The 72,089-nt window shown below is 38.8% G+C and overlaps 1 protein-coding gene across 2 annotated transcripts; it reads right to left on the reverse strand.

Moving 5' to 3' along the window:
- Positions 1–2,139: 2,139 nt before the first annotated feature.
- fhl3 (four and a half LIM domains 3) lies at positions 2,140–56,313 on the reverse strand. Of its 2 annotated transcripts, XM_012956824.3 has the most exons (7): positions 56,157–56,313; positions 16,844–16,950; positions 14,659–14,832; positions 13,393–13,567; positions 7,939–8,108; positions 6,818–7,004; positions 2,140–5,719 (listed from the first exon to the last, which is right to left on the reverse strand). In XM_012956824.3, exons 3-7 carry the CDS (start codon positions 14,812–14,814, stop codon positions 5,568–5,570), a joined length of 840 nt encoding a protein of 279 aa, XP_012812278.1. In that variant the 5' UTR covers positions 14,815–14,832; positions 16,844–16,950; positions 56,157–56,313; the 3' UTR covers positions 2,140–5,567.
- Positions 56,314–72,089: the final 15,776 nt, after the last annotated feature.

The raw sequence follows: 72,089 nt of genomic DNA on the forward strand, positions 1-72,089 counted from the left end.
TAAGGGAACTTGGCTGCATCTGTATATAGGGCAAAACTAGATGGGCTTTTGTCATCTTTATATTGTATATGAATACACCCTTTACCTGCACCTCTGTGTTTCACATCCACCATCTTAAACGGTTTTATGTTGAACATGATCTGCTCTTCCACTGGTGGACTCGGGGTCAGTAACTGTATGTATATGCTAGTGCAGGTGTGGCTTTTACTATCATGTCTCAGTATCCATGGTGAATTTCTATTTTCCTAACAAAATACGTGCCTGTGTATCAGAAGACTACAAAATAATAAGTTAGGAAGTTTGCACAAACAAATATGCGTTTTATTCATTTCTTCCAGGTATTCCTGTTTCCCCCATACTCCAAACACATACATAATTGGCTCCTGGTAAAACTGACCATTGTGTGTTTGAATTACATAGAGACCTGAGATTGTAAATTCTGCTGGGGCATGGGCTGATGTGATTATGTTAGACATTATATTATTTCATATGAATGTATGGTGAAACAGTCCATCATTTTTGACATGGTGGAAACTTCCTTGCGCAGCAGGGAATGCACAGCTGCAATGTAAGTTCCCGATGCCGAGGCAAAGCAATAATAGAAGAACGCAGCCTCTGTTACCACACTTTTAAATGCACACCCTCACTTTTGCCAGTGAAAGAGTTAAAATGGATTTTCTGATTCAGCAAGCTATTGTGAACCTTCTTCCACTGTGGAGACACGAAGCTGTGAGTATCTATGACAAGGATAAAATCCAGATGTGTCCCTCAATCCCTCCCCCACTCTTAACTCAGCCCTTCACAAATACTGTTTCATTTCCTTTTTTGGCTAAAATCACAGAGCTCCCAATCCATTTCAAGGGCACCCTGCAGTCTGTTTGTAATAAGCCCTTCAGTGTTACACAGAGCTTTCCTTAACTCCTATTCTGCTGCTTTGCTGGCCTCTCTTACAGCCAGAGAATCCGACCCCATAAATAATGGAGATTTTGCACTCTTTGGTCAAATGCCAGAATAAATTCTGCCTTAGTTTTGGGCCAAAAAATGCATGTTCACATAAAGGAAATGTGTAAATCAGCTCGCACTCAGATACATTTAACACTGTAGGAGTAAACTCATGACCTATTTCTGTAGGTGACCTTTTAACTTGATTGGCAAAACTTAAAGGGGTTGTAAAAAACACAACATTTGTATAGTTAAATCATATTTAATTGTAAGCAACCTCATATTATACTTTACAAATATCTCTTATTCTATAATAATTTGTAAATGTAATTGCAATTAAAAGCAGCATTTCTCAGTCCTTTGCTATTTTCTGCATTGCTGGTTCTTGTATGTTCTATTATATACCTGTATATAAAAATAGCTTATGTAATCAACAGTAACCAGCAGTGCAGAGAATAGGCAAAAACAAACAAACTGCTTTTAAAAGGGACATGTCACCCAAATTAAAACTTTCATACCTGTTATAAAGGTATGTAAAAATCCCAACTGTTGATCATGGATTGCCTGCCCTGCCTCTATGTCTCTATGAAACAGGACAGGCAGTTACTCTCACTTACCAATCTGTACTACCTGGATGCCACTGCACTCCTCACAGCTCACAGCCTATAATTGTGTATCCCATGCATGAGTAAAGGTGGAAGGTCCCCCATTCTGGTGCGTACAAAAGATTTGCTACATTTGCTACAAGGAGAGACTACATACAATTTGGCTCCTTTCTGTGGTGTTTCTCAACACTGAAAGATAAACCAGCAACCCAGTGGTTCTTTCTGTGAACCACTAGTGCAATAAAATATTAGCGCTAAGTGTTTTTTTACTATGTAAAACTGGCTAACTTTATCACCAAGGTTATATATATTTCTGTAGCTAGAGTGGGTCACCTGGGCTACTCTGTCTCAGTATCAGCAGGAACTGGGGTTTCTCCAGCGAAGGGTCCACCAAATGTTCCACTTGCCTAATACAATGTATAGAGATTCTATTTGCACATACTCTGGAACCACATAATAGTGAGATGTTATTAGCAAGAGTTAAATTACTGTGTACAGAAGGGAATGGACTAGAAAGTCATATGAGCACTGTTTTGTATTTTGTACAGCAGATGACAGTACATATACACTACATGCACACAGACAAACAAGCTCCACTGAAATCATTTTTATTATCCAAGATTTCAAGAACCATTAACAAAATTTCCAATACAAACATTATATAGAAGGAAAAAAAGATAATGTTAACATTTTATTTAAAATGCTCTGATATGCCCGCATCAAAGTCTTTAAACAACATTTCTTCATAATAAATCAGAACAGCGTAGGAGTTAAATAAACATGCATACAGTATTTGTGTGGAGAAGTGTATCCTTAACTGTAGCAGGGGCCTGAAGCTCTTTAGTATGCTGTTAAAGCAGCAATTTAATGCATGAGGAGCTATTATATCATGCCATCCTGGTGATAGATGTCTTACAGCAAGCAAACAAATAAATAAATACAGAAATGCTGTACAACTGAATGTTGTGGAATCTTGGTTGCTGTTGAGCACACAACTCCCGCCATGGTTGTGGGTGTGGATCCCTGTATGATCCCAAGTTTGACCCAGTGATCATATGCTCTGATTCCATGAGATCTGCTCACACAACTGGTTAGCTTTGTGAGGCCCTTCTTAATTCCTGAGAAGCAATGAACTCCCACACTGTCCTGGGAGAGGTGGATATTCCATTTTTCTTTCTGGGTGGACTGCCATGATAATGATGATTGACTACAAAATTATTAGAATGCACAGCACTTGCCACAAATGGTTGGACAAAATTTCCACACACGGAGCAATGGTATGAGCATGACAAGAGTTATAGCTAAACAGAGAGGGCACATAGCTGCTTAATTCTCAAGTACAACAGTTGTTGCCTCCCTCTTGTACATAACAGATGTTTCTGTTTATCATGATTATACACTGAGTTTATGGTGTTTTGGAATGCCTTCCCAAGAGACAAGTCACGTAGACAAGAAGCACATTTCGTTTATTACTGTCTCAATAAAAAGTGACAATCACTTGCATTTTCCATAGCCACAACAAACGGCTTCTTTCCTCTTTAAAAACTTATGATGGCAACCTTTCCACTGGAAATGTTTTATGCGTCAGGTGTGTCATGTCTATGACCCAAATTCTTCCCCCTGCTCTGCCCACAGTCTACCTGACTGAGGATTTTAGGTGTGTTTTTTATGCTTTTCAATAGCAGAGGTTAACTTTGATTTGGGTGCAAAGTACAGGGAGCTGGTGGCTGGGCTCCTAGTGCAAGGACACAGTCAGCAGTGATGTTCTGCTTTTATTTAGATTGTAAAATGCAAATGGTCAAAGAAGGTTTTTTCTTTGTATACAATCTATCGTCAAGTCAATACCTGTCTATGTTAAAGATAGATCTTAGATATAAATTAGAGCATGGAGCCGAAGGCACCACATCAGCTGTCATCAACAAATCCTAGCTCTATGTAAATCAATATTGCTTGACCAAGTCAGAAATGTATAGTTGCCAACCAGTATCTGGGTTGGGCCTGGCCACATATCAAGTGGGCTTACTAGTCCTTCAACAAGGACTACATAAAGTTGTGCCTGTGGTCACCTTTCAATTGGTCTGAGCTGGGCCACCATGGGCGACTGGATAGCCATGTGGATGGCCAAATTGGAAATAAAAACTATTTATTCAACAACCTCATCAAACAAGAGGATCCTTCAGTGTCTGGCCAGCTTTAGATTATATTTTCCCTTTAAGGACAAATTTGGTTAGCTACAGTACAGCTATTGAGCAACTATTTCTAATTATTCTATTTACAGTGTATGTTTTCTTTTTTTTTACATTTCAGTGGAGGTTTGTGAGATTTGTACAAAACATGTGTGAATTGTGTATGTGCATGTATATAATATTATATATATTCAATATGTATCTATATATAGATTTATATAATAGGATAAATATAGATTAATAAGCTAATATCCTTCCAAGTCATATTTTTCACACACATAAACCAAGGGGCAAAATACTGTTACAGTTACTGCAGTGCCTGATAAAATACCCATAATCACAGGCTCAATAGGTTAAGCACTGCTTTGCTGGAACCTGGAGGATCAAACTAAGGGCCCAGTCTTTTTTAATGCAAGTTAAGTGGAAATGAATGCATTCGCTGGGTAAAGTGCAAAGACATTTCACCGCCAGTGATAGCGCCAGCACATTTTATTGTCCCTCATACAGTCAGATTATCAGTGTGCACTGAAGAAAAGCTTTCAATCCTAGGATGGGGGGCAGTATGTGGCCAATGATACTAGGCAAACAACTGGTCAAAGGACTTAAATTATACTTCTCTGTATCATACCCCCCACCCAGGGCTGGTTTGAAGGTGTCTATTAGCAGATTAGATGCATGGACAAAAGGGTATATTAATTACAAAAGATTACCAGTTTGTCAGAGAGGAATTTCACAATTCTCTATTCACTGTTGTAGGATTTTAGATGCATATTTAGCAAAGGTGATAAAATGCTATCCAAGTGAATAGCGAGTTCTCCTCTAGTGTGCAACCTGAAAATGTTTTGATAAAATGAGATTATGTAAAAATAACGCCATAATCCAGTATAATAAATGCAAGGGTCTCTAATTGATAAAGGGAGTCATTTATTTAAGAGGAGAAAATATTTCAGATGAGACCAATTGCAGGGGTGTATACAATCCCCTAGTGGCACTGAAGCATACAAAATAATACATAAAACATTTGTAATGAACACCTGGGCTTAATACTATACTGCCTATATATAAAAGAATATGTCACATTCACAGGTATATATAGAGAAGCTTCCAATCCTTGAGAGAACCTAAACTAAGGCATGTTACTTCTTTGACTCTGCACTTTCTAGAGCAGGGATGTGAAATGTGCAGCCATCTATTTGTTGAGAACTACAGCTCCCAGCATTCTCAGAAATCAGAAGTGAATGAAATTGTTTTCTGAAATCATATATTGAAGGTATATACAACATTGTCATCCATAGATGTGGGTGAAATCTAATAACAAATAGCATGGCATTTTAGCTCAAGATTTGTTTTTTAATTATAGCACTTCAGTTACATAAAGCAATAGGACATATTGTGCCTGGAAACAGTATAACTTAGCATTGCTATGCACCATTCTAGGCTTATTTTCAATGGTGCCAGAGACTTCCCATTCCTAACTCTTAACATTGCTTGCTTTCAAAGTGCAATCAATCAAAATAAAAAAAAACACAAGGAAGGAAATTAAATTACAAAGTATTTTTCAGGTGGTCACTCAGCAGCATAACCACCCGATACTCCAAAAAAAGACAAACTACCACTAGCTCCAGTCAACAGACACACATATTACTGGAGTGCAAAGCCATAAAAACGGATATAAAGATCACCGTGCAAATTCTAAAAGCCTGTTATATAGGAAATACATTTTTTTTTACCATCTTGCAGTTTGTTACACAAGAAGCCTGTAACACATTGCTCCACAAAGGGCTGCAGGCCTCTGGCAGAGAAATGACACACCTTGGCAGCAGGCTCTATTAGATTATAAATCACTGTTACATGCACGGCAAAGAATGTCCTCATTGTCTGGGATAAAACCCTTCCCCACCAGAGAAGTAGAGCAACGGGAACAATTGAAGCAGCTGTGATGCCAGTGTCTCTCTTCGAAGGAGACGTATTTAGCTCCTCCGAAACCTAGGGAAAAATAGCAAAATAGAGTATTCAGTTGTTGTTTCACTAAATAAAAGAAAATGTAATCAATTTATATCTGGATTGCTGAGTACAATTGAGAAAGGAATTAAAGATGGTCTTAAAAATACCATTTCACATAGAAATGCCCCATTTATTGTTGGGTTCCCCTCGACCCAAAAGTTGGTCAACCAAATAGCCACCACAGCTCGATTAGCAATTACTGCTAAATGGAAATCCACAGTAATTCCCACTATCCAAGAAGTAATTTCTAGACTAGAAAATAACAAAACAATTTAAGAAATGACAGCACAAATATCTAACACATTACAACAACATAAAAATATCTGGGATAGCTGGGATTACTTTCTGATTACCGAGGCCAATGATGCTCCAACCATGTGAAGGGTGGACCACTCCAGAAGGCTACCCAATATGTTCAAGTAGGGAACCTTCCCACTTTTACACCTCCAATTGGAAACGGATACCCTCTGGGCAGGCCCGACAATACCGGTGATAAGTTTATATTATGTTCTTTCTTAATATATTATTTGTCCTAGTTCCTTTATTCCTTTTTTCTATAAATGTCTATCACAAATGATAATATTGTACAAACAATGCAAAGAAACATATGCTGGTATTAAAAAAAAAAACAATTTAGAAAGGGGATATTTGTACTAATTTGGAGCGCAATCTGGTGTAGCACAGAGCTGTGTTTTCTTAAAGCTGCTGTACACTTGAAATTGCTTTTGGATTTGTGCATATTACAAAAAATACCGTAACCAACGTTATTGTATTGTATACCACGCTAGAGTAAAGCTATACTATACTCAACCATTAGGCATATGGACTTGGAGTTCCCGAGCAGGCAAGAGCCAATCTCAGGGTCTGGCTCAACAGTCATTTGCCCATCTATACTGCAACCGTAAGATAACAGTACATAGTGACACTCCAACATGGTTTTTAAAGTGGTCGTTGGGAGGACTGAAGTCCAATTAGGATAATAATTCCAAGCTAATATTTAAGCATTGTCCTACCCCTCTATCTTAACGCCACCTTACAATTATAGCCCTTAACAAGATAGCTATTTTCTTAATGAAGTACCTGTTATAGGTTTAGTACACCCTGCACATTTCTTGGCATAGAGGTTCCCAAAGCATTTTATGCAGTATGGCTTTTCATCCTGGGAAGTGAACTGCTGCCCAGCCAGCTGGGTTTTACATCCGGTGCAGACAAAACATTCCTTGTGCCATGGCTCATCTCGATAAGTAACCCCTCCTTTGGTAAGAGACTGCATAGCAAAAGTAAGAAAAGCATTGTGGGTTAAATAGCCAAACACAACAATTCAGATTATCCACCCTAAGAATATTCACAACAACATAAGACTAAAAAAAATATTTTCCCTGCAGCTTCTACATATATAAAGGGGGAGATTTACTAATCCACGAACGCTCCGAGCATATTTTCCGCGACTTATTCGTTGCTTGCGCATATTCGTTTTTCGGACTTTGCGGCAAAATTTGTGCAACAAAATCGTATTGTCGTGCCGAGTACAAAAGTTTCGGATTCATTCAAGCTTTGTTATCGTGACTTTCCTTGGGCCAGGTTGGAGCTGCAGAGTGCCATTGATTCCTATGGGAGGCTTCCAAAATCATGCACAGAAGGATCAAAGTCGGAAAGGTTTTCCTGCATTTTATGATTCAAACTCGTGATTTCATGAATTTGGCCCAAAGTTCCACATTTTCTTAAACGCAACACTAATCTTTTTTATCCAAAATATTGCCCTGTTTTTAGTCTATTAAAAAGCAGGCTATTTTGTCTATAGGGATGCCCTAGAGAACAAAATGCCCAAAATCACCTGTCACCACTTTCCACAGAAAATCATGGGCAAAGCTCTGCCTGTGGTGGTGACAGAAAGCGAAAAAAAAAAAAAAAGTAGTGTTTCCGACTTTTTTACAATAGGTTGCAATTAAGGACATTTAAAGGGGAAACTTTATGAATGCTTGAGCCTTCGGGCTCGATCATTCGTATCCCAAAACCATGTGAGAGTTCCCTTAATGATTGTGGTTCTAATAGGCTGGTGTTAGGTACACACGTAAATATATATGTGTGATATACCATTCCTAATAACACTGAGAGGATAAAAGTCTTTGGACTCTGGGATCAAAGATGAAGTTCAGGTATCACAAATGGTCAAATATATATAATAAGTTAGTACTACATACCTTTTTGCAGTGTGTGCAGCGTGGAGCTAGCTTGCTCTCATAACAAGGAATGCAGTAATGGTTTTGATTCTCTGGGATGAAAGAACGAGATCCAATTGGTTGCTGGCAGCTGTTGCAAATAAAACAGTGTTCATGCCAGGTCTGCCCATTGTATTCTAACTTGCGGGATCCTGCAGAGAAAAGATTTGTCTCCAGTCAGGCTTGTTAGAAAGACATGTTTACATATAAAATATAAGGAAGAAGAAGCATTTTAACAAGTAAGGAGAAAAAAAACAGCACAGGGTATATTTTGGGATCCATTTGTGGTTATAACAGTTGCTTTCCCATAGTCCCCCTTACCCCCAGACAGCCTCTACACATGGTAATGCTTGCTAATAAATAACCTAGGAGAACCTAAGAACCTCTTTTTATTCATCAACATGTGAACTTAACCCACTATTATCTTTACTTGTTGTAATATTTGCACCCTATCTGACTTCAAACTAATTTTATATTCAGGGTAATTTGGGATTTACAGTATCACTATCACTATCTTCTGCATTTACATATAGAAAGTACTCAGGGTTAAGTTTATCTCATATTTATTTTTAACCCAAGACTTCACATGGAAATATTAATATTTATGACTAGAGTCTATATTTTGCCACTAGGTGGAGCACATAGTGCAAATTAAAGGCAGAGAAAACATTCTGCTGAACTCCTCGGAAAATAGCATTGCTGCAGTCACTAGACATCAGTGAAAGCAGCCTTCTCAGATTTTCCCCACTTCTCTCTTGAAAAACTATAATAGCTTAAAAGGGATGATTTTAAGTAAGGACTGAATTTGCCCCAAGAAACTGGCATTTGAGGCAAGTTCTTGGGCATATATATATTTAGGAATATCAAAACCACAGACCCTCTTCTATTGTTATAGGCTGACATGGGTTATGAAATATTGCAATGTGAGAACTCTAATAAATCAAGATTTTTCCCCTAAAAAATGTGGCCACCGTCTTACCACATATCCTGTGCACCCCTACCTCCAGCCCTGGAGCTGACCACCTCTACACATTAAGAGAATGCAAGGCTGCTGCCCATACAAGTCAATTCTCCCCAAGCAAGAAAAAAATTTAGTATTTTAATAAGATGAGACATATATATAGTTTTTTGTTGAATAAAGTTTAAAACAAAGCATTTCACGCCCTCTATCAGTGATTTCCTGAAAGATAAAATCTGTTTTCTAGGAAAAACCCAGCTGAGCAGAGAAGCATTCAAATATTTATCATTCAAGAAAGCCTTTAATCCAGTTTCTTCTGTCCCTGGAAGACTTTGGCGTTTTCCAGGCAAATCCAAAAGCCAAAAAAGAAACATAACACTGGTATATGTACACTTCTGCAGAGAATAGAAAAAAATCAGGATTTGATATCCCTAGCAGACCAACACAGGAACACTTATTAGCAAAACTGAATAAAAAACTTTTCTAGGGTTCCATCTTAAATAGTCAGGCCACTTCAATATTTATAAACTGTGTTGATTTGCTACACTAATGCAATACACTACTATTTTTAGTATACTTATTGACTTATCCATTCGATTTTCCCAAACCTGTGAAAATCCAACTAGGTAAAAAATTGTTCATCTTTGCTCAAGCGTTTTTCATTTGTTGTAATGATGCTAAGTGGGGAATAAGGTAACAATATAGTTCTCCATGGATCTCTATAAAAAGATAAACGTCTGTGCTGCTTCCTAACTAGCAGAGCTTCATTCTACCATCACTCAGGTTCAACTGACGTAGCCCACCTTCCCAATACTGTGGGTGTTATTTGTAAGGCATACACTGTGCATCAGCCAGGGTAGTTGGTGTGCATGTACACCCAAAATGTAAGTATGGCCAGTAACACTGAGAACCATGTTCAGAAAGAGGCAGTGGGTAATGGCACCCAAACCATATTTTACTATGCAAGCAATAGGCACTGCTCAGCACATTACACATTCTCAGCATACTATTCAGGGTTACAGCCTTTACCACATGTTTTAGTAGGTACTGGCAACTTAAGCAAGGTATGCCCAGTACATTATGCAGTTAAATGAATAGATATAGACACATTCAGCTCATCATATAATAACAGCAGTTGTTTATGGCACCCCAACCACCAGCTGGTACTGGTATGCCCAGCACATGATTTAGTGAAGTAGCTGGCAAAACAAGTACATTATTCAGTGGCAGTAAGTTGATAATATCACTTCAAGTATTTGTGCAAGTGCGCTTGCATCTTACTGCTTATAAATAATGTTTACTAAAAAATGAAAAAAAGACAAACAATTTGGGGGAATGTGGTTCATCGCTAATGTCTCAAACAGCAAAATATTGAATATTCTGCACTAATTTAAAATGAAGATCCAGAGAGAAAGCATAATCCCTCATCAGCATACTGTACTGAGCAGTGCATACACTGACAAAAAAAATCAAATTGAAAGACTAGGAAAATAAAAACCATTAGGATGCCAATTTGTTAGATAGTGAGCAAAATCAATAACCTAAAATGAACCAAGCATGCGAGTGTGGCAGACCATTTTTCTCTTGCATGTGCAGTATATTTATTTTTGCAAGAGGCGTTTTTTTCTCAGGGCAAATGGTTACCAATTTTGCTTACTTGGGGTGCCTAACAAATTCGCACCCTCAGAGGTTTTAACTCTCCTTGGCTGGCCTTTAATATTGATAAATGTCTATAATTAAAATATTTTTTACATTAATGCCTTATACCCAAGGTAAAATAATATTTTATAAAAAAGCAATAATGTTTATACTCAAGAAACCTGTGACACAATTCACTGTAGAATATGCAATTATAAAAATAAATTGTTTCCTCATAAAACAAGAGAAGAAAAGAAGACCATAAAAATGTATGAGGTTAGCATGTAGGAACACTGTCTCATGAGGCCTCAACTTGAAAAGCAGCACAATATCCAGCAGTGGTATGCAGCAACCTTTACAACAGCTGAAGTGAAGAACCAGCAGACATGAAATAATGTGCTGTTAGTAGAGTGGAAATGTAATTCTTACACAAACATGCATTCCAGTGGCGTCCATCTTCATTCTGAAGCAGGCTCAAGCTTGCTAAGTTGAGCAGCTTTTGAGGAAATGTGTTCTTTGCAATGTATTGGCGGAATATAAGCTTTTCCTCTACAATGAAAGGGGAACTCCAGCTTCCGAACCAAAATTTGTTAAAGAGCCCAACACAACACAGAAACCCCTAATATACTTATCACTGTAATCTGTTCCATCAAAAAGTATGAATAAATATCATTTTATATTCTGAAATCCAGCTGCAAAACAGTTCTTCTCTTTCTACGTCATTTAATATCCTGGCAGGGAAGACAACAACTTCTCCACGACTTACAGACAGCATGCAGGAACTACATAGTCCACAATGCACTGCACTGTGATGTTCTTTTCCCTTTTGACAGCTCGTGTGCAGGGAATTGTGGGATTTGGAGGATGCAGGCTGAAGGCAGGCTGTGGACAGTTGCCTACTGTTACATTTTTTTGAGTCTCAAAGTAGTCAGCCAGATCAGCAGGACAACAGAGGGCTAGGCTTTGGTAGCTGTTCCAAACCATATAGTTACATTAAGACACACAAAAAACAACAAAAAAGAAGTGTGAATATAGTTTGATATAGAGGAAGCTTTATACAATTTGTTGTTCTTTTTGAGTATTGGCGTATATCACTGGTACTTTCCAAGTGCTCTGATGCTCTGATGTGTTAATCTCTCTAATAGCTTATTTCATGCCAGGCTGTTTGAGCGTCACCCACTGTGTGTTGCCAGTACACACACAGCATTGCACATTCCAATAGGAAGTCCAGGAATGTAGATTCTACATTAAAGTGTGCAGGGTTAAAGTAGAAGACATGCAGATAAAAAATGATGGCGATAGGTGTTGTCACAAAATGCAGTGAAAGCCTCCAAAAAGATAAAATATCTCTGTGCAGTTCCAAAAGATTTGCCTTTTCTTGAGTGAGGGTGCTTATGGAATATACCACTATCCAAAGAACAGCATTTTCACTAATGTTTGTGCCTAGTAACAGCAATGTGCAATGTAAGTATTTTCTGTTCAATTTTTCAAAAATAGCAATGTAAGTGGAAGTAAAAAAAAATATGTTCTCTCCTAAATCATTTCCCTATTTCACACATTTCATGTTCCATGATAAAAAGGAACAAAACGACTGCCCCAAATTCTTACAAATCTGATTTGAATAACAAATTAACTGACCAGCTAGAATGAAATCCAGTAAGAATCACAGTTTTCAACACAAAAAAATACTCCTTAGCCCAGGGGGCTCAAACTCAATTTACCTGGGGGCCGCAGGAGGCAAAGTCAGGATGAGGCTGGGCCGCATAAGGGATTTCACAAAAAATTGGCTTTCAAGGGATAATGCAAGGCGTTGTGTGCACAATTAGCTCCTTAGCAGCTAATTGTGCACACAGAACATCTTCCCATAATAACTGTTATGATGGCATAACGTCATTTCCGCAATCAGCAGCTCCCGCCCGCCGTGCCTTGCATTATCCCTTGAATTGCAATAAAAATCGCGATCCATTCATTGCTTTTGAGAAGGCGTTGGTGCGGGCCACAAAATATTGTACCGAGGGCCGCAAATGGCCCGCGGGCCGCGAGTTTGAGACCCCTGCTTTAGCCTTTTTATGGGTGATATGCCCTTCGTGTAGTGATCCAATTCCAACTCTAATGTAACTTTGTAAGAAAACTGGTACTTTACAAGGCTGACAGCCATACCAAATCCAGACAGGCTTCTGAATTTTATGCTGAGCTCTCAGGCTCTTTGGCTCTGAAACTGGTTTCGACAATAAATCTAACTTTGACACTCATTTGGACTTTTAGACAATTTAGAGGTGCTTTTTTTTCCCACAAAGTGTATCTTGTGAAGTGCTTCATAGTTTAACAAGAATATGGTCTCTACAATAACCTGGGAGATAGTGAGTAATTCAGATTGACAAGTAATTTAACTGTGCATCACGGAAGACTGTGTTTGGCTGCCAACTCTTAGGCAATCACTTAAGATTAGGATACATAATACACCTGGATAAAGTTCAAAATCCAAACAAATTAATGGATTACATTATCTAAATTACAATAAAAGCTTAAAAAATGGGAGTTTTCCTCCATTCATTGGAATTGCCTCATGTAAAACAAATTACATGCAGTAATCTTGGGTAATCACTCAAAAATACCTCTTTTTGCATTTGCAAGTTACAACATTTTTATTGGTCTCCATGTATGTGCCACATTCAAAGGTCAGCTACTACTGTGGTTGTAAAGGGCAAAGCAAACCAGGATGGTGGTATTTCAAAAGTTTTCAGCAGTTACTGCTAAGGAAGTCAGTCACAAGCAAAGTATGGAATAAGGATTTTGTCATAAATAACTGGAAAATGAAACATTTATCGCTCAGACTGTACCTGGCATGACGGTTTTCTCACAACTAATGCACTTGGAGGAGAATTCATTGCAGTAACAGTCATTACATAAGAGTTCCTCATCCTGGCATGTGAAAGGCTCATCTGCCAGAGAATGGTCACAACGAAAGCATCGAAAGCAGTGCTCATGGTAATGGCGGTCTTCGTAATACAACTCCTATAATTTGCAAATACAATCACATCAGAGAGACTGTGGGCACAAAGTAACTTCTCTGCATCAGGGTTACAATAAGTAACTCACAGTAACTAAATTCAACATGAATAATGTAGCCACTGTCCAAAATGACAGCAAGTACAAATAAAACAAGATTGTGAATCAACATGCCATACCTATTTAAAATAAATAGTGTTATTCTGGAAGTACCAACATTTAAATTTATGATAAAATTGTGAAGTGTTTTTGGTTTTCCTTCAGTATTTGCCTGCTCTGAGATGGTGTAAACCAGTACAACCTATGCCAAAACTAGAATTTACCTATACATGCTACTGGTGGGAAATTCTATTTCAGGAGAGAATAAAAATTATTTTGTTTTTGTGTGGAGAAAACAGAACTGCCAATACTTATTGTACAGCGCTGCGGAATATGTTGGCGCTTTATAAATAAATGTTAATGTAATGTAATGTAATGACAATAAATGTTTGGGTCACATGAAAGAACAAGCATTACATTTAGAGAAGATTCAATAAAGATATCAGCAATGTCGGACTGGGCAGACCTGATCCCTGTTGCCGCTTCCCCTGGGCGCCGATGTCCTCCCCTGACATATTTCACTTATGCATGCTCAGGGGAGAACGTCGGGTGGGTGGCGGGGGCCCCTGCAGGGGGTTAGGAGGGTGCAGCTGTTGGGGGCACCTTGGGGGGTGCGGGGCCCCTGAGGTGCCAGCCCCGGTGGGCCCTGCACCCCCCAATCTGACCCAGATGATACGAACAATCATTAAAAGGGAAACTATACCCCTGACCATAATATATCACATAAGACAACCTGTATGTATAACACGTTTCATAAAGAAAAGCCTTTTCATGAAAAATATCATTTTTTATTGTACAGTGTCTTACAGAGCCATTTTAGGTACTGAAGTCTGTCCTCTTGTTCGTATGAGGCACTGGGCTCTCACAAAAACCAAGAGAATAAATGGCAGAGCTGTGTCCTTTACTCCCACACTTCTTCCTGTTACTGTTATATTATTTCCTGTCAGGTGATCAGTAAAAGACACACAGTTACTGTACATCCATTGAGCATTACCTACCCGACAGTCGTGGCCAATAAGTTCTTTACATTCATCACAAGTGTTTGCAAAAAGGGAATCATAGCAAGGAATACAGTAAGGACCCTCTTCCATCTGGATATACTTGCGTCCGTACAAGGACTCCTTACAGCTATCACAATCAAATGGTTCACTCATGTCTTCTCCAGGGAGAGCCTGTAAAGAAATAAACACTGGATCACTATTTGAAAAGAATCTTGGGCTGGAATTCCAAGAATTTAGCAATCATTTGTGATGCATTTTTAACAACAGAGTGCAAAGAGAACAGCACATTTCTTAGCAGCAATAAAAATGAAAGGGGGCTTTAAAAGAAGCCCACAAGGAAGCCAGCCCTGGTGCTATAAATGACACACTTTGTATTCCAGGGTAAACAAGTGAAAGGATTGGCTGCATAATCTGCTTAATGTGGAAAACAAACTATTCTGATTTGTGGAATTTGGTCTTAGTACTTACTCTGCAGACTGCCAGTAATATAAATCTTATATACAAAGTATTCTTGACTTAATTATTATTGTACTGAGCCCTGTTAATCTAAAAAAAAAAAAAATTAAAACAAAAACAAATAATTACTACTGTCAGAGAAGTCTCCAGGGCCTTCCTGTACTAGGCCCCCAGGATTCTGTCACTATGAGTAGTCCATGCAGCGGTGAAGATCATCAAAGTGCTCAGTAATGCAACATTCATTTGTTGCTAATCTGCAACTTCCACAACAGCTGAAGTTTTTTAGAGTCAAAAGCTAAATATCTCTGAACCCACGGTCCAGACACACACCAGATTTATTATTTTTATGAGATGTAACACTGTGTGCTGTCTGCTGTTTGTAAAAATGGTAATGATTCATTACAGCAAGGAAAACGAACTGTTGGAATAGTTAACCCTGCATGTGATTAGTACGGGTGTTAGTGCTCAGTGCTGTTTAGGGGGTGCCACCTCTTCTGCCCAGGAACTCAGGGGGAAAGAAGAAGTGTGACGTCATGGGGGTGGACCATCATGGAATGGGGCTATGATGCGGTGACTGGTGATTGGCCAATAATTCAGAATCCTGCCCAGTTTTTTCAAATTGGGAGAACCGGGCAGGTAGTTTTGACCTGGACAACTTTACCGAAAACAGGGCTGTCCGGGTCAAAACCAGACAGCATTGGCAACCCTAGTGCTGCTGCACTAAGTGTACTAAATGTACTGAAATGCTCAAAGTAGTTGAACACATTCTTGATTCCCCACTTTGACATTTGATAAATCTTTCCCTACTCAATTTATCGCCTATTTGAAAAACTGATATCCAGAAAGCTCCAAATTATGGGCATCTGCCATAGGGTCAATTTTAAGCCACTAATTCTAACTTTTTATCTATGATAAATATCTGTGAAGACACACAGAGCCACTCAGTAGCAGCTACTTGCCACTGCTACTAAACACCAGAAAATACCACTGCTACTACACACCAGAAAATATCCTGCCATAGACAATATTGAGAATTGGCTCTGGTAAAACACATGTAGAGACAGTTATCAGTAAATGATCCACATTGTCTGTCTGACAAATAGCTGCTACTAGTAGCTCTGTGTGTCTTTACCCTTAAACAGTACCTTAAACTAAGCTGCATAAACCCACATTGGTGGCAAACAATCCTTTTGGTTTATTTAAATTAGTTTTAGCAGACTTAGGGCTCTGGCACACGAGGGAGTTTAATCTCTTTACGAAAATGTAAACCGCCGGTGGGATGGCATACGCTGCGGCGCGATTTGCGGCAACTTCTGTGATTTCGCCGCCACGTATGCCATCCCCACCGGCTGTAGCAACTTGAATGGCACAGATCCGTGGAATGAAAGGCAAATGTTGATGGCACCGGACCTCAGCCCTCAAGTACCTGGAGGTTGCAACATGGCGAGGGAGATTCCCCCCCCCCCCCACAAATTTTAACTATAAAGGTTTAACCAGGCATCTAAGGGGTCGCTCCTCTAAAGCTGGCATCCTAGGCAACGGCCCTCAAGTGCTGGAAGGTGGCTTTTAGATACACCAGAAAACACAATTCGTCACAATTTTCTGACACAAATGTAAATCAAGTGCCTAGTATAATATTAATCATTGGCTGTATGATAATAGTGATTACAAAAACCCTTATGTCCCCTTTAAATCAGTTTTGTTCTGGCATTTATAGCAGATTTACCTTTTAGGACAGATACTGAACCGCAGAACAATGATGTTGTGTTTAATATAATTCCTGCTTATAAACACAGCCTATGCACCTGTCTCAAAGAACCTTTGTTTTACCTCCTGAAAAAGAACAGAGAGGCAGCATTTAATAACACAGGTCTGATTCACTGGAGCCCTATCAGTACTGACTGAGTAATTCACACAAGGGTTGGGAAAGCAATCTGTCTCCCACAGAATGATATCTACTACGCAAACAGTTGTGCAAACACCAAAACCTCTTATCGCATTCAGTTCCAACTACAAAACCTCCTCTCTTTAATCAGCAGAAAATATCTTTCAGCAATATGAAAACCCAATGGAATAATATATTGTCAACATGTTTTCTTCTGTTTTTATTAGAAAGCCTATTGAGTTCTTTTTCCTTTTAATACAAAAAGGGTTATTCAGAAACAGGCAAAGTTTACCTGGAACCCTGAATAACCAATTAAATATTTGCTTTTCATCATTCTGCCTAAGAACACATGAAAAAAAACAACCCAACCCCACTGCCCATCTCTGGGTTTTCAGTACACCTCTACGACAGAGTGGTTGAGGGAAGGGAAAGGGAATATGGTTCATGTTTGGCTTTTATTCTCCTTTAAGGTCAAGTTCGATTCATCATACAGATTTGTATAAGATAATACACAAGAAACAGCTTTCTTACCCTTAATGTGTCCTTGCACCAATAAGTTGATATAACAGCTGTTATCTACATAACTGACATAAGGAGACTGCTATGTGTTGCTCGATGTGAGCAGTGACAGATCAGAAAGGCAGAAGGTATGTGGGTGGAAAAGGACATGGCTGTTCTTATAAAGCCGTGCATATGCTTAACATCCTAACCCATTTTTCCTTTGCTTTGTGGTTCAACACAGGTTGAGTCAATAAAAAATAACAAGTTCCTTTACCCAAGAAAAACAGCACACTTTTTTATACAATGCTGATATTAAATGCAGAAAGAGAGAGCAAAACATTGCTTCACATGGTCTACTGAAATACATCCCATGCATTTCAGGAATTGCCATACTCTGCTACAGATGGAAGGCATGAATCAACCAAAAGGAAAATAATGTAATGAAAATTAATAAAGAACAAATCGGTTATTGTTTTTAACAAGTGTGTTTCCTCTGTGTCTTATTCTAAGTTTAGTAACTTCTTTGTCTATAAAGGGACATAATAGATTGTATATACATGTATCCAACCAGCCTGCAGATACACTTAATACATGGCTTTTTGTCTTGTTAGACTTATAGTTTATGGCTAAAAGAGCTTTTATAATGCTTTGCTATAGTCTACTCTCTTTCATTTCTGATGAAAATATGTAATTGCCTTAAGGCAAATATACCACGGGCCCTTATCAATGTTACCTTTTCTGTCATATGATACCTTTTAGCCAGACCCAATGGCTAAGGCCCTTCATCTGTTGCCAAACTGCAACAAATAACTATGACTTCTAACATTCCACATCAGTGGTTCTGCTATAGCTTTTGGGGGGGGTGGAACACATTACAAATACAGTACAGGTATGGGATCCCTTATCTGGAAACCCATTATCCAGAAAGCTCCGAATTACAGAAAACCCGCCCCCATAGACTCCATTTTAATCAAATAATTCAGAATTTTAAAACTGATTCTATGGAGTAATAAAACAGTACCTTGTAATTGATCCCAACTAAGATATAAATAATCCTTATTGGATGACAAAACAATCCTATTTTATTTTATTGATTTTTTAATAGACTTAACGTAAGAAGATCCAAATGATGGAAAAACCCCTTATCTGGAATACCCTTGGTCCCGAGCACTCTGGATAATGGGTCCTATACCTGTATATAGTAGAAAGCAGCAATAGCTATAAATGAAATTAAAATGATATGACATAATGGGTGCATATCAATGGATTTGCTACAGGTTTCAATCTTGCACTTTCTTTCATTTGCTACTTGGATATAATTGTCATGAATTTTTCGTTTGCTCTTAATTTTCTATATTTATCACTCTACTAAATCAACAAGATATGGGCTCTGCAGTGATACTAACAATAAATAGGATCTTGAACCAGTGTGCTCAGAATGGTGTGCTAAACGATAAAATTTTCAGCCAAAAAGCATGACAGGACTGCTGCAGTGTTAAAATAAATGTACCTGCTGCAGAGCTGCTTTATTTATCTCATAGTAGGAACACACTATATATAATAATAGTCAATAAAAGGAAAGTAAATTGGATGGGCATTTCCTCAGCTGAAGACAGGAATGCATTCTTTCCCCAGTCACAGACAGATGCGTGACATTACAGTACATTACAGTATCATCTGACTGGCATATCAGCTGCCACATAGCATATCTCTGCACTCCATACTTATTTCTTGTGTAGCTTTTGACAATTGGCTCCACAGGCTGATCCTAACATAGAAAAATTGTTAAATACGATTGAAATAAGAATAAATAAAAAAAAGCAGCACTAAAGGGGAACAACCCCTCACAAGACTGAAACAAAACTAGACTGATATTGTGCCCCATACCTGATGTTTGTCTAGCAAGAGGAAGCAGTGGCTCCATCTTTAAATCCAAAGTAGATATAGCGTACATACAGACACTGATACCACAGAAAAGACAATACGCAAGAAATATGACTGTAATTCCCAAGGCAGTGGGAAATTTGTCTAAACTCTAAAAATTTGGATCATAGTCCTTTATCAACCACCTGCAATGTACATTAGGAATCTTCTAGTGTCTTTTAAAGTCTGTTAGGTATTTTAGAAGAGGGTGGGCTGTTTGCACTATTTGTTTATTTACAGGTCCTTGTAAAGAACCAAATGTCAGCTTAAATTTGTTTGATCATTAATTGAGGGCCCAGAACTGCACCATTTTCTCCTGGTTTGGTTACATATATTGGGCCCGATTCACTAAAGTCCGAAATAAGGAGTGCTATTTATAGCATGCGTTAAAAATCTTATCAATTCTTATTTTTCGCTCGATTCACTAAAAGGACACTTGTCATAATTAAGAAGCGATGTTCTTGGCGTTATTTATCTTGCGACGACATATTTTCAAGCAATATATTATGCAGCGCACAACATATTACGCAGCACGTTGCTTGAAAATATGTAGTCGCAAGATAAATAACGCCAAGAACATCGCTTCTTAATTATGACAAATGTCCTTTTAGTGAATCGAGCGAAAAATAAGAAGTGATAAGATTTTTAACGCATGCTATAAATAGCACTCCTTATTTCGGACTTTAGTGAATCGGGCCCAATATATGTTATATAAGGCATATGCTTTACTGATCCCTGGTAAGATTCTGCCAAATTGGTACAAGAGTGAAAAAAATGCCATAATGGTGAGATTTTACCTTGATCTTTTCCAAAAGCAACCCTTACCCTATCTTCAGGTCCTTCTGATAATAAACAGACACTTTTTGGAAGACCTTTTGTAGTCCAAAACTGATGGTGCACCTCAAATGGCCATGTCAGGGATAGCAGTATGATCTGCATAATATGTGCTGTCTTCTGTATTAAGCCACAGGCAACACAATGCAAGTTTAAGCAGCTTGGCTAATTAGTCAATTGCTGGAAAACTAACAAGTGTAAACGCTATGGGGAGTACTGAGCAGGCTGTTCTGTCTCTCAGACACTGGGATCATTCATACCACAGGATAAGTCACATACTATAATGAAATTTCTCATTTAAATATCTATCATCTATCTATCTCCTTTATATATTAATATTTTACTTATTTACATTTTTCCTTTATTGCTGGTATATATTCTTATTACAAAACATGCAGACAGGTTCTTTAAAGCAATCCCATTTTTTCTTCCCTGTCCTTTAATTAAATATAATATTTTGAGTAACGAAAACTGATGACATATTTTATTTTAATGCCTCACTGTAAGGTAGAAAAATGATAATGTGTTAAATGTAAGAATCATTCTCTTGCTTTCTTATCTGAGTGAATTAAGTGCCACAATTTAATGTGTGTGGGTATAAAGGATGATTCATCACCGAAGACATGATTAGACCTGTCTGGCGCCTCTAGAAATAGGGAAATGGTTTCACAGAGACAGGTTTGTATAGAAGGCAAACTGATGTCTACAGGATGAAAGTGTCTTTCATTGTTAAAATGGAGATGGCTACAATCTTTTACAGGCACAAAAGAAGCCAACATCATATTTTCAGAACATGTACAGTGATCCAAGCATATTGGATAATTCCCATTTGCTATGGGTTTTTAGTCTTATGGTGGCCATAAAAACTTTGCGATCCACTCATTAAGCAAGGTCGCCAAATTGATATTTGGTCCTCAATTGATATTCCAGTTTCTCTTTGAAATCACTGCCTGGTTGCTAGGTTAAACTGAACCCTAGTAAGCAGAGAGTTACTGAAATTCCAAACTGAGCTGAGCTGTTGAACAAAAAGCTAAATAATTAAAAAATGACAAATAAAATACAATGAATACCAATTTCAAATTGACTCAGAATAGCACTCTCTACATTATTAAATGTATTAATTAAAATGTTTTAATTTTATTCATGACTCAGAACGAATTGTACATTTCCTGTGTTGCTAATTACCTGACTTAGGTCATCTGTCCGACTGGTTTTCCATTTTAGATTAGCCACTTTTGGCTTTAAAGTTGTTAATGCAATATGAGATGTTGTCTGGGTAAAGTAAAAATTGTGTAATGAGATAGTAAAGATGCCATCATAAGGCAATGATTACACCCAGAACAAGTTGATGACATGTGTAATTATGTGGCACCAGTGATACAGTCAATATCAAGAATGTCACCTTTTACAAGTTGTTTGTGCAAAGAACTGCAATATTTTTATGCAGAGCTGTCAACAGTGAGTCACTAACCCACACAGCTTACAGTTTTGGGTGTGGAGACACAGGTAACCAATTAAACCATGTATCTATACTTGACTGCTGACTTGGATGTTGCCAACACATTGGCAATATGTTTCAGTTCCAATGTTAACCTTTTCAAGATCAACATCTTATTAGGTCTCTTATTGTTGCACTGATTGGATGATTCCAATGGTTAAGGACAGTAATTGTAGTCAATGGCTCTGTGTAGGTTCCCCATGTGAATGACCTGGCCAAATAAATTGATCTTTTTGTTTGTTATGGGTTTGGACATTTGCCAGTACATCATGAATGGTTATAAAAGTCAGCTGTTGGGCAGATCTTCTGATGCTCTGCAGCTTATATGCAGATGACATCCAGATATATTTAGACACCCCTGCACTATCCCCTGATGTTCAAACCCAGATTGCTAACTGCCTCCTGCTATCTCCTCCTGGATGAATCAACACGACCTCAAACTTAACGTAGCTAAAACAGAGCTCATGATCTGCCCAAACCTAGCCCTTCTCCTCCTTCCACCATTACTATTGACGGCATGACTATTAACCCTGTTAACTCAGCACGCTGCCTTGGGGTTTAACCAGTTTCTCTAACCAGTCCCTCTCCTTCTCTAACCACATTTATAACACTGCCAAAACCTACCGCTTTTTCCTCCGCAATATTGCCAAGATACGCCCGTTTCTTTCACAAGTAACAGCTAAAACACTAATCCATGCCCTTATTCTTTCCCGCTTAGATTATTGCAATCTCCTACTAAATGGCCTCCCAGGATCCCACCTCTCTCCCCTGCAATCCATCTTAAACTGTGCTGCCAGGATCATCCTGCTCTCTCCTAAGAGGGAACCTGTTCAGCCTCACTTAAGCTCTCTAGCATGGCTGCCTGTTAAGTAAAGGATAGCATACAAAATCCTTCTGCTAACATTCAAAGCCCTTCACTCCTCTGCTTCTTACTACATTTCTTCACTGGTTTCTCTGCACGTTCCTGGTCGTCTCCTCTGCTCCTCTCAGAGCCTCCATGTTTTTACACCATCCACACCCACTGCGCTCTCTCGTCTTAAACCTTTCTATCTTGCTGCTCCTTACCTCTGGGACTTTATCCCTGAATCTCTCCATAGGGAACACTCACTCTCTTTAGGAAAAAACTCAGATGCTACCTTCTGGAGCACTAAAACATTATTTTATAGTCCTGCGCTTAAGGGCAAATGCCCATACCTGGTGCACTCTTACCTTCCAATTTGTGCCTGTATGTTACCCAACCACTTAGATTGTAAGCTCTACAGGGCAGGGACTTCCTTCCTACCACATGGCACTTAATCTCTCTGTATTTATATTTATTTATTATGACACTTGTCCTCCCTGTGTGTAATTGTGTATATTGTAAGATTGTACAGCGCTGTGTACCCTTGTAGTGTTTTATAAATAAAGTTATACACAGAGTTCTAATTGCATGGAAGTCCTATGCAAAGCCTTTGTGAGAAAACTGAACTGATAGTCGAATCTGGTTATCACCCAACAGGATTTACAGCGTTTCATGAAGCCCTGAAGAGTTATCAATAAGGGACACCACTGTTCTAGCCTTATACATGTGCCAGTATTATGGGCATGTTTGGTTATCTATAGCTATAAAAAAAATTTAGCAGCAACATTTTAAAATCTGGGCTAATTGACTACACAACTGACTTCCACTCTTACAGTTTATCTGCATGAAGTATAGCATTTATGCAATAAAATATGTAGGTGCAAATATTGATACTTTATAACTCATTTTAATGAAGAATTATTACATTTATCATTAAATCCTACAATTAAGCTCTTTAGAAAAAAAGTATTTTAAACAAACACCCTTTAAGCAAAAGGTATTGGAATGCAAACAAGCATAACAGAAATGCTAATTCAGACAGCTGGTTACAAATTACATAAATATAAGGTACAATAACGACTTGCTAGACCTGAAGGTAATTTAAAAATATGTAAATATCACCCAGGCTGACAAGAACATTTTAAATTATTTAGTTTTACTGAAGCATAACTATAAACGTGAGCAGTTGAATTAGGCCCTCTTCCAGTAAAAGCCAGACTAGAGGTTATGATAAGTCAATACAAACTAATCCACCCAATAGACTGGCTCAACACAAATAACTGATAGTGTAATGCTAAGCTGCGGCAACACTGATCCTTAAGAACTGTAAGTCTCTATTTGTTATGGTAAAGGAGTGGATCAGTGGCTAATTCACTGAACTCTCATGGAGGCCTGACTTTCTCGTGTCAACACCTTGGGCAAGTCATTTAATCTTCCTGCACTTTAAGCTCTGTAAACAGTAAAACATAAAAACCCTGCATGTAGTGCTGCATGCATATACTGGAACTATGTTGGTTCAAAGACAACAATAATCTAGCACCTGAAAATATTTGAATGCCTTATTGCCTTTTTTGTATTTTTATAATAATGCTTTCATAAAAAATATTTCACAAAAACCTCTATAATTATTTTGAAAATAATGTCTTTGCCAAATTCTAAAGTTTGTTCCTACCATTATTATTATTAACATACATTTAATGGCAACATATTCTGCAGTGCTGTACAATAAAATAGTGAAATATTTGTTTTCTTCAATAAAAAATTATTTGTAAATGCTGTTTTGCTAGTATCAAATGGTTCAATTTTGTATCCAGACAGACAGGTTAACAATGCCAGAATCTAAAGAGAGTGGCACATGATATATTTATTAGTACAGGTATTACACATAGGCGGATTTTCAATAAGGCTAGGGGAGGCTAAGCCTCCCCAAACCTGCTCTGGCACCCTAAAAATAAAAAAATAAAATAAAAAAAACCTGGCTCTGTTTCTGCGCTGTCCTGCAAATCTTCTCCTGTCCCTGCAAGCTCCGGGTTCTGCTCTAATCAGCTGTGCTCTGATTGGATCTTTCTTCTTGTATATTCTTCAATCAGAGCACAGCTTTCTTGACAGACAGTAAAATTGACCAATCAAGACACAAATGCAGACAGGGATCGGGAAATTTTGCAAACTGCAGAAATGAAGACTTAAAAAAGAAGAATCTGCAGACTGTAAGTTTACCCATGAACCAGCTTTGAACTTTGCTGCAGTTTTCATCCCACAGGTACTATACTGTATATGTTCTAAAGGCTGAGTCATTAGCTGGAATTAAATTGTTTTTTGTCATCTGACATTTATAATATCCCCTACCCTAACAGATGGAGGGTAAGTTAATTTTTCCCCCTGACAAAGCTCATTGTGCTTTTATATATTTGTTATGGTTTTTTGCACATTCTATTTTTTTTTTACTTTTGTGATTGTTTTTTTCATTTATAGTAAGTTACAGTGGGGCCAATGCTGTGTATCAGTGCCAGTGTTATAGTGCCAGGGCCTGAATATCTGCCATCTGTACCCACTGCTCCTCATGGCATATAATGTGCTGGTTTTGTATATAAAGACTGTGTCTCGCTGTATATAACGTGCCTGGGATGTCAGTACCTGCTGCCTCACTTTCTATAAAGCTAACTTAAACACATCTAATGGGGAGGTTCACTTTTAAGTTAACTTGTAGTATATTATAGAATGGCCTATTCCTAGCAACTTTGCAATTGGTCTTCCTAGTTCATTTTATATAGTTTTTGAATAATTTGCCTTTTGCTTCTGCCTCTTTCCAGCTTTCAAATGAGGGTCACTGACCAAAAAGTATTGCTCTGTGAAGCTACAGTTTTATTTTTCCATTCAGGCCCCTTAACTATTCATATTCCCATCTCTTGTTTAAACCACTACCTGGTATATAAGACCCTAGCAACAAGATAGCTGCTGAAATACCAAATGGAGAGCTGCTGAACAAAAAGCTAAATAACCGAAAAACCATTAAAAATAAAAGAGGACCAATTGCAAATTGTCTCAGAATATCAGTGTCTACATCATATTAAAAGTTAATTTAAAGGTGAACTACCCCTTTAACCTAACTGAACACAAATGTATAGAGAACCCCTAACAGAAGTGCACGTATGAATGCTTTTACATCCTAAGCATTTTAGGGTTAAAAAAAAATCCCCCCCACCCGCACTTTTGCACAGTATCCTGGGAGTCAGTGGGAACTGCCAGAGGTAGTTGGAGGTTAATTTTTTTACACCAGCAGTGAATCCACTAAGGCTGATTTATAACCACGATCGACCGATTGGAAAAGTTCACTTGAAAAGAATATTTGCGACTGTTTTGCATTTTCGATTCTGTACGAATTTGTATCGATTTTGCGTAAAAAGCGAGTTTTCGTATCCATTACGAAGTTGCGTAAAAGTTGCGCATTTGCGTAGCGTTAACTACGCGAAAGTGGCATTTTTGCGTAGTTTAACGCTACGCAAAATGCGCAACTTTTTACGCAAAATCGTATTGATCCGAAAATTCGTAAAGAATAAAAATCGCAAAATACGAAAAACGCAAGTGAGAAAAACGCATCGGATCCATTGACCCTTCGTGTGTAATCAGCCCTAAGTGTCACATTAGCTGTAGGTCAGTCTGTGTATGGGCCATCTTTAGCCTCCCCAAACAAAAAAGTCATCCTCCGCCTGTGGTATTACATGTACCAAAATCTTAAAATTATAGTTTATAGTTAGTTAACATAGGTTGGAAAAAATGTGTATTATAGAATCCATTTCCCTGCCACAACTATAGTAACAAGAAATGTAGCACAAAAATGTGCTTTTCATTGGCTCAGTATAAGGGATACCTCTCATTCCATGTGTAGGAGAAAAGCATATGGCACACTGTGTGCTGCAACTGTTTTCCCCCCAACATTCTTTAATGAAAGGAGTTAAGTTACACAGGAATGAAGACAATAGTACAAGTCAATCACCACCACAATGAATGCTCACATAATATTATTTGGCAGCTGAAAAATCTGTTACTGCCATCATATTTTACGATTACCCCTCTGGGGGTCCTGACACAAAGGAATTCTGTGCTATACCATATATCATTTCACGTTGTCTCCAAATTATCTCTTTTCCTAAACAGATATATAGTGTGTAACAGTTCTCTACACATGATTTCTCTGGTCCCATTTTTTAGTCTAGGGCTATTTTGCCAAGAGAATAAGAAAATATAATTCTGATTGTAAGCTTCTGTGAGCAATCACCCTCCAATTTTTTTTTATTATGTAAATTTTGTTTGCTACATTATTGTAAGTTTGTTATCAATAATTATTATAAAACAATGTATAACTTTATGGTGCTAAATAAATAAATTATGACCAGTCCCCAAATCCTTTCATTAAGTTGCACTGTGTTCATTTTAAGTTGTTTTAAAGTTTTTTTGAAACCATGAATGAACTCATTTTAATTAAAACCCCAAATGTCTAGTCATGTATTAAAAGATCCGAATTGAAAAAGCATAAAGAAATTATAATGCAGCCTCGACAACTTTTAGATGGTGTGATTTTACAATTTACAAACACAAAAAATAATATGAACTTAAGTGTAAAAACTAAAGTGAGTTAATAAGGCATTACAGCTTAGCACATCTGTTGAGCTCCAACACCTAATACTACAGATCACCAGCCTTTTGGTGAATAAAATGCGATATGTTAAAACACAGCTCAGAACCAGCTTGCTCTCATGCAGTTAGGTACTACAGTATATTATGCCACTTTATAAATATGTGTTAATAATAATAATAATTAGAAGAAAAGGGAGAAGTACAATACATGGCCTATAAAAAGTCTAAGAAAATATTTGGTGAACTATCTTTGCTTTTGTGATGCATTCATTCTAATTCAAGTGTTTGTGCTACTACTGCTATTTTACTATTACCAGTACAAGAATTTCACTTATCTTTGTTTCCATGCTATATTCTGACCTTTTTGAAGATTCAGTGTCACCCTTGAGAAAGATGTTCTTAGGAGACCAAATTGAAAAAGCGTGGGGTTCATTAGCTGCAGAAAGAACTCTATACTTTGGGAAGGAATTCCTATCCCCTGCTACCAGCGCTGGCCTCCCAATGCTTCTATCCTGCTGATCTGCCAGCACAGTATTTTGCTTGGAGTCCCTCAAGGCTTCTTGTTTTAGCTACAGATTATTTTGTTTGACCAGCTCCCATGGTGTTTGTAATGCCTTTCAGGTCTTTTCCACTGTAAGGAATACTTTGATTTTATTATGAAAATATGTTCAGTCAGTGACCTATTGCTGAACCAGGTCACCTAATACTTCATTTTTTTTTTGCCTAAAATGCTGCCATTCTGTAGAAGCTTGTGAACCAATTAACACCTAAACTCTTGAAATCTAACCATGAGTGGATATTTGGATTTCTGTAGAACTTTTTGGTTTTAAGCTCCCCTCCTCTATCATTAACTTATGGTCATGTATAATAGTATAGAAATTTCTAGGACATCAAATATGAGGTCTTTGGTATGAAACAGGGCACACAATGCTATGTTCATTGTCATTAAAAAAGAAATCTAAGGAGGGCCAGGAAGCCATGTTCTTGGTGACACTGCTATACTCTGAACCTCAAGTCAGATACAGGTATAGGACCCGTTATCCAGAATGCTCGGGACCAAGGGTATTCCGGATAAGGGGTCTTTCCGTAATTTGGATCTTAATACCTTAAGTCCACTAAAAAATCAATAAAACATTAATTAAACCTAATAGGATTGTTTTGCATCCAATAAGGATTATTTATATCTTAGTTGGGATCAATTACAAGGTACTGTTTTATTTCTACATAGAAAAAGGAAATCAGTTTTAAAATTCTGAATTATTTGATTAAAATGGAGTCTATGGGAGACAGCCTTTCCGTAATTCGGAGCTTTCTGGATAACGGGTTTCCGGATAAGGGGTCCGATACCTGTAGTTGCAGATTGCAAAGCACAGACTTTTGTTTTCAATTATTATGAAGAGACTGTCGACTACCTTTAAATACATGTCTGGACTCATACCAGCACCATATTTATCTCTCCTTTCTGTTACTGGGAGTTCTGAATGAATATTTATGGACATTCCACACCCCTTAGGCAGAAGCTGGGTGCAGAAGCTGTTACATTATTATACATCATGAATGGTTGCATAGAATAAAATGTATGTATATGTATATATAACTGTTTGACATTTGTTCCAATTGGAGGCTATTAAGGCTTTGCATTAGATGAAAATAAGTATTATTTAATGAATTAGATGTGTATTGTGCAGTCAGTACTGCCTTGTGCTCACCTGTACTCAGCTGATGTATGAGTAGCTACTGCATTGAAGTACATTCTCATTTTAGGTACCTGAAGCAGGGAATCGGCCAATGCCATACTAAGGGGTCTCACCATCTCTCTTAGCCAATTCAAAAATATGTTCTGATCACTAAACTTAGAAAGGCTTTTCTATTGCTCTCCTAGGCTTTTCTTTTCTCTTACAATGAACCACTGTGAGCATTTTTTATGTGACCATTTAGAGTGAAAAAAAAATTATATTTAAAAAAATCCATGAATGGATCATTATCACCTTAATGACATAGGGTTAATTGACAACCCTTTATTTTAAACAGATTTACCTAAATATGATGCTTGAAGCAGTGGCATAGCAAGACGACACTGGGTTACACAACAAGATTTATTTTTAAAAAATCTTCAGTTCAATGATGAGTCCTGCACACATATATTACATCTAAATATTACCAGACTTTCTATATTCCTGCCTATGTCCACTAAATAGCTGTTACATTAGCACAGGGCTAAATGGAAAATGTTTCTATTTATTCTGAGTATATTAATATTTGTATATATTTATTTGATAGGGAATAACCATTTGCTCTGAAGGAAAATGGTGGAATGCTAGCATGGCTATAAGAAGCAATAATTTTCAAATAAAGTAGCTTAATACAAAATGCCCTTGTTTTATTTATAAAAAAAATCATACAAAACATGCATTGTTTTCTAAATACACCATTTGCTAGTGTAATGTCCCTTAAAGGCCTATACTGAATAATGTAATTTTTAATAGCATATTCACAATGGAAACAATGTGCATCTGCCCTTTAAACTACCACAGGGAGCTTTGAATGTGCTCCTTGTAGAGAGCTAAGTATAGGTTTTGTTCTGTCCTATGGGAGAAAACTATGCTAGTCCTTGCAGCATGACGCACTGCAAGACCTTAGGTGTCTGGCCTACTCATTTCTCATTGGCTCCTGCCCCAACGCTAGTAAGCAAAAAGTTTTGTTATTTTCCTATTTTCAAGCATATAAAATGACAAGCATTTATATTGTTTACATGGTAAGTTGGGGCCGCCATTGGGGGCTACACACGGAATTGTATTCAGGAGCCCCATTGCAGAGGGGGGCCCAAGATTTTTGCTTAGATTTGGGTGATTGTGGGTGGTGTTTTGCATAACTGATTATTGATGAAACTCGTAGTGGGTATGAATAAGATTAGCCCCGAAAAAAATCTAGGATTGTTGCCATGTCTAATATACTGGGTATAGTAACAGAATCTGTGCACTTTAGCTAAGAGTTTAGATCATCTTCTAATGGCTAGGCTAGTAGGCAATATGCAAGACCATCTGGAACCCCAGCCTTGAGATTGAGTGATGAAAATGATAACTTAGACCTGAGGTACAACCATGTAATATGATACAAGGATATTTTCTATTTATTAATAATTTTATTACTGCTGTTTTGTACTTTGGTGCTTATAAACTTTATCAAACTGCACTGGGTCCACTATAGTCCATCTACATCCTCTACATTTCTTTAGATAACGATCAAATTTAGAATACTTGTGACTATCAGACCATGTTAGTTTATATTATAACAACATTCAAATAAGGCCAAACTCACACAGACCACTTAAATGCCTCTCAGGCATCTTACATGGCACTGGCTCAGTTCAGCAGTAGTGCAGACCTACTTACTACATGTTGGGAGTCAGTAATCTCAAAAAATGTACCCTTTGTAGCAATGGGATAACAATGTTGCACTGCCCCCTCCCTCAAACTGCCCACCCAATTGTGTCCCCCACTCCACAGCTGCTCTCGTCAGGTAGGTAAGACAGCGGCTGGGGGGGTGATTTCTTACAGCTATAGAGGAGGCAAACCCTATGGTCCAGGTCCCCCTGTCATTCAGGCCTCCCTTTGGCCGCAGGGTCTGCTTCTGCTATAGTTACACCAATGTTTTGTAGGGTTTTTACATGAGTGTAATCATGACCGTAATCCCATGCTAAAAAGGTTTTGGTGTATTAATTACTTTTTAAATTAGTGATCTGAACCACTGAAATAACACAAAATGAACCTGAAATAACATAATACTGAATAAAGAACTCTAATGCAAGTCACATTTTTGGCCTTGCCCTCTGCATTTTGCTGTTGCTCATAGAGTTAATGATATGGTTGCTGTTGGAGTTGCCAGAACACATGGTAGAAAGCAGTGAATTTCATCTTTTAAGCATGAGGTCACTGTGAAAAACACTGTGATTATGAGATGGAAAATATAACTGCAGAGAGAAGAGGAAATAAAAAGAGTTCTTAAGAAAGGCATTGCATGTTAGCAGCAGATGAATCACTTGTCAGGATTATATATGGCAGGTAATGTAACCCCCCCCCCCCCACCCTTTTATTCCAGCACCCTCAGTATTGTCTGAAACAAAGATGTGGCTAATTTGTAAGTGACCACACCCAAGCAGGACACTTACATGGAAGAAGGAAAAGCAACATAGAAAGAAAGATGAATGACATCTATGAATATTCCATGGTTCCTTGGCAACAGTTTAGGTAAGCCCTTTCCAATGTACCTACAATAATGTCCTAATGCACACATCAACATATAAATAGAATGAGTTTACTGAGATGGGATTGAAAGAACTAGAGCTGCCTGCACAAAGCCCTGACCTTTAGCCAACTAAACACATGTGGGATGAACAGGCCTGGTAACCATATATTATATATGGAAGGCAGATCTGCAATGTTACGAGTCCTGATTTCCTAGTTACTCTCTTTCTGTAAAAAACAATCTTCAGCTCCATCACTAAAGGTGGCCATACATGCACCGATATTATCGTACGAAACCTCGTTTCGTACGATAATCGGTGCGTGTATGGTATGTCAGCGAGCCGACCGATGTCGCAGGAAGCTGCTGAAATCGGTCGGCTCGTCGATCGGCCAGGTTAGAAAATTTTGATCGGGCGCCATAGAAGGCGCCTGACCAAAATTCTCCCTTCAGAGCTGAATCGGCAGAAGGAGGTAGAAATCCTATTGTTTCTACCTCCTTACCTGCCGATTCAGCCCTGAATGGTGTGTGGCGGATCTGACGATGTTTCGTGCGACCGATGGTCGTACGAAACATCGTCGGATCGCCACGTGTATGGCCAGCTTAAGTGACTGTGCAGGATTTGGGAAGGGAACAAACACACACTCCTCCTGCCTAGAAGAGACATGAGTAAATGGAAGCCAACTTGTATTTAGTAAGCCGGAGGCAGGCGGCTACTTTGCTAGTAATGCTTATCACAGCATCACAAATGGCCATGACACTTGGTTGATGACCCGCAAAGGACTAGGTATGATCACAACGCACACCTAACAAGTCTTCATTAGGAAAGATAAATGCTTCTTGGAATAAGAAGACATAATGGACAGAAATGTTAGGATCACAACCCCCCAGCCGCGTTGCTCTACAGCTGCTGACATTTTTCATACAGCAGACTTACACTTCATGAATCTATAAGTCACTTCTCGTCAGAAGAGCCAGCAAAGCATACAGCAGATTACAGACTCAGGGCCTCCCAGCTATAATGAATTACAACAAACAAGGCACTGTGTTGGGCAACAGGTGAGCAAGGATGCTGAGGGGTAGATTTATTATGTAAAAACTGCAACAAAATTTGCAGTGTAAAAATGGCATAAAATCGGATAAATATTTTTACATGTTTTTTCTTCTGCTGGAACTTACGTAAAATAACATAGTAAAATCAGTGTAACAACTTTTTACACTGTTTTTCCGGTGAATTTCATTTTACACAGCATAATACATAGGCCCCTAAGAGTTATATGCCATACAATTCACCATAATCACATCAAGGCTATCTCGTGTGCTGGAGGGGGTACCCCTTTTCAGAAGTACCCCACTAATCTCCCCGTGAGCCAGAGCCCTTACATTGTAAAGAAGATAACATATTTAACAGATAAACCACAGTGATTGTCTTAACCAAGGGGGAAAACAATCAGTTAAAAGTCTCTAGAGAGCAGAAGGTTTGGGTTGAGTCTGTGCTCTGTTGGGAAACTTATGATATCATAACCACAAGATAAAGCCATATTTAACACCCACTCATACAGCAGATAGTTCTTGATTTTCCAGTTCCAGGCGCTTCTAACATCCAACAGATTCTCCTAATTACAGACCAATAGAAGAAAAAAATACACATACTTTTTAGAACAGCCATTCTTCCTAAACATAGTACCATTCTGCCAGGCTGTTATTTTGCAAATTAAAAATGACTACATACCAGTGTAGGAAGTGGCCCATGCAATTATAGGGCTGAACAGTCTAACTTTATATTGTTTCATTCCCTTTCCCTTTTAAGGGGGCAATGCACAGCTATGTTCAGCATAAACCCAATAATTAAAAATTCTGGCAAGTGCATTAACTACAGGAATTAGCGTAAAAATATATAAATTGGGGAAAACAAACAGGAATGTTTCTCCACAATAGGGACTTGATGATAACTTGGCAAGCTTTTCATTCATCCGGGTCATGGTATATCTAGTACAAGTGAATCTAAAGCAACTGGACTTGCTAAGTAATCATTGAAGACTACTACTCATCCAAGCAGCTTCTTCACTACAACTGATTCAATAATTACTTAGCAAATCCAGTTGCTTTAGATTCACATACTAGATATACAGTGAAAAAGGAAATTAATAAAATAACTTTATGGTAAAGGGCCTTCAGATATGGATAATGGATCCCATATATATATCTATATCTACGCTAATCTATGTCTTCATACTTTACTGTGTAATACAATAATCCACACCAATCTGAAATGTATATAATGTCTGTAAACCAGAAGTACATTTGGTTTCAGCAAATCTGAGCAAGTAACTTAGTCATAGGCTGTAATATTGAACACTCTATTGAATAGAGTATACATTTTGCTAATAAAGGTATGGCTGTTTCCACTTCCACTGTTGAATGTATTTCATTTTTGCACATAGCCCTATATATTAACAATAAACCATTTTACTATAGACATAAATACAGATAAAATATCACATTTGACTTTTTAAGCTGAATTCAGCTCTTGTAAAAGCTGAGCCTGCATATTTGAAGGTGGTCTTTCCCGCCTCACATTACACATATGTGTGGTAGAGGGATCCACAAGCAACACATTACCTCACTCTGCAAAAATGCTTTGTTCTTTAGAAAGTAGAGACTGTCTGAGGTCTGTGGCCTGTGTTGTGTGGCTGGCTATGTGCTTTATCAGGATGGACGAATGGCGGCAAGAATTAAAGTGTGGCCAGATACTCAGTTACAGCCCATGACTAAGTTACTTGCTCAGAATTGCTGAAACCAAATGTACTTCTGTTTTACAGGCATTATATACATTTCAGATTGGTGTGGATTATTGTATTACACAGTAAAGTATGGAGACATAGATTAGCGTGTGCCTTCTCTGAATAAAAAAGTGTAGTCTGTATTAGTATGCGTGCCCTGACCCTATTCTCCACAGAGAATCCGCATTATTTCGTACAAATTTCGAACTGTGTTTTGGCTTCAAATTATTGTCCCGATAATTTTTATACCATTGCGATCGGCCGTTTAGTCGATTGGGCAGGTTATGAAATTTTGGTCTGGTAATGATAAAATCTACATATGTATTGATTATTTTTGGGGGACCTACAATGCAGTTTCAGGAAGTCACTTTTTTATGTCAACTACTTCATGTTCAGAACATGCTCCAATTTGTTTTTAGGTCCGAATGTTATGTAAGTTTTAGATTGTTGCTTTAAAATGTACTATTGATATCTGAACGTTCTTCGGAAGAAAACTAAAATCTGAATGTGAATGGCCACCTTAGCAAGAGAAATCTACCATATATAATCATTGTTATTTAGCTAGCAGATTACTGCAGATTATAAAGGTGGCCATACACGCACCGATATTATCGTACGAAACCTCGTTTCGTCCGATAATCGGTGCGTGTATGGTATGTCAGCGAGTTGACCGATATCGCAGGAACCTGCTGATATCGGACGACTCGCCGATCGGACCAATTGGAAAATTTTGATCGGGCGCCTGACCAAAATTCTCCCTTCAGATCTGAATCGGCAGAAGGAGGTAGAAATCCTATTGTTTCTACCTCCTTACCTGCCGATTCAGCCCTGAATGGTGTGTGGCGGATCTTACGATGTTTCGTGCGACCGATGGTCGTACGAAACATCGTCAGATCGCCACGTGTATGGCCACCTTTAGAAAACAAGAAGACATTCTGGGGCAGGAAGAAAAACAAAAATACTGGTACAGTAACGATCAATTGATTATCATAGTCTATAAGATTTTTAATAATAGTAGTCATGGTGTAAATTTAGTACAGGCTGACAGTAAGATTCATTTGCTTTCAATTAAAGCCAAGAATATACATACAAAACAAATAAAATCTTCTCACTGTGGAGGAAGAAGGACAGACAATGAAGGAAGTCCAAATCCCTACAGGAATATAGACATACATACGAGGAAACATATGCATTTTCAGCACAAAGAACACCAAAAATAAATACCATAAATGTTTTTATCACTGTCTTGAGACTCTTCAATCATTAACAAAACAAAAAACAAAGTTTCCACAAGAGAAAATAGTTTTTCCTGCCTCTTAAAGTAGATTCTTAAATGAAACAATCATGTTTACTTCTTTTTTTATGGCGCTTGAATACCACGGCCAGTCAACCAAAAGGAGTACTGCAGCTGAGCAAATGAATGATAGATACTGTGGAGCGTGGCTGAAAAAAAATATGTTACCTTTTTTTGAGTGCTGAAAGATTAAGCAGAAAATGGAACAAGGTTGCTATGCACTTAAAAATATACAGTGCTTTGGGTACCACCTATTATATTGTAATTTGGCCAGATAGGCTCATCTACCAGCACAAAACTGATGGAAATTAACATATTTATAACCCACAGGCACTACAACTTGTGCATGACTTACTATTGCAGACACAAATTAGAATCTACTTTAGTAAACTGAGTGCAAGTTGCAGCAAAAGGGGGACACTGGTCTACTCAGCGTCAGTAAGTTTGATTTACTAAATATACAAGTCATTTGTGTCTGTGGGGGCAATATGTTAAGGGAACCTTGGAAGTTTTACGCTCTTAAGGAAGGTGTTAATGCAATAGCTATCATGCATCCTGTAACTTTCTATCTTGCAATTCACCAGAGCATGCTGGACCAGTGCATTAACAGTAAAATGGAAAAATCAATATTATACTTTTTTTAAATGATTTAATTATCTTTTGTATAAGTGTATTTTGTAGCACAAATACAGGTGTATTAAAAAATTGCATGTTTACTCTCTCTGCATTACCTATGAAATAACAGACTCCTTTACATTCAGTCACTGTTATTCATTAGATGAATCTACTACAGGCTTGGGGGCATGAGAAATAAGTGTTCTCTGAGTCTGTGCCAGCCCCCCTAGCAAATATCATTCATATATCCTTAACGGGCTACGTTCCAGAAGTTGGAATGCATTTTGGAGTAAATGAGTGCTGCACAATTACACAATAAAAAACAATTCTATGGCAGTTCTGGGAATATTTATATTGTGTGTTATTCTAAACTAATTGCCTGATATGTGTTGCTATTCTTTTTGCCTTTCTTATGTAGGTCATTTACTTGGCAAATAATCCACTCACCTGGTCTGCATGTCAGGACTGTGTGCAAAGCAGACAAATATTTGGATGGCTAAATGGTACTGGTCTGATGACTTAAGTGTCTATCCTTTTATATTGAATGATTGACTCCTATAGGCAATTAAGTAGATAATAACTAAACAAGTCTATTATACTGCACTGCATGTTGCCAGCTTTATATGCAGGAGTAAAGTGTTATACGGTTAGCTGTAGTTTCTGCTTTAGTGTAGACATACCAGCCTGTGGGATCACTGGCTCAAAAATCTCCATTGCCCCAGATGAAAAAGTACGGATTACTGCCCCATTGGTTATATACACTAGGGGGCTGATTTACTAATCCACGAATCCGAATGGGAAAAATTCGGATTGGAAACGAACATTTTGCGACTTCGTATTTTTTGCGATTTTTTAGTCGCCGTTACGACTTTTTCGTAAATTGTTGTGACTTTTTTGTAGCCGTTATGACTTGCGCGAATTGTCGCGACTGTTTCGTAGCCGCTACGATTTGCTCGTATATTGTCGCGACTTTTTCGTATTGAGCGCTCGTAAATGGCGGGCAAAACTTTCAGACTTTGCATGATTTTGGAAGCCTCCCATAGGACTCAATGGCTCATATGACTCTGCAGCTCCAACCTGGCCCAAGGAAAGTCACGATACTGAAGCTTGAATGAATCCGAATCTTTCGTACTCGGCGCGATGGCTACGAAAAAGTCGCGACAATTCGCACAAGTCGTAACGCTACGAAAAAGTCGTAACGGCTACGAAAAAGTCGCGACAATTTACGAAAAAATCGCAAAATACCGATCATTACGAAAAAAACGCATTTGGACGCTTTTCGGACATTTGTGGATTAGTAAATGTGCCCCTAGGTCTATTTTTTCCTTAGTGTTAAAGGCAATGGCTATTTTATACATTGCATAATGTACTTTGTATATTTTTAAAAGGGGCGATATACATCTGTGTTGAGCTAAATAAAATGGACTTCTGCTTAAAATGTTATTTATATATATCATTGTATCATTGTTTTTTTTTACCCCTACTACCTCTCCCTTCTTCCCTGTAATTAGCACAGTTTGTTTAAACAGACATAATGAGCCCTGTATCAGCTGTATCAGGGGTCACTCTCTGTCTCATATTTTACATTAGAATACATTATTCAGGGGATTTCACTCTGACTGTAAAGGTGCCTATACAAGTGAAGATCCGCTCGCTTGGCGAAGTCGCATCAACAAGCTGATGCAGTTCCCGATCCGACTAAATCTTTTAAAGGAAAAGTAACACTAAAAATTTTTAACTAAAAAATCTATTCTACCCTCCCCCAATAATTGTCCTATCCTGAAAACCATTTGTTATTTTGAATGCTTTAGAAGAAAATACCTGTTAAACTTGGCTTCCTGTCATTTGAACAAATGTCAAGCTAGGCTCGATCAATCAATCGCCGCATAGTTGATGCATCTCCTGATACTTTCCCCGGCATCGCCATATCACCTTTGTTCAAATGACAGGAAGCTAAGTTTTTTACAGGTATTTTCTACTAAAGCATTCAAAATAACAAATGGTTTGTAGGATAGGGCAATTATTGGGGGAGGGTAGAATAGATTTTTTAGTTAAAAAATTTTAGTGTTACTTTTCCTTTTAACCTTTAACCTGCCCGATCGATATCTGGCTAATTTCAGGTCAGATATCGGGCATGCCCCTCGTTCCTGCCCCTACATGGGCCGATAAGCTGCTGAAACGATATCGACAGCTACAATCGGCCCGTGTATGGCCACCTTAAGTCTAATGACATACAGGGAGATTTGTAGCTTTCAGTGACCCAATGATTTATACTCAAAAATGCTAGTAGGGAGGACAAGACACAATTGCACTCTGAATGAGGGTGATGGTGGTACAAACCCGCCTGTGTGCCATTACCTTAATCCCTTCTCCTACAATTGCTCTGAAGAACTAAGAAAGTTGGAAAATAAAAGTACTGCACTGAAAAAATGTTCAGCATATATTGAAAGTGGTATGTAGCTGAATGAAGAAATGGGTTAATCACCCACTCTTTTGTTATTTTACCGTTGCTGACATGAAGACATAGCTGGGCATTCATAAAGTGGCCCCACAGGAAGAGACATGCAGTGAACTTACTAATTTAAGTTTATTTGACATCACAAAGTCACAGCAGAAGACCTCTCTTTTACCACGTGAAACCCATTAAACAGAGAGAGGAGGTGGAAAAAAGTTTTGTACCAGAGGGGATACATGAAAGAACATTCCAGGCTTCACTTTTCTTTAATAAAACCAACCTTACATTAGCAATGTTCTAATTAAAGTAATACTAGGCTTGTTTGCCAAGTTATTAAATAGTATAATTTGTCAGACCAACGTGTATCATACATCTTAGCCTCACAAAACATAATGGAGAAAGTAATTTTATACATTAATAAATCAATTAAATAATGTCAAAATGTGCTAATAGGCTTTTGTAAATATTTTAATCCACCTATACTTGTTAACAGCAACAATAATGTGAACAAATTAATAAGCTTTCTATTTTCCTTTACTGCTTTGCAACTGAATTGGAACAATTGGAAAACATCTAATACTGGTGACTGGTGGCATCACTAAGCACAGTTTATAAGGATATATTTTACAGCGTACTCATGGCTATTGTTTTACTACACCTCAGATAAAGGAAATAATTATTAGGGGACAGCGACAACAGGGGCAAAAACAGGGGAGAAGACAGGAGTGTCAGTGACACTCACATGTTCGGTGTCCTCTTAGCAGCTGCTGAGAACCTAAGCTTAGGGGTTGTCGCAAATTATCAAGCAGAAATGGGGTTTGCCTGTCATAGAAGTTGATGCTACAGGGTTTGTTATTAAATACTGATGCGAATTGCACTGGTTTCTAAGCTGCTGTGAAATGAGAATCGAAATTAATTACCTTGATCATGACATCAATTACCATATTCTGTGACATTTACCTTCTATATATACAGTATATTGTGTCTTGGTCCATAAGATCAGGTAGCTGGCAGCAGCACAGAGAATGCGCAGTGAATCAGCAGAAAAGAAGATGAGGAGCTACTCTTTGGAGGCACAGATCTTCTTTGCTATAGGGCTGTGGGGGCCTTGGGCTGGTACAGAAGCCCAAAACATAATGTACAATATTTCTGATCTCTGAAAAAAGCGGCTGGCAAAGCACCATGGTCAGCCAGAAAATGGATAAAACTCGAACTTTATTTACATCCTTAAAAACCCAGAACGTCTGACGCGTTTCGTGTGTGCCCACACTTAATCATAGGCATCAGATCAGAGATTTGAGTTTGCTCCCTTGGGCTACGGGTTCGGGGCTCCAAGCACCCAAACCAAATTTCGGCATCGGTGAGTGTGTGTATATTTATGTGATCTTCACTGCATGTGTACTAGCATTTGAAATATTTGGCGGGGGACCTGGGGTATATCCACCCAGGTCAACACCTGTTTTAGGTAAAGATTTTTGTCTTTAACTTTGACCCCTTTTATAAATTGTTTAATTAAACTGTGTTAGCACACTATATATATATATATAAACTTTACTAAACTGGGTGTATTCTTTGAAGATTTATTCAATATTTCTGCCCTACTTCTTTGGTTAAGCTTTAGTTCTCACTAAGACTTGAAAAAGCAACAGTCAACCATGCCCCAAATTGTCCTTTAGGAAACTGCATACCATTTGGGTCAGCAGCATACCTTATACTTAAAGGAACAGTAACACCAAAAATGAAAAAGCTTTAAAGTAATAAAAATATAATGCACTGTTGCCCTGCACTGGTAAAACTGGTGTGTTTGCTACAGTAACACTACTATAATTTATATAATAAGCTGCTGTGTAGCCACGGGGGCAGCCATTCAAGCTGTAAAAAAGGAGAAAAGGCACAGGTTACATAGCACATAACAGTTCTGTAGAATACAATAGTGTTTTATCTGGTATCTGCTATGTGCCTGTGCCTTTTCTCCTTTGAATGGCTGCCTCCATGGCTACATAGCAGCTTATTTATATAAATTATAGTAGACTTTCTGAAGTAAACACACAACTTTTACCAGTGCAGGGTAGCAGCACATTATATTTTAGTTACTTTTATACACTTTCATTTTTTGGTGTTACTGTTCCTTTAAGGGCCCCAGTGCCAAATTGCCTTTGACTTTTTCTACCCTACCATGCAATTCCCTGCCATAGTACCATGGGCCTCAAAAAGCGCTGGTGGGCTTCCTGTAGGATGTGATCCCCAGTGCAAAATTTGCATTGGGAATTAAAACAACAATTGATTTGTTTTACAGTCACTGCACCCACTGATTCTGGATCTGTCTAAAACCTCCTTCCACCTTAAATGCTATACTAAGTTTATGCATTATTAAAAGCTGCAAACCTAAATATTGCAGTCCCAACAGATTGTGTTTAGTTTGCTCCAGAAAATGAACTGAAAGATATTTAGGGCTACATTATATCATGTCACAGAAGAACAATGTTTTCTGTAGTAATATACAGATATTAACTGCATGGCACATGGCAACTGGCTACTGCCAGTGCAGTCCTAACTTTGCACTATTAGTCTCTGTAGCCATTCCACATAAAAGAAAAAAAACTAATATAACATGGGCACGTGGGATGGCAGTCAAGGATTTCCTAAGGTCATTGATAATAATCTCTTTCCACCTGCTGTTTCATGTTATTTTAGGAAGTCCTTGTCTATGTTAAATTCATTTCACAGATTGCTGCAAACAGGATACACCTGGAAACTTAATTCACTCATTGCTTTTCAAGAAAACTGATATGTCAGAAGAAGATGTACCCTGATCTCTAACCTACCTTCTTAGAGGTATAGAACTTAAAGGGCATATATGACATATATGGGAAAATTTGACTAAATGTATAATTTAATAGTTTGTCACAAATTCTGCTTTTGTGCCAATTATTAAGTTTTTGCTGACACAAAGGAATTCATACATGCTGGAAAATGTCCAGTGGTTCACCCTAACTCCATGAAGAATATGCTTTACAGGGACTGATCATCTTTTGCCTACTGTCCCAGTGCAAACCCATATAGTACGAATGCACCGGATCCAAGATTCAGTTTGGGATTTTGGCAAAATTAAGTCTTTTTTATGGCTGATGCCACACCAGGAGTGTGGCGTATATTTTCGGCAAGCTGAAAAACACTTGCCGAAAATATGCGCCATACGCACCATATGCCCCCTACCTGTGCCTGCACTGGAATGAATGGAATATGCTCGGGTGCAGGCACATGTAGCCGATATCCGCATAAAAAGACTTTGCATTCTCTTGCATTTTTATGCAGATATCGGCTACATGTGCCTGCACCGGAGCGTATTCCATTCATTCCAGTGAAGGCACAAGTTGGGGGCATATGGTGCGTATGGGCATATTTTCGGCAAGTGTTTTTCAGCTTGCTGAAAATATACGCCATACGTCTAGTGTGGCATCAGCCTATCATGATTCGGATTCCACGTCTCTGGCAGAACCGAATCCTTAAAATCGCGTGACTTTTTGTCACGTAAACACGGAAATGGAACATTTTTCACAGCCTTCCTTCTCTTAATTTGCATATGCAATTAACCATTAACCACTGCAACCACCATCATATTGGTATAAAAAACATAATTTGCATTCTTGCAAATGGAGCTAACTGTAAGCAACCTATGACAGCTGAAAGCTATTGAGAGTTGTAGTGGAGCACCAGGAAGAATGGCAAAAAGTGGCATAAACAGGCCAACCTATACAGTATTGTAAACAACTGGAACATGAGCCAAACAGCTAGATACTGTACAAGAGGCCATACATAACAATGGTCACTTTTCCATTGTTCCATTTGTTTGGTACAGCAGGAAGTGAAGTTGGGGTATGGCTCCTCCTCACTTTTTTTCAGCCAGCCAAAGGAAATTTCAAATAATTCTCAATCCATCATAATTATCTGTCTAAATGCCCTTATGCTTGCCATACATGCAAAGATGGTCAGGTAGTATGATTGAAATCTGCCAAACTATCTGACCAAATATGGCCATGTATGGCCAGCTTTAGGCTTAAGGTTGCCATACACAGGCCATTAAAAGCAGCTTATTGGCCTCTATATATGTCCCTCCGAAAAGCCTGCCAATCTATATCTGGCCAGAAAAAAAATTCAGTCAGCTAACGACTACAACATCATGTTCATGTGACCTCACTAAACAAGCAGATCTTTAGGCAAATGGCCTGAATCTGAATTAAGGTAACCATATCAAGCAAGGCTTTTTTCATAGGGAACCTTGTAGCAAGTTTACATATCTATGGTTTGTTCAAATTTATACATTGTAGGCCTATGGGGGGTTTTGTTGCCCTTGTTAAAATGCAGTCAGAAAGTTGCCCATGCTAGTACAGCATTATACTAAAGACAATCATGACAGTAAAGAGTAATTACTCAACAATGCAGCCAAATCTGCCATTGTCCTTAGACAACTTTCAACTACATACAGTATTTGTTTTGAGAAATGCTGCCTTTTTAATCAGAGCAACAAGTTAAATCTCATCCACAGATTTAAAATGGCAATACACAACTCCTTGATGCCATCCCCGGCGGCCTGCATACTGTTACTGTGATCCAATCGTTTTTCCCCACCTCAAGGTGGGCATATTGGTGAAAAAAACAGCTACCTTGCCAATCTAACAGATCTTTACATGTATGGCCAGGCTTGCTGTATGTAAAACATTAGCCTCCATTGGTAAAACAGTAATGCAGAGTAGCAGACTGCTGGCCTTACACTGCCAAGTGATGAACTGTAAGCATAGCACTCCTCACACATGGAAACAACTTTGTTACTATAATTTTGTTGTTTTAAAAATAAATAACTAAACAATCTAGGTTCCCTTTAATTTTATTTTATTTTTGTAACTTTGGCATTAGAAAAGCAGCAAATCAGATACTAAAATAAGCAGGTAATCCTGATATAGCAAATCAGGTACTAAAATAAGCAGGTAATCCTGATATAGCAAATCAGGTACAGGTATGGGATCCCTTATCCGGAAACCCGTTATCCAGAAAGCTCCGAATTACGGAAAGCCTGTCTCCCATAGACTCCATTTTAATCAAATAATTTAGAATTTTAAAACTGATTTCTTTTACTCTGTAGAAATAAAACAGTACCTTGTAATTGATCCCAACCAAGCTATAAATAATCCTTATTGGATGCAAAACAATCCTATTGGGTTTAATTAATGTTTTATTGATTTTTTAGTAGACTTAAGGTATGGAGATCCAAATTACGGAAAGACCCCTTATCCGGAACACCCTTGGTCCCGAGCATTCTGGATAACGGGTCCTATACCTGTACTAAAATAAGCAGGTAATCCTGATATAGCAAATCAGGTACTAAAATAAGCAGGTAACCCTGAAGCAATAAAACAGCTTATGTAAAAGCTAAATACTAAATCATGTAAAAACTCTTTCACCTTGATAGTCTGTTACTTTCTGATCCCACAACAAGGGCAGGAGAACTACAAATATGTGAGCACTTCTAGAGCCTTCATAAATAAAGACTAATAACAAATTGACCAGACTGCTAGAGGAATTTATACTAACAGTTGCCTTTACCAGCATGAACCTTTTTGATTTATAAAACAATAATTGTTAAGACAGTTGGTGTGGGTAAATTAAAAATCCTCAGAAATGATGTGACTTGTAGCCTTCTTCATTAGGGCCTGTCTCTCCCTCCCATACTGCCTACTACAGTCTGATAAGGTAAAAGTAAACTGCTTGATCCAACTGCATGCCAAAAGCTGTTGCTGATTTTTACACTGGCTGTTTAATGCACAAAAAATATTGAATTCAATATATCTCACTACATCAAGTTAGAATATATATATATATGTGTGTGTCTGATTTGCCAAATGGGAGAAACTTGATCTTTGACTATGAATAGCATGTGAGCAGCAAGGAAAGTGATGTGACAGCTTAAAGGAGAAAATGTTTTTTTGAGATCACATTTATTCATATAAGAAAGACAAACAACAGATTTTATGGCCATAAATATGTCACCACATATGATATATTAGTGCAGACAAGCATTTCCCCAGTTAAACAATAGGCGTAATTATTGAATTTTCATGAATGAGGCACACCTTCTTTGTTGAAGATAAGGCACAAGTCTAATCATGTATACGTTATGTTTATATTATTATTTCAGAACACTCGGGAATGTAACACTGGAAGTGATGTTAACAATGAATGACTGAGATTGTGTAACTACAGTAAATACTTTTCAAGATGTGATGTTTGACAAAGGCTATAAGGCTAAGGAGTTTTGCCATCCTTACTGTATTGGGCAATAAAGTGACGGATGGTGATTGAAGACCAGGCTACTGATTTGAGATTTAAAGGACAGCAAATCATTATGCTGGGAACAGAGCAAATTTACACCATTTGGGTGATACAGGTGTCCTTTCTGCATATCATTATGAAGTCTGCTGCTAAGCACTTTGCAATGTTCACCTGCTATGCTAAAATAAAGCTTTATGTGCATACATTCATTACAGGATTGCTGACCATTAAATTATTGCTGTTAGCCAATTGGCAGCAACAGACATGGGATCCATTATCCAGAAACCTACAAATTACAGGAAGGCCATGTCTCATAGACTGTGTACCATATACTTGATCCCAACTAAAATATAATTAATCCTATTGGAGGCAAAACAATCTTATTGGGTTTATTTAACATTCAAACATTTTTTTTTGCAGACTTAAGTTATAGAGATCCAAAGTACACAAAGATCCCTTAAGCGGAGAACCCCAGCTCACAAGCATTCTGTATAACATGTCCCATACCTGTATTTTACATGTTTTTGGGGGGGCAGATAATTATGAAACATATTTATCATACAAAGATCTTGTAAGTTTAAATAGGTTAAATAAATAAGTTTAAATAGGTAGCAAGCATGCCCAGTAGGCACCTCTTTGAGGACTAGGACTTCATAGTCGGGGAGAGAAGTAGTAATCAGAAAGCAAAAGGGCGGAGCTTTATGCTAGACAAGGAAGTCAGTAAAAGAGCTGCAGTTCAGCTGCTTGTAATAGAGAAACAAAATGAATCTGCATGCAGATAGGTATGCTATTCTGGGGGCTGTACAGAGTAATTTTAGGGGATTAAAATAACAGGCTGATTTAACCTTTAACATCCTACAGCAGCCCAGAATATATTTCAATATAGCCGCTGTACCTCTGGGCTGGTATTATGAAGCCTATGCCTCAAAAGATATCATATTAAATCCAATTTCTCACCCATGCTTGCATTACCTGTTAAGCCTTGTTCTCTCAAATAAACCACACAAATAATTTAATACTCCACCACATAGAATCCTATCGTTATTTTGCAGTGACACTTTACATGTTTGCCTTCAGGTCATGGTACTTTAGACTCATTCCCTTTTTTGATGAGGATTACACAGACAAGAGTCTGCCATCTGTTTAGAAACATGAGTCACTAGTAGTCTTACTAAGTAGAGCCTCCCTAACCCATTTAGGTCTACACAAGATCTCTGTCTGTCACATATATTTACCACACAGCCATCCAATTAGACACAGTAGCAAAAAGGAAGTAACCTTCAATGTCTTTTTTGGCCCCAGTGTAAACGTGGCCTTCCACAGGTTGTCCCATATGGTACACTGAGCATTTAGCTTGTGTTCCCTATTCATCTTGTTTGTTTCTTTTGTACAAATAGCTTCTAAAAATATAATGTTGCTATAGGACTGATTATATACAAATCTTAAAGACTGTATATGAAAAGATAATAGGAATGATGTATCATTGCAACAGCAAATGGCAAATTACTAAAAATATGGCTTATTGCAAAACAGATGGGTCATTTAAAAGTTTTCAGTAGGCAGAGATGAGAGAATCAGTCACGACTCCAATACTGATCTGCTTCAAACTGTAGTTTATTAGATATCATTTAAAATGACTTGCTGAATTATTTGCACATTAAAGCAGACTGAAAATAAATTTTGAAGTTAATTTAATTTGGCTCATCTATATTAGCAGGTCTAAAATATTCCCTTATTAAAATAATACAGCGTGGGTTTGCTTTCTCCCACACGCAGCAATATTCTAATGCTCTAAATAAGGGCAAATAAGGTACTTAAAGGTCATTTGCAATAATTTATATTCTATCACTCAAATACCAAGAATATTTGCATTCTCTTTAAACAAAGTCTCTGGTGGAATATAACCTCCTAAATAATGTTTAGGGAATACAAAAATCCCAGTAGTACAAATATAATATGCTTAGCACCACTTGAGGTTTGACGGCAATGACAACATCAAACTCGGGGATGAAGCAACAGGGGACAGCAACACTCCCAGGAACTTTCAGAATTAAATTGAAATGTATTTTTATTTTACACAAACCTACCTGGTTCAACAGACCATGAACCATAATATACTCTTATGAACCATTTCCCAACATTCCTTAGGCTCACAGTGTAATGCAACCCCTGCCTTACTTTGCTGATGGTCTCTGGGACTTTAAGTTCACCCATTACTTCACAGTAAAACAAGGTGAGGGAGAGGTTGCACTACACTGTTAACCTATGTGGGTAACTGGTCACAATGAACAGACATTGGCTATAATAATTTCATTTCAGTCTGTGGAACCCGTGGAAGATATGTATGTGTGAAAAAATACATTTATTTCTGGAAGTTCAGATATTGTTCTACATAGGCCCAACTGATTGAGCTCATGTCAAAAAGGAAGGGTATAATTTTGCTTTAAATACACTACTTTCAATAAATAAAGTTTGTAGAGGGTACTTACACTTATTTGTTTACGTGCACCTTTGTTAGTACATCTGGTGCAGGGAATTAATGCCCACCTTACTCAGAATGTAAGTCCTGGGTCACAAAGGTTTGCACCTGAGAAAATTGGCATTGTGGGCATTAGCGCATGGAGATTTCTTCCTGTTTATTGTACTTTGATGCAAATAATGCCTCCTTTTTGTAAATGACTCTTTTAGTCCAATAAAAATCTGGCAAGAGGTGCTGGGTGCAACACAGCCCTGTACTTACCAACTGAAATAGGGCAGAAATGATGGACAGGGCTCTGTAGAGCAGTGTCATAGGGCAGGAAGCCTTACAAGGCTCTGTGCCAATGGGCCCACCGGCCTATGACAGGGCAGACACCTACGTGTCTCTGAACTTCATTCATCAAAGTGCTGGGAGAAAACAAATGTGCAAAAAACATGGTTTGCACCTGGTTTTTGAACTTTGTACCTTACTGGACAGATCTATAAAGCAGTTTTTAAAACAAAATCCCAAACAGGCTGGTATATTTGTGTATCTGCAGATTTACAAAGGATTCCTTCTCAGCTAACGGAGTACACTGTACTTATACAATATGCAATATTGCTCTTAATTGACCAGATCTATGGTCAATTAATGCTTTTACAGGCTGTATAAAGGGCAATGGGTAGCACTGCATATGTCTATTAGCCCTGTGGCTATACCACACAACAGGCTGTCAATCTCTTTCCAAAGATTTTGCTTTGCAGCTCACAGGGAGGGCACAGCAAAGTCTCTTGTAAAGTCCCTTTTTTAACTTCTGTATGATGCAAGCTAAAAATAACATGGCACTTGCTTTGCATACACTGCCACCCTCCCCCATCACCTCTCTTCCTACTTTATTAAATTAAATAATAAATATTTTTAATTAAATAATAAACGCTTTAAGTTTGTTGCTTAAAAAAGAGATTACATTTAATGATTGCTGTTTATTTGCTGTATTGGAAACCAAACAGGAAGTTCCATTCTGTAGCTGCCAATATATAAGGGACAAAAGCTTACCTGCCCTTTGGAGGATGTGCCGATCACACTTTCATACTGTTTGTTTTGGGCTAAAACAGCCTAATTTGCCTGTGTGGGTTTTTCTGAAGTAGACTTTTGGATGCTGACAGAGAGGAATGTGGCCCCCTGACATTGCAGCTAAAAATAGCTCCTTGTGTTGGCTACCCTTCACACTGGAGTCCTCGTGCTGAGCCCAGCTCAGTGGGGGACCCCAGTTCCCTCTGCCAAATCAGCTGACTCCGGATAAGACACTGTGGGTTGATGTAAAATCAGAGCCCATTAGTCAAAGCTGAGGGAGTTGTAAATAACATTTATACAAAAGGAATGTTGACTAGACATAAAAGAGCAGAATGCATCTGTGTAATGAAATGTCTGGAGAGCTCCCTTGAACAAGCCATATTTCTCCAGGAAGGAAACAATGCATCAGGATAAGTCAGTGATCTGAAACCTGCAGTCCTGCAGCTGAATCAGAAATACAAATCCCAGAAGCCTTAATGGAGCTTGGTTATTGTCAGCTGTTATTTCAAAAGCAGCTTGAGTGGAACCATATACAGATCCAAAGTATTGCACAATTAATGATATAATGATTTTTTATATCCACATGACTCAGATATTCCATGTCTCACTTAGATCCAGCAAATTGCTAGTTTGATCATATTGTAATAATATAGCATTGCACAACTGAAGAGCTGATCATAAAAGTTAATACTAGCCATTTACAGAACACGTGCCTCATTTACTAAAAAAATCAGCATAAGTGCCCAAATCTTTCCAACAACACTTTGCTCTGGTTAGTAACTTGAGCGCAAGTTGCATTGGCAACAGTATGGACTTCAAGGGAGTAGACAAGGTTATACTTATATATACCTCTCACATACTTTTACACCCGTAAACTGTGCATGGTTATGGGTGTGTACAAATGAGTGCAACATGCAAAGGCCTTTATGCCTTAGTCAGTTAGTCAATTGTAGCCTCTGCAGCTGGAGCATAATTCACAATAATTTGGCAATGGGCACATTGGTACTAGAAACAAAAACACTCGGGTGGTTCCAAATTATAGCTTTTTAAAGTTGCCCTACATTTTGGGGGGCATTTACTAAACCGCAACATTTCCTGGTTGAGCTTTTTGTTGCCGAAATCCTGAAAAATTCACAGGTAAAAAAGTCTTGCTTTTTTACTATGCGTCAAAACGACTACAAATCTGAATCCAACAATAATATTTGTGCAATTTCAAGAAGTACAAATTATTTATAGGCAGCATTCCATTTCCAATTTCAATGAATAAACTGAACATAATGTCATTTGCAGAAAAAAAGAGAAAAGTAAAATGATATATTGATACAGCACAAGTATACAGAGATTGCCAGTTGCCTGCAGCTATTGTCTGGTTTCAGTTGTGCAAGTACTAATTATCAAGTACATAATAGTTACAGTGTCACAACTTTACAGTGTGAATGAAATCTATGAAAGACAGAATGAATCCACTAAGTGGTTTTGCCGCCTGCTAACTTAGGGTGTGATGTGTGTCATTTCCAATTCATAGCTCCCACCCAAGGTTGGTTCCTGTCACATATGCCTCCAAGGTATGAAACTGTGCTAATGTCTTGGGGAGGGGTTTAATTATGACCCAATACTCAGGAGGGATTCTCAACACCTTTGGGGTCAGCTTCTTATGGTTCACCAAATACGATTATTAAGGTAGTACAAAAAGTAGTGCTCCAGATTACCTGTGCCCCATTTCTTTCTAGATATGAAGTTAGTTTTAGAAAGTAGTTTTTTTTACCTTGTTTACATACTTGAAGAGAAGCCTGTTATAGACTAGTGAGGGAAGTAGAGCTCAAATAGAGCCAAGAGTTTAAAATCCTTCATATCTTAAAAGTAATTGCATGGATTTTGTATTTATGCTAATTTCCATAAAAGGAAGGCAAATATCCCTTAAAAGGAAGGCAAAATGTCTCATCTTTTCTACTAGTCAGATGACTAGGCCTGCTGTCAAAAGACATATTGTGTGTAAGATAGTACTCTGTAGCATATACTTCAATACAGGACAGTCGATCATAGACAGAATAAGCTCAGAACATTTTTCTCCCCTGCAGACTTTCAATATGGACATAATGTAAAATATCTGGCACGATAAAGGAACTGTCTGAATGTTGATCTGGTTACTGTACTGGGTTTGTTATACCAACCCAACTATACTGATCTCAAAATTACCTGTACTGCCTGCAAGGGTAGGAAATTTAAGCTGGCCATACAAGCACCGATAATATCGTACGAAACCTCGTTTCGCCACGTGTGTGGCCACCTTTACACATCTGTTAAAGATTTTACTCTTGTGAGCTTTCAGGAATATCTTCTTTCCTTATCCGGAAACCAATTATCCAGAAAGTTCCGAATTACGGAAAGGCCATCTCCCATAGACTCCATTATAAGCAAATAATTCTAATTTTTAAAAATGATTTCCCTTTTCCCAGTAATAATAAAACAGTACCTTGTACTTGATCCCACCAAAGATTGAATTAATCCTTATTGGAGGCAAAACAAGCCTATTGGGTTTATTCAATATTTGAATGATTTTTAGCAGACTTAAGTTATGGAAATCCAAATTACAGAAAGATCCCTTATCTGGAAAACCCCAGGTCCCAAGCATTCTGGATAACGGGTCCTATACCTGTACTGCTATTATAATTAATATCTATAAATTTAAGAACAGAGGTAATAATTAGCTACACAGCTACCTTCAGCTAACACAATGCGGTTCTGTCAGGTAAGTACAGGTATAGGACCCATTATCCAGAATGCTCGGGACCAAGGGTATTCCGGATAAGGGGTCTTTCCGTAATTTGGATCTTCATGCCTTAAGTCTACTAAAAAATGAATAAAACATTAATTAAATCCAATAGGATTGTTTTGCATCCAATAAGGATTAATTATATCTTAGTTGGGATCAAATACAAGGTACAGTTTTATTATTACAGAGAAAAAGGAAATCAATTTTAAAAATCCTAATTATTTGATTATAATGGAGTCTATGGGAGACAGGCTTTCCGTAATTCGGAGCTTTCTGGATAATGGGTTTCCGGATAAGGGGTCCGATACCTGTATATGTAAAAAAAAAAAAATATGTCACCAAAAAATGTTAGTCTATGTAGCTTAGATAACATTTAGTTACAGGCATTTTCACATGTTGTATCTGCATGGCATCTTAAAGGTCACATTTCCTCCCTGCATGATATGTGGAACATATGGTGTTTTGACCACTACTGTTCTTGGGGAGAACCATGGTATTCAAAATGCCTTTCCTTATTTGCAGCAGCATCCCATTATCTCATTCAAAATAATGGGAAATTCACTGTATCAGACACTGGCCTTGTCAGGCAAGGATTGCTTGGGAATGATGAAGATCAGAACTGGCATAATCATTTAACATCACAGTTGTGGTTATTTTGCAGAAAACCATGCATATCTTTTTTTAAATTCACCAAAACGTTCTTTTTCAATTGGCCGCAATCTTAATGACTTTACTCCTGCCCGTAACAGGGAGAACTGTGTAAAGGATACTTTCAGCAATTATTTAAAAAACTAAACAAAAAAAATTTTGATTCTTTTTCAGCAAAATAGCTGTAGTGGTTGGCATTGGGCAACTGTGTCCACTGATTGGGCAACTGTGTGCTGGATGAAATTCTGCCTTATCATCAATTTGTCTCATTCTTCCCCCCTCCCATCAATGACAGTGAAAAGCAAGAGGACAAAGATAGGTTTGTTCTGCACATTTGCCAATCGCCGACTACAGAGCAACAATTGGAGGGAAAGTATGCTATTACATAACTTGAATCTGCAAAAAAAACCTTGCTTTTGCAAAGGAAAATAGGGTATTATTTCATCCGGAGACTACAATGAAAATAGTACCCCTAAAATACACGTGACCATGAAAAATTGAGATCTCTTAAAAAGTAGCCTTGTGTTACTCAGGAAGAAAAGCCACTCTCTGTCTGTAATCTCATCTGGGCTACTGTACCACGGACAGGAAATTGCCTGTTGCAGGAAGTGTGTGTGGCACAGGCTTAATAACTGAACTCAATGGAGAAAGAGTGGTTGCCAGTGTACACACCACTGGGACTCTGAGACTGACTGGAATTCTAACTCAAAACATCTGTGTGCTAGAAAGATGCCCAGTCCTACTCATGAATGAGTCAGATATCACTTGTTTTTTAGATATATTTTCCAGTCTTGTTGCTAAGGCCATGCAACAGTAACCATAATAACAAAGACACAAAATTTACTGTTGGGCAGTACCTTAATGAGGTCTGGAAGAAAATATTATACTGCATCATCTTGAACACTGACAAGTATTTCTGTCCATGACCCCCAATGCCCTTACTAACCCTTATTTAATCTCTTTTGGTTGACATTTCTTGGGTTATCAGCAGGGTGATAGCTTCTCATCTTTCAGTGACCTCTACTCCCGTACCAGTTGGATTGGGAAATAGTTTTTAGAATCCCAATATCTGTTTAGGTGACCTCTGCAAAGAGGGTGGACAAAAACACTTCTCATGTTTCCAGATGATACCAAAAGATTGGAATTTGTAAATATACAATAACGAAAATGGCCTGACAAATCCCAGAAGTCAGGTAGCCATGTTACCTAAATTTTCACTCTGGCTCTCAAAGTTTTGGGTGTTTTATATGACTATTGCGAAACACTATCAAAAAGTCACTGGAAAACCATTATGGAAGGGTAAACTATAAGTGAGTGTTAGCTGAGACACTCACAGCTCAAGCTTTATGTAGTAACAATATTCTGCCTGGCACAGTTTTATTGCTGAGCAAATGGAGCATCTTATCTGCTTTACCAGCTATATGCCAATACATCATCACAGTGGACCAGATAAGTAATTTCTGACAAACTTGATATTTTGACATCATCAATAACATCCAGAGCTTGCCAAATGGTTTTGGGTTATAGTTTGGTCCTTTCTGATTCAAGCTACATCATACAGTTCCATGACAGGGATTTAGTTGCTGTGAGGTCCTAACTTTCCTAAAAAAAGCTAATATCTGACACTGACTGCATACTATATTATCCGATATGCACCATTATCAAACAAACTTGGACATTATAGAAACACAGGTGAAAATTTGCTTGGAAACAGTAACTTATAACAATCAATCACATACATGCCTTCCTTATTCTAACTGTACTTGTACAGTGTAACCTAACTGCTAAAAGACAAACTTGTTCCCATTTTGTCCTTACAGGTTTTCTCTACAATCAACCATTATTCTTACTTAGTCTTACATACTGAATCCTTTCATGTGTGTTTTGGACCACCATTTATTCTGCTTTTTCTTTTGATAAATAAGACATCATAGTCAGTGTGATATGAATATCCACTCAAAAAGTCATTGTAGATTCTGTAGTGTCTTTCACTATCTGACCAGTGTCTCATTTACTTCTTCAGTCAGGCCCAAAGCTTATAGAGTAGTGTTAAGTTTTCCATAAAGATGTTACTTTATTTATTTTTTTTACTTTATTTACCCTTCCTGGAGCATATCGCTCAACCGGATATAGCACAGTGACAGCTAAAAATTCCATATACACATTTTTACCCAACTTCTAAGTGACAGACAGCTGCAAGAAAAAAATCTAAAATATTAGTAGACAGGTTAATGTCTCTTAGTAGTAGCATTCTTTATTTATATAGTACCACATGCAAAGGCTGGACCCCCTGCATGGCAGGGGTGCCAACCACTGTGCTACCATGCCGCCCTAAGCTGTAGGATATTCCGGTAAAATTATTTTACTTTAAGCAATGGTCTTGATTAATTATGTGACCAACTGGATAGCCACAGAATCATCTAGTGTATGGTCACCTCTGTACATCTTATTTCTTCAAAGTACTTGTATGCTGTGTTTGAAAAATACAAAGCCTAAGCAATGAAACTCACTCATGCATGGATCCCTTCCTTTGTCCAAGGACTTGGTTGATTGTTGTGTATATAATGGATTATATATGTGATGGCATAATGTATTCCACAACGTATGGTGCAAGAGACCTTCTAAAGAGGAAGGCTTTATCTCGGCACTGGGTGATCTATCTATAAAATGAATTTCGTCATCCAGTTCTTATGAGTTTATACATGTCAGCAGCAAGAGCGAAGCAAAAAAATCATTAACGTATTTTTATACAGTATATTTTGGCAGCTTGCCGGCAGACTTTCTCTTTGGATTGAACAGAGCTCCCCCTGTCTGTGTTTCTATGCAAATACTCACATTCTAATACATTTTCATCAGTCAGAAATATGAAGTAGCATCTTTACCACCTGATATGTTTTCTGTCTTAGAACAGCTCCAGTTTATACATACAAATTTTAAACATGGTTTTGCTTGCTTTGCTCAGTTAACAATTCTTGTCTTCTGTTTCAATTTAATTAAATACAGGTTCTGATTATGTATCATTTATGTACTATCCCAGACACAATACAGCTATTTCTTTCTGTCAGTATGGAAGTTATGAGATTCACATGAGTACCATCAAGTACACCTATCCATACAAATATAAATGGGGTCAATAGCAGTTTTCTTTGTCCCAAATATACAGTATTTGGCATACATTAAAACTGTTTTTAGCAATAAATATTCATACAATAATTACATATCAGACAACTCTTCCTACAAAATGTATACTCTGATAACTCATTAAAGACTGCAGTTATTCCCACTCTACTCTTTTAGAAGTGTTTAATAATGGCAATACAAACAAAAAAGCTTGCTATTTTATTAGCAATTTTATGTTTCTCATAATTCTTAGCTGAGCTGTATTTTATATCTTGCACTAAATGTATTAAAATTAACATGTACTGCAACTGGCACAGAAGACCCAAAAAGAGAACAAACAATACAGCAAAAACAGTAAGCATAACACTTGTAGGTATGTTGGTGTTTGTATGTAAGAATATATATTTTGATTAAAATTATATATACATATATATACATACATGCAAAGATTTCTACAGATAGCGCACCTATAGCTACAGTTTATACTACATGCAACAGGCAGAGGACTTTACTATCACAGCTTAACATTCATCACAAATACTTTTTTTAAACAGGAAACCCAGAGGTCATTGACTCTGATGATCAGAACAGCGCTTTGCTTACCAGTGCCTACAGAACATACTGTCTTTAAAATTCCAATTAAATTTAATTAGGAGCAGATAGGGGCTTTTGAAAAATGAACTGTTCATTTTTTTTAATCTGTTCATCAATATGGGTTTTAAACACCCAGCTGAATTAAGCAGGGTATGAGCAATACAATTCTAGTATCATACCACAGAACAATGCCCAAACTTAGGGTCCAGCACAGGAGTCAGACACAGACATACACAGACAGATGATACTTCTAATAATACCCAGTCTGTAGTTAAACCTGACACTTGATGGTTTAGAATTTCGTGAAACAAAAGCCAAATACCAGAGGAAGCTCCGTTTTCAACAATAGAATCAGAACGATAGTAGAAGGCACCGAGCTCGGCGTTACTACAGCAAATAAAATAAAGGGAACTTTAAGCGTGCATAGAACAGTGCTGCCGGGGGTTAATAAAGTGCAGCCCTTAGCAAAGGCACAAGAAATGCAAAAGCACAAAGCTCTATAAATGAGATATGATGAGAAAATAAAGCTTACGAATTACCTTTTATTTCTTGAGTTCCAAAAGGCAGATGCAGGAATGCAGGCAGCAGTGAAGCAGATGAGATGCAGAGAAGCACGCTCAGCGCTGGCTGACACACAGTACAGTACCGATCACTTACTCACAGAGGAAATGACTAACTCCCAGGACTAGCCCTAATTCCTAAGGTACGCTTTATTAGCATAGGAAAGTCACGCCCACCCCGCTCTGTGCTCTGGGATAGGGCGGGGCTTGGAGGAGTGACAATGACCAGTCTAGTACCTGGCTCGAAAATCTCGGCCAGCTGTAACCCCTTGACTGCTGGATAGAGCAGCAGCTAATTGGCTAAAAACTTGGAGCTAGCTGTAGAGAGGTGAAATAAGTGTATAGAGGATATACATTATATTTATAGTTAAACAAATTACGTGCAAGTTACAGCTCTTTAAGCGCAGTGCTGTCTGTATTCGTTGGCCAGTGCAGTCCAATAGGAAGCGGCCTGCTAGCCGCTCTGCTATCCAACAACTGAAGTGTAGTCGCATCCTGTTGCAGCGGATAAGAATGTTGTCAAATATCACCCTGACGAGCAAGCTTTATAGGCTCTTACAATCTACATAGGGCTCATTTCGCAATAGGCAAAGTGCAAAATTAGGACACAAATCACGGTTTTGTGCTTTTTGCAGAATTCTAAAATTATTATTGCCTGTTAAATAGGATGTGCCTCAACTTGTCTTCAGTATGTCAAAATAAAAAGCATTTCTCAGTGCTAACGGTGCAATTCAATTAAATGCAAAGTAGTTGGGTACAAACCCCCATATGTATCTTTTCTTTTTAACATAGTATATGCTATCTGCTCCTGGGGAAATGACTCCATTCAGCCCCAGCATCATTTCATTTTACCTAGAGCATGGATCCCCAACCTTTTATACCTGTGAGCCACATTCAAATGGAAAAAGTTTTGGAGAGCAACACAAGCATGAAAAAAGTTCCCGGTGGTGCCAATGAGTGCTATAATTGGCTATTTGATAGCCCCTCTGGTGACTGTAAGCATACAGAAGGCTCTGTTTGGCAATTACACTGGGTGTTTATATAACCAAAGCTTGTCTCCTAACCAGAAATTAAAAAAATAAGCACCTGCTTTGAGGCCACTGGGAGCAACATCCAAGGGGTTGGGGAGCAACATGTTGCTCATGAGCCACTGGTTGGGGATCACTGACCTAGAGTATGCCCACTCCAGACAATCTGTGGGTTCAGGCAAATGAGGGGCTGCTCCAAGATGCCATAGAAAATCACTATTTAGTGGGCAGGTGGGGCTGTTTGGGCCTCTGCACTTAGATTGCCAGGGCTTAATTTGACTCCCAGACATGGCCCACTCCCATTACAAGCCCACCCCTTTGTGACCCATGATCGGACCTTCAAATGTCTCAGGGACCCCCTATGCTATAGGGCCCTTGACTGGACTCCCCACTGCCCCTCCCTGATGGCAGCCCTTGTCCAGTGCACTATGAACTTGAGCTCAGTTAGTTCAGGATGAAATAGTATATTGCCATGTTCAGGAAAGTATATTTTGGTTAGAGGTCTTCTTGTATTTGGAGCATCAGTCCTCATGGCTACTAAACAGAAATACAAAAAAACAAAAATATATTAAGCTTAGTGTAAGAAGTATTAATACTAAAAAGAGTATTATTTTTCCATAAGCATGCACTTCTAAAAGCTTAGTAGACATCATAGTACAGTCTTATTATTACATAAAAAAGCAAGTCAGTCAAGAATTTATTTTTAAATAGGCATAGGCATATGACATGTTTTAGAGCTTCCCAGATAACAGATCTGGGTAAAACCAACAAATTGTTATTGGTGTGTAGCTGAAGAGACCAGTACAGCAACACTGTTATGAAGGCTTTATGTCCCTTGAAAAATAAATGAAGACTATAAATACAAACTATGAAATATAATACCATTGTGCTTGGGCATTTGTATAGCTTCATGATCAGAGCACTTTCTTGAAAGGTAATTTATCATTAGAAAATGTGGCAAACAGCATTTTGCATAATCAATTTTCTCTTCTTTGTCAAGAAATTGTACTTGTGCTTTTAAGTGTTTGCTGTTCAAAGTCAGTGGCATTTTGTCCCCTGCCTATGGAGCTAGAAAACAGAGCGACAAATCTCCATTGTCGCAGGCGATTAATGTCCCCGCAATGCCATCTCACTGGCTAGAATGTAAATCACTGGTGGGATGGCATACGCGGTGTGGAGATTTGCCTAAGTCGCCCAAAGTTTCCAATCAAGGCAACTTCGGCGACTTCGGCAAATCGCGGCACCGCGTATGCCATCCCACCGGCTAGAATGTGAATCGCCGGTGGGATGGCATACGCGGTGCCGTGATTTGCCGAATTGCGGGGGGGACTAATCTCCCCGTGTACCCTCTTAAACAATGCCAAATGCCCTACTTGAGGCTGATGGCAAAAGGGGCTTTTTCTCTGCATCTTTCAGCTGATGTTTCCTATACCAGAAAACTGGAAGCATCAGTGACTTTGGCCACTTATCAACCAAAAACGTCTGTGTGTAACTACATTACCCTAGATGTAATTAAACATGGCAATATATTGGTTACTCCTGACCTAGTGACATGGGTATGTGAAAAAAGCATGGCCTACCCAATCAATATCTTATCAGAAAGGTAGGAACATAACATACAAGAGTGCATTGGACTATGCAATTGTCTCGTTACAGATATGCACAGAGTCCCATGTAAAATGTCCCAGGTACCAAGTGATTAAATCCAACCAATTAAAAACAAAAAATTTGTGGCTAAATTGGGCAAAGATCTGCTCAATTGGCCACTGTGACCGAACATAAAACAATATGGATATAATGCTGTTTAGATATTTGACAACAGGAAAAATTAAAGCGTGAACAAAGAACAGGAAGTCATGTGTAGACAGAGCAAGCAGAATCCTCACTAGAGTTTCCTCTTGCATTCATTAGGTCACGAGATTACAAAGCAAAGAAAAAACCTTATAAGCAGTTCTACTATAGTGATTTAATCTGTATGGTGCTGGACTACAGTGCCCAGCATGCTTTAACCCATGATAATATGTCTAAGTATGCAGGATGCTACAGTATAATCTAGAAGCATTTGCTTAACCAATGATGCCTCTTTTTAAGATGAGCATTTTTGCTAAACCTTAGACGGTAAAATTAGTTTGGAAGGTGATGCAAAAGGGACTAATGCTTACAGGGGTGATTTGGTGCTCAGCACCATTTGTTGCTTATAAACTCCCGCTCTCCTATCTAAGAGCCGGCAGGGAATGGGGATTTACAAGTAACCATTAAGGAAGCAGACCCTGCGGTCTGGGACCCCCTGTCTCCCAGGCCCCCTGTGGGGGAGACAAAATTTTTCCTCCTACTTTGTATTCCTTCCTACTTTTTATTCCTTATCTTTCTATTCAGGTCCTCTGCTTTTCATATTCCAGTCTCTCATTCAAGCCATTGCCTGGTTGCTAGGGTATACTGTGCCCTAGCAACCAGATAGCTGTTGAAATCCCAAACTGATGTGATGTAGAAAAAGCTAAATAATTCAAGAACCACAACAAATAAAAAGCAATGTCAAATACTCTTAGAATGTGAATGTCTACACAGTGTCGAACTGGGGGAGGTGGGGCCCACTGGAAAACCTGATCAAAGAGCCCACCACTCTGGCCTCACCTGCCCCCCCCCCCCAGCTAAGGGCCCACCACTCCCCATAAGTACTGAAAAAACGTTTGCACAATTCCAGCACCCTAGCAATCCAGCATGCAGCCTGCCGGTGGCTGGTGGAGCCCAACAGGACTGGGGCCCACCAAGTTTTCTCCCGGGACACCCGCGGGCCAGTTTGACTCTTTATCTACATAATACTAAAAATACTAAAAGTTAATTTAATGGTGAACTACCCTTTTAAGTGTAAAGTGTCAGCCATATGAACAGTCTGATCTTGCCGCATGGAGTAGCTAAGTGGCTAGACTGCATCGGTAAGGGGGTTTTGGATTTGAAGAGGGAAGATTCTGAAGTGTATTGTGGTGTTACATGATTTAATTAGGTACTTCAGAGAATTGTAAGCCAGAGATAGAGAATTGTTCAGTTCAATTGTTTCAGATACCAAAAGTCATTTGAGGTTAATAGGTAAAGTTTATTTGACATGTACGTGGGTTCTAAACAAAGCCAAGAGTCAGAATTACAGAACAAAGACAGCACTGGGTTTTTATAGACATAGTAGCATACAACATAAGAAAGGTATGAGCATGGGCGTTACTAGTTTCTTATCCCCAAGGCCGCCCCTGTTTGCCGCCGCCCGCCGCGCATGCGAACATCTCCCCCCCCCCCGCAAGCACACACAAGCAAGTACGGAAATTTAAACTCGCATACAGAGCATTAGGGAGAGGTCCTCATTGCTCCATTTGGGAGCAAAATGTCAACATTTTGGTGCCGCAGGGCCGCATGCCACCCCTAAATTTGTGCCACCCTAGGCCCGGGCCTTTATTGCCTCGCCTTGCCTGCTAGTCTAACAGTGTACAAGCATTGAGATATCTGTTCACAGCACAGAAACAAAGAGCTGTTCTACAGCCAAACAGGTAGCTCTGTCTTCAGTGCCATGGTTGTAGTAACCAAGGCTAGACTGAGAACAGAATCCATCCGAGTCAGGGAGGCCTGTGGGTGAATCTGCTCACAGAATGTATTCCTTATCAATGGTGATCTAGCCAAAAGGACCATTTAAATAGTGGCAATGGCAAGGTTATTACAGTCTCTGATACTCTAATGGCTCTGAGCAGATCTGCTTCGAGAAAGCAATTAGGGCTCTGGTACACGGGGAGATTAGTCGCCCGCGGCAAAACTCCCTGCTCGCGGGCGACTAATCTCCCCGAGTTGCCTTCCCCCTGCCATCCCACCGGCGAACATGTAAGTCGCCGGCGGGATGGCAGACGCGGCGGCGCGATTTCGCACAAATCGCAGAAAAAGACTCGCAAGGCTTTTTCGGCGATTTCCCGAAATTGCCCCGCCGCGTCTGCCATCCCGCCGGCGACTTACATGTTCGCCGGTGGGATGGCAGGGGGGAGGCAACTCGGGGAGATTAGTCGCCCACGAGCAGGGAGTTTTGCCGCGGGCGACTAATCTCCCCGTGTACCAGAGCCCTTACAGGCCTAGGGCTAAAGGAGAGTCTCACTATGCAGTGTAGGGAATTCCAGAGTGAAGTTGAAGTATGAGAAAAACTGCATTGGCAGGTTTGATAGGTGCTAATTTGAGAAGGAGACTATTAGATATTTACAGATAAGGAGGGTGATGCTGGAATAATAGGCATATTATTTTATGTAAACTTATACGATCTTCCCTTATTTTATCCTCAGTTTATCCTTCTCAGAAATACAAATCTAAAATGTACATATAATGGTGCCAACACATTACAGATGTGTTCAAATCTATTTTTATCAGCCTGTTTAGTAATGCACCAATCTTGTCTCAATGTACATCTGCTGCAGAATACCAGCCTGTTTTTTCATGGTGTTAGTCATATCTGTGCTGTGCTTTCCCCTTATGTCGGAAGAATGGGTATGGGCCAGTCAAATATTTCACTGAGAGTAACTTTCCATGTCTAGATAATTTGAGGCCAACAAAACAGCTGTCTTAAGGTAGGATGCATGTGTAAAGGCATCATGTGCAGCCGATGTAACTGTTTACAGTGGCACAGCAAAGCATGGATCTAATGGGGTATATATTATTTTAATCTCTTGCACATTTAACCACACTATAGGGCCCATTTACTAAACAGATACTATATGCATACTCTTTACTAGTGAACTACTCCACAGGCTCTACAAGAAGCACCTTTATGTACGAAATTAACCCATCTGCAACTTGCACCTGATGTACTAACAACGTTGCAAACAACAATAGGGTGCAAATTGCTCCTGCACTGCATACAATTTATACACAAGTATACAGTGTATGGTGCTTTAATGGGTGCAACATTGTGCCCATTACTTGACATGGGCAGCGTCAAGTCTTGACCCTTCCTCCCCCAAAAACACCTCACCCCCTTCTTACTGACACTCCGACATCGTATGGGTTGAAAAAAGGCCGCAGCCACGTTTATTGTATATAATCAATAGTCATATAATTTCACAATGCCAACATATTAATATATAATCCAATCCAGCGAGATCTCCACCCTTAGCCGCTAAAGGCTGCTCCTATGGAGATCCCTGCCTAACAAATCCCAGAGACTCCTCCCCTTATCTTTTGTCCTTCCACTTTAACAATAATTAATCACCACCATCCCTATCCTCTGACCTGCACCACCTTAGCTCTTACTGCCTACCCTTTATTCCTTACCAAAAGCTGCAACAAAATCCTCTCAATAGGGTGGGTGGGCTGTTTATTAAAATTGGTGCCAAACCGCCTTGCTCCGCCCCTTTTAATACCCCCCCTTCCCTCTGCCAATCCCTGCCTGGACTACAAGCCCCATGAACCCTTGCACCTAATACTAACGGATCCTCCTCCTTGCCCTGTAATGGCCCTGTCCCTCCACTTTCCTTGGTCCTAAAGGGCCTCCTGGACAGAATATTAAATGAGTTCATATGTTATTGAAATGAACTTTGTGTTCCATGTGCCCAATAGACTCTGTGGGCCTAGGCAACTGCAGTAGTACAGATACCAGAGGGAAGCTGACCTAAATAAATGTCAATAAGTCTCTATGAATGTATCCACAACAACAATACCAGCTGATTTCTATGAAGTCCTGTATCAGCTTGCAGTTATAAATACTTTATAATGTTGGACAAGAAAGATTCTCTCATGTTAATCTGTTTGAATGACAGTGTCAGCTCTTTATAGAGTAGTAACTGGTTTTAGCACAGGACTGATGCTTTATCCTGTTGATAGAGGATGTTGACCTATAGTCATTGTCTTGCCTATAGCGAAGACAGCTGGAAATAACAGGATATCCCTAAAAATTCCTGGGAGATTACTATACCAGGCATTCATTCCATTACTATGGTTCTTTTAAAATACTATTTATACTATTATTTATTATTTGTTTTTACCTAAAATTTAAATTCTAAGTAAATTTTCTACAATTTCATTTTAAACTTATTTTATAAAAGAGCAAGAAAAAGCAATATTTTTATGTTTCTCAGTAAAAAAGAAACAGTTTAAATATACAGACTAACATTTTACTAGAATAGATGCACGGTTACAATTGGATATTGTTAGACAGTAAGGGGAGGGCCCTGTTCATGAGCACTTACAATCAAAGATCTAGATCTTTTTCACATAGAAAGGACAAGAGGCCACTTCTTTAAATTTGATGAACATAAAGTATTGCAAATAGTCCTTAACCATAAGGGCAATGAGGATGTGGACAGGGTCGAATTGGGGGGTGCAGGGCCCACCGGGGTTACCGACCTAGGGGCCCTACACCCCCCAAGGTGCCCCCCTGCTGCTCTCCATCCCATGCCGGGCCCCCCCGTCATCCTCCCCTGTGCGTGCATAAGTGAAATGCGTCAGGGGAGGACACCGGTGGCCAGGGGAGCGGCAACAGGCATGGGCCCAGTCTGACCCTGGATGTGGAATGCTTCGCTGAATAATAGGGATGATTGAGTTAATTCTATTGAAACATTGAACAAATGAAATATATTAACAAACAAAAGAAATATTTTGTGGCAGCTCATTGTTGCCATCTTCCATATATGGTATAATGTCTCAGCTAAGCCAGTTTCTATGAGAGACATATAATACTCATACAAAAAAAGTATAAATAAATAAATAAATAAATTCTATATGAAAGGGGGATACACAGTATCATAAAAGCTATGAGCTTAGTAATTTAAAAATGGTTAAAGTACAGAGGTCAGGAGCATTTTGGTGCAAAGATAAAAATACATAAAACACCTTTCACCAGCAACATAAAAATAAAGCATCTCATCTCAATGCAAATTTCTTTCAGCATGCAATTCTTACTAAGGAAATTCTGTTGTTTAGCTCTAGGACAGCCAAATTATATATCTCCACTAGTAATTGGGTCTGCTTCCTCTCATGGCAAAAAGCACCTGTATAATGGACTAGGGATTTACTAAAAACCCAGTAAGAGTTTCCAGCAACCAACAGGCAGTATTTTGCTCTGCCCTTGTGCTGCAGGTCAGAGAGAATAATAGATTATGGGATCTGTTGGACAGTTAAGGTCCCCATACACTGGCAGATCCAGTCGCTTGGCGATGTCGCCAAGCGAGCTGATCTTCTCCCAATATCCCCCACCTACGGTGGGCGATATGGGGAGTATCCAGGGTAATTCGACCATTTGGCCCTGGGGCCAAACGATCGGATTACAACGATAGGCATAGGAGACGAGCCGATGCGGTCCCCAATCCGACTAGATTTTCTAACCTGCCCGATCGAGATCAGGCCGATTTCAGGTCAGATATTGGTCGGGCAGGCCCGTCGGAAGTGCTCATACACGGGCCGATTAGCTGCCGAATTGGTCCATGGGACCGATATCGGCAGCTACTATCGGCCCGTGTATGGGGACCTTTAGGGGCACATTTACTAACCCACGAATTCGAATCCGAATTGGAAAAATTCCGATTGGAAAACGAACATTTTGCGACTTTTTCATATTTTTTGCGATTTTTTCGGCGCCCTTACAACTTTTCAGAAATTGTCTTTTTCGTTACCAATACGATTTGTGCGAAAAAACGCGAGTTTTTCGTAGCCATTACGATTCGCTCATATCTTGTCGCGACTTTTTCGTATTGAGCGCTCGTAAGCGAGAAAAGTCACCATACTAAAGCTTGAATGAATCCGAACGCTACGAAAAAAAACGCAACATTTTGCGCAACTTTCGGAATGGCTACGAAAAAGGCGCGACTTTTCGCACAAGTTTTAACGCTACGAAAAAAATCGCTAGATTTTGCGCAACATTCGGAATGGCAACGAAAAAGTCGCGATAATTTTCCGAAAAATCGCCAAATACCGATCATTACGAAAAAAACGCAATCGGACGCATTCGGCCTGTTCGTGGGTTAGTTAGTAAATGTGCCCCTTAGTCTTAATCGCAAATGAGTTGTCCTAATTTTAGGACTCTTACTCTGTTACAGAGATGTAGCATTCTCCCAGGTCAATGCATTGTGCTGTTAATGAGGGTTTATCCCCATAAATATACTCTCCAGTTTGAACCCATGCCTTAATGTATCCAGGTTAGTTTACTCTCTGATTTGTTGCCTGCATTGACAGTTTAAAAAAAAAAAAAAAACTCTTGGTACACACCTTGATGGCAATACAGGCATATAAGTCCCACTTGCTATCCAAAAAGCTCCAGATTTCAGGAAGGCCAACTCCTGAAAGTCTAATTTAGGCAAATAATTCTAATTTTTAAAAATGATTAAATTTTCTCTGTAATAATAAAACAGTACATTGTTTTTGATCCTAATTAAAGCTGCATACATCTATATTGGTGGCAAAACAATCCTTTTGGCATGGTGATCAAAATTACAGAAAGAAATCCCAGGTATTCTGCATAGTAGATCCTATATCTGTATCGGTATATACAGTATAACAATACAATACAACAATTATCAAAGTTGATTTCCATGCTGGACAGCAGACCTTACAGTTTATTTTATACTTAAACAGTTTGTTGAAGTAACAATGCAGTTTGGATGCCCCAAGTAAATAATACTGTCATGAAAGTGGCTGTTATTATGATGGGCATGGAGGCCGAAGAATGCTTTATACTTGCAAAGGGCAATCTCCATTGGCAGCAAAACCATCCATTTGTCACCATGCCAGACCTTTATAGATTCACAGTGCTTTTTTTTTCTAGGCCTAAACAGCTTTTATTTAGGCTGATTTGTGTATAATTGTAAGTGGAAAGGCGACTCAAAGTTAATTAGGTGATATGATTGGGGATTTTTAATGAAAATGTTTTGCAGACAAAAAAAATGAATAGATAAATTTAATCTCAAGTTAAAGCTCTGCAATAAAAAAGAAACTAGTGGAGAGAAGCTGATAAATGCATGTTATTATTTCTCACCACTGTTTATGACAATTAACCTGTAATTAACCCTATTTATACCAAGGAAAGTGTCTCTTTACTTACAGGTGATCACTTGGAGAACCCTCCAAACGCAGATGGGGAAACACAGAGGCAATTGGGCATGACCAAAGAGATTACCGCATACAATATCCAAAATGGTAGACCTTTTAGATTGTGAAATAACGCTGTCTCCTTAGAGGACATCACAATAAATGGCACCTGTCATTAAAAACTACCCTCATAATTTAGCAGAACCTTCATTACTTGAGATTGCTCAATTTATAGCACATAATCCCATGCTTAATAAACTGACAAGCTGAAAATAGACTTTAATGTTATAAAACAGGATGTCCCAAATGTAAGAGACCACAAAGAAGAGTTTTTTTGATGATTCTGAAAAGAAGCTGGCTGTCCTTGAGGCCTGTGCAGATGTCCTTAAAAACTAGGACAGAATAATGTACACCTTGTCATATTGCCAGGAAAAGCTAAAAACCTTGCTTGAACGATGGTTATATAACCCCTATTTGGCTATGAAATAGTTAAAACCCAGGCTAGTATGGTTTAGAGAATGGGGTACATGTGACTCTCTTAGACAGGATGGGCCTTCGCTATATGGAAGAGACCATGCGGAGCAAGGGTGTAATGGAACTACAAGTCACCATAGCTGTGTGTAGTGCAATTTAGCAAAGATGGACGCCAGAAGGTTCTTGCAGTTGAACTATAGACAGATTTATTGTCAGAGACATTAAATGATAGTACACTCTGAGGACAACAAGAGAGGATGCACACCGGTTTACCCCACCCCTTTTAGGATTCTGGGCAGGGTAAATGCACCTGGTTAGCTTGGCACCCCTCTGGAAGCCGTCAGGCTAGATACCTCAGTCCTCAGGCTGATTACCCCTAGCTTGAGAGTCCTCCAGCCGACTGTGGAACAGGATTGAGATACTGCCTGTCTCCTATGTCTTAAACTGTGGCCCTATGCTGAGGCAACATTGCCTGTATGGAAGGGTACTTCCTTTTCTACTTTCCTTGGTGGAGTTGAGCTGCTCTTGCTTCCTACCCTCTCTATCTCACTCTCCTAGAGAGTGCTCTTGCAAGAATAACTATCTAACTGGTTCTCATTCACGTCATCCCCGTCCCCGACTTCTCTAGAGTATAGGATGGTAACTATAGGGTAATAAGGCTTTACTGGGGCCTTGTGCTGCTCCCAAGCTCAGTGACCTGTTCCTGAGACACAGAGGCAGCCAAAGACGAAGCCACACCTCCTTGCTAGACACTATATGAGGCTGCAAAGGGTGTGATCAACCAGACTAAACCAATAAGGTGTAATGTATAGTGTTAACTAGATACATGGGACTTGGCCCAGTAACAGTACAATCAGGAAGAAGTAGGGTTTCAAGCCATAGGGTCCCTACAGTTATTTGAATTTTTGGAAATTATATTTTCCCATAAACTGTGACGGAAGAGGAAAGGGGGTATCCAGCAAGCAACCGCCACCATGGGCCCCGCAGACATAGTTACATAGTTACATAGTTACATAGGGTTGAAAAAAGACCATTGTCCATCAAGTTCAACCCATCCGAGTAAACCCAGCACACAACCTATACTAACCAATCTATACACTCACATACATAAACTATATATACAACCAGTAATACTAACTGTAGATATTAGTATCACAATAGCCTTGGATATTCTGCTTGTTCAAAAACTCATCCAGGCCCCTCTTAAAGGCATTAACAGAGTCTGCCATTACCACATCACTAGGAAGGGCATTCCACAACCTCACTGCCCTCACCGTGAAAAACCATCTACGCTGCTTCAAATGGAAGCTCTGTTCCTCTAATCTATAGGGGTGACCTCTGGTGCGCTGATTGTTTTTATGGGAAAAAAGAACATCCCCCAACTGCCTATAATCCCCTCTAATGTACTTGTACAGAGTAATCATGTCCCCTCGCAAGCGCCTCTTTTCCAGAGAAAACAACCCCAACCTCGACAGTCTAAACTCATAGCTTAAATCTTCCATCCCCTTAACCAGTTTAGTTGCACGTCTCTGCACTCTCTCCAGCTCATTAATATCCTTCTTAAGGACTGGAGCTCAAAACTGCACTGCATACTCAAGGTGAGGCCTTACCAGGGACCTATAAAGAGGCAAAAATATGTTCTCATCCCTTGAGTCAATGCCCTTTTTTATACAAGACAGCACTTTATTTGCTGTAGTAGCCACAGAATGACACTGCCTGGAATTAGACAACTTGTTATCTACAAAAACCCCTAGATCCTTCTCCATTAAGGATACCCCCAACACACTACCATTCAGTAGATAGTTCGTGTTTATATTATTTCTACCAAAGTGCATAACTTTGCACTTGTCAACATTGAACCTCATTTTCCAGTTTGCTGCCCAGTTTTCCAATTTTGTCAAATCGCTCTGCAAAGCGGCAGCATCCTGCATGGAACTTATAGTTTTGCACAATTTAGTGTCATCAGCAAAAATAGAAACAGTACTCTCTATGCCCACCTCCAGGTCATTAATAAACAAGTTAAAAAGCAAAGGACCAAGGACTGACCCCTGCGGTACTCCACTAACCACACTGGCCCAATTAGAAAATGTTCCATTTACCACCACTCTTTGTACTCTATCCTTCAGCCAGTTCTCTATCCAATTACAAATATTATGTTCTAGGCCAATATTCCTCAATTTGATCATTAACCTTCTGTGAGGTACTGTATCAAACGCTTTAGCAAAATCTAAGTAGATGACATCAACTGCCATTCCAGCATCAAGGTTCCTGCTCACCTCCTCATAAAAGGCAACTAAATTAGTCTGGCAAGATCTGTTACGCATAAAACCATGCTGGCACAAACTAATAGTATGGTGAACTGCAATGTATTCAACTATCCTATCCCTTATTACCCCTTCCAGAAGCTTTCCTACTACTGATGTCAGACTAACAGGCCTATAGTTTTCAGGCTGAGAACGAGATCCCTTTTTAAATAATGGCACCACATTAGCAATTCGCCAGTCTCTCGGCACCATGCCAAACCTCAACGAATCCTGAAAAATTATGTGAAGAGGCTTGGCAATCACAGCGCTCAGCTCATTTAATACCCTGGGATGAATCCCATCCAGTCCTGGACCTTTGTTTACCTTTACATGTTCAAGTCTCTTTTGAATTTCCTCCTGAGTGACCCACGCTTCAGTAGCTAATTTACTAGAACTGGGTATATAAAAAGGGAAGCCTTCATTAGGTGGCTCCTCAGATGTATAGACAGACCCATCGTTATATGTCCCTTAAAGGAATAGTTCAGTGTAGACTGCCCAAATAAAACATATTTATATTATAGTTAGTTAGGCAAAAATGTGATCTATAAAGGCTAGAGTGTTGCAGATGTCTAACATAATAGCCAGACCACTGCTTCCTGCTTTCAGCTCTCTAACCTCTTAGGGCTCTGGCACACGGGGAGATTAGTCGCCCACGGCAAAACTCCCTGTTCACGGGCAACTAATCTCCCCGAGTTGCCTTCACCTGCCATCCCACCGGCGAAAATATAAGTCGCCGGTGGGATGGCACACGCGGCAGCGCGATTTTGCGCAAATCGCCGAAGTTGCCTCGCGAGGATTTTAAGTGTGGTGCTTGCATGTGGAAGATTTTGCTGTGAACAGATAGCATGCGGTCAAAGGAGCTCTCCATGCAGGTGAAAGAAGCCATCCTTAAGGTGGCCATACACGTTGACGACCTCTTTGAAGCCGCAGCAGTAAAGGCCTGCCAGAGCATTAAAAAGGAGGAAACCCGCTACTAGAACCCAGCATTAAATTGATGTACCGTTGGTATCTGGTTCCAGTGAGACTAAATAAAATCTACCCACAAACCTCAACCAATAAATGCTGGAGAGGATGTGGATAAGAAGGATCCCATACCCACATATGGTGGGACTGTCACAAACTTGTCCCTTTCTGGCCGCAGGTATTCGACTTACTAAACAAAGTGGTAGATATACCAATTCCTAAAACATCCTCTACTGCACTCTTAAATCTGGATCTGGATCTTCTAAAATTTTCCCAAAAACTACTGGTGGTGCATTTTCTAGAAGGGGCAAGACTTCATTGCACAAAGATGGAAATCAGACGCTATTCCTGACATCTCAGAAATGGTAAACCTACTAGACCTAACTGAAAAATTTGAATTCTTTGATGCTAGAAACAAGAATGCTATGAACTTGTACGGCAAAAAATGGTCCTTATGGAAAAACTATAAAGAAAAATTATGAGGAAATATAAGGATAAGTAAGAGGCTTATGAAAGTTTTCAGTGCTATTGTATGGGTTGCCTCCTTATACATACTCTTTTTTTCCCCCCTTTTTCTCCTCCTTTCTCTCTTCTATGCTCTTTTCTTGCTCCCTCTTTCCCCCCTCTTCCTCTCTCCCAAGCGTGCTCTGTAAAGAGAATAAGTTACGGTTCATATATAGTGTAGGTGTATAGCCTTAAGATACCTACTGTAACGATAAGCTTGTCACAGGCTATTCTAATATTATGTTGTTGTTTGTGATGGTAAAACAATAAAAATTGTCAAATTTAAAAAAAAAAGAGGAAACCAGCATCCAGCACCAGCATCTGGTGATGTCCATGAGTTGAAGACTTCAGGCTGTCATTGCCAGCAAAGGGTTTTTAACCAAGTAATAGAAATGAACAATAGAAATTAACATTTTATTTCCAGTTGTCTAATTACCTTTTGAGCCCCTGAAATGAAGGGATTGTGTTCAAAAAAATGATTTAGTGGCCTCACATTTTTATGCAATTGTTTTGTTCACCCCACTGAATTAAAGTTGAAAGTCTGCACTTCAACTGCACCTGAGTTGTTTCATTTAAAATTCATTGTGGTAATGTACAGAATCAAAATTAGAAAAAAGTTGTCTCTGTCTAAATATTTATGGACCTAACTGTATATATATATTTATATGAAGGTACAGCACTTTTAAACCTTGAAAAATTCACTTAAGACTGTGCCCTGTTATGGTAGTACAGGTATGGGACCTATTATCTAGAATGCTCGGGACCTGGGGTTTTCCGGATAAAGGGTCTTTCCATAATTTGAAACTTTATATTTTAAGTCTAGTAAAAAATCATTTAACATTAAATAAACTTTAAATAACCTGAGCTCTGGTGTTAAAGGTGAAACTAAATTCCAAAAATGAATTTAGCTAGAAATGCCATATTTTATATACTGACCTTACTGCACAAGCCTAAAGATTCAGCATCTTTATAACTATAATGATCCAGACCTTTAAGTTTGTTATGGGGGATCCCTATGTTGGATCTTGTTAGAAGTGTCTGTGACACTGCATGTGCTCATTAAGCAGAAAGTGAGGTTGGTCTGTTATATAAGCTAATGCTACAGGACTGATTATTACATTCAGATGTTAATTAAACTTTTAAATAATCAAAGAAGAAGATGGGGAGATACAGGAGGTATCTTAGGAGGCACAGATCTACACTGCTAAAGGGCAGTTGTGCCTAATAACCCAAAACTTAAATATGCAGTATTCTTCTATACTTTTTTGTAAAGCTTTAGTTCTCCTTTAAAGATGTACTTTCTATTTCAAAATTACATAGTATATAATCCACTCTACCATTTCAAATTTTATTCTTGAACCAACAAATGTATTTTTTTTTTAGCACCTGGGCCCATCTATACTATGGGTGAGATTTTTGTGACATCTATGAGCTTGTGTTTCCTTTAATGGTTTTTATTTTTTTTAGTTGTAATATTGGTTTGTAGGCAGCCATCTCAGTGCATTGTGCCTGATTCTGAGCTTTCAGAAGGAGCCAGCGCTGCACAATGAAACTGCTTTCAGATAAGCTATTGTTTCTCCTACTCCATGTAACTGGAGGAGTCA

The sequence above is a fragment of the Xenopus tropicalis genome, chromosome 2 (assembly GCF_000004195.4).
Source record: "Xenopus tropicalis strain Nigerian chromosome 2, UCB_Xtro_10.0, whole genome shotgun sequence".
In the NCBI taxonomy this organism is placed as follows: Eukaryota; Metazoa; Chordata; class Amphibia; order Anura; family Pipidae; genus Xenopus; species Xenopus tropicalis.

Coding starts and splice junctions, on each gene's coding strand:
- fhl3 (XM_012956824.3), bottom strand. CDS start 14,814: ATGAGTGAACCATTTGATTGTGATAGCTGTAAGGAGTCCTTGTACGGA. Junction 8,109..13,392: donor TGAGAAAACCGTCATGCCAG/GTACAGTCTGAG, acceptor TTTTCTCTGCAG/GATCCCGCAAGTTAGAATAC. Junction 7,005..7,938: donor GCTGCACACACTGCAAAAAG/GTATGTAGTACT, acceptor TTTGCTATGCAG/TCTCTTACCAAAGGAGGGGT.